We start from the raw sequence: 72,089 nt of genomic DNA on the forward strand, positions 1-72,089 counted from the left end.
ATGCAATCAACTGTAATTCAGTTCAATCCAGCAAACTTAGACTACATAAGTTTGAAAACACAGGCCCAAATTGCTTTGATATGTGCTGGCAATGAATTAAAAAATATGCTAAAATGCTTTTAATTCCCTTTTCAGAGGTTCAGGGTGAGTGGTATCTAGTTAATATTAGTCCAGGCTCACACTAGCAATGATGCAGGGATAGTTAGCAGATTAAACGAATTTCTGGCAAATGGAAGGCAAGCAGCAGCAGTTTTTACATGTGAAGAAATTTGCAAATCGCGGCAAAATTCGCGGATGCGTGTTCCGCGATTGCGGTAAAACTATAAGGTAGGAATGCGGTTCTAGGTGCGATTCAAAGCTAAGATTCTAAGCTTTCAAATAAAAGTTATTGCAAGTCTCTAGCACAAACGGTTGCGGAGATATGAGCAATTTTGTGAAGGTCGTTTTTCAGATTTGAAATTTTAAAGTTCAAAAAGACAAGTGCAGCTTGCAACTAGAAATGACAGGTGACAGCTAGGAGGCAGTTCTACTTAGGTTAAATAGATTGAATTATATTATTTTAACTAAGAGATTGGTTCTGCACAGTTTTCTAGGTACTCACACTATATTCTTGAGTGAAATGGGCCTCGCCATGGATCTGGTCAGGGTTTTAAACTGGACTCTGGTCTGGTCTGGTCTGGCCTCTGCACTTCACAGTGATCTGGGTCAGCTCTCTCTGCTGGTCTGGGTCTCTCTGGGTACAGCACTGCTTTCTCTCTGGTCTGGTCTCTAGTTCTGGATAGATTGAAGTCTCTAGTTTGGCTCTCTGGAGGTTTGATGGAGGTAAAGTATGGATTTTTCCGGCAGAGCTTCCAGCGGCAGATGGATTTTGAAGGTCCCTATCTGTCCTGTCTGTCTGCTTTTATGTGTTTAGAATATGGGTGTGTTCTAGCATCACTGACCCTACCTCTCTCTCAGCTTCTAATTGGTCAAACTTCCATTTCTCATTTGATTGGGGAATGAACTGTGAGTCAGAGTGATGTCATTTTACAGCCTGCAGAAAGTCCACTCCTCCTGTCAACTTACACACAAATCTAGATTTGAAACAAATACATATTTGCAGAGGTACATATTGTTTTAAAATCATATGCACCCATCATGCATTACAGGAGGTATACCCTGTTCAAACTCTGCTCTTCCTGGGAGCTTGCATTCAGAAATGGCACATATTTCACTTTTTAACTGATTTTGCAATTTCTGACATTGACCCAACTTTACATACATGTGTGCAGGGAGTAGGGACATTAACTGATGAAGTTTCAGATTTTTAACATGCATACATTTAGAGTAATATCCACTTTTCCGCTAAAACCCCCCTGAACATGCCACCGGGTCGAAAAACCTCTTAAAATGTGGGCAGAAAAATCACAAGAATTATGGTATCATTTATAAAATTTTCACATGTCCGCTCTATGAGTTATTCATCTTTTTAAAGTTATGTTCTGGCTCCAAAGGGGTGTGGTTTCCCAGGTCACATGGTATAGAAACCAGTCTTTCCAGTTTCTGCCAAGCCAGCTTGCTCTCACAGGCAGTGCCCCTCCCAGCTCTTGCCAAGAGGAAGCTACATTTTACGACTGCGGTAATAAAAACCTTTGCCTGAGTGAATAGGGCTTTGTCCACTCTCTTGCAGAGCCTAGGTAATTCAGTTATCAGATAGATGGCATATCCTTAGTGGGGGCAGCAAAAGGAAGGTTGGCCTGGGAACACAGTGGTGACTCAAGTTTCACTGCTGATGGGGGTAGTTGCCAGGCAGAATCAAGTTCCTTAAGCCAGACTTTCAGCTACTGTCATGTTATTTGTTGCTTTTTAAATTAACTTGCAATTTTACACATGCAGCTAGAATGCTGATTCTAAGTGCAAAACTATGACATTTAAACAATTGCAACCTATGTGACACTCAAAAGTAGGTCACTCAGTCAATTTAAACATTTAGATTTTTTTTTTTTTAGTGTCTTTCAATCCAGTGCAACTTAAACTGCTGAAATCCACAGCGCAGCCAGTCTTGTTATAAACCTTGTCTTATGATCTTCATTTCCCAGATTTTGTAGGCACACAAAACTCCATTCTGCCAAATGTCTGCTGGTGTTCAGTAAATATTTTGCACATATTGCAATGTTTGAAAATAGGCATTTTGACTTGCCTTCAGGGAAACAGAGTGGTTTTAAAACGCCGGCTTTTGGATAGTGGTGAGTACTGGTACTGCACCCATTTTTGGGATTTAAGAAATGAATTCCCCACAATTCTAGGTTGAATTTGGCAATCAGCATTGCCATTCCCAATGGTTTCAGACTACTGTGCGGGTAGTCCAATGGTGGTTTTAGGCAGTGTCCTTCTGTGCCCATAACATCGGCAAGAATGAGTGGCAGCCTATTCTTCCTGCATTTCCCTGTGCATTTTCTGGGAAGCTCTGGCCATCATGATGTTTTCATGTCAGTACTGCACAGTTTTGAGGTAGGGCTAGGATGCATGGGTAAATACATCCCACAAGCCCCCCTCTTGCGATGGCCATTCTATTTCACGAATGGGACTCGCAAGACCTGGGATGTTTCCTCATCTTCTTCCAATAGATGGCACAGTTCATCATCTTCTTCTCCATCCGGTACTGATCGATCGGTTCTCCTCGCCAGTCCTGATGGGAGTATTGGGCGGTCCACTGGTCCCATTGGATCTTCGTTCCCGGTCTCCGTATCATCCTCCTTGGCCCGTCTTCAGGGTTTCTTTCTCCTAGGACGACAAAGGAAGAGCGGCAATACCTATTCATAGACGTTTTTCCACCACCGTTGAGATAGTGGGGCAGCATATGCATTTCATCATCACGAAACATTACATTCTTATTTTGAAAAAAAAAACAGTATAACTAAGAGACAGTTTCATGCAAATCACAATATTTTAGAGACTAGATGTGGTATGTTTTATGATTGGAACTGAATTAGTCTGATACAGTACCCGCTAGGATTCCAGAGGATTCCTCCAGTTGTTGCAGAGTGTGCCTGGGATGGCAACATTTCAACTGGTTTATGTGGACCCACTTGTCTTCCCCCGCTGCCAAAGGACCTTTGGGGATGTGGATTTTGTAGGCCACAGGGGAGATTTTGTCTATGATCTCGAATGGTCCCTTCCATGTAGGCAAAAATTTGCGCTGCTTGGCCTGGTTCCTTTGGAAGTTGTATAGATAGACCCGGTCTCCCACCTGATATTCCTTCCTGGAAGTTTTCAGGTCATAGTGGGTCTTCATGCTATCAGCTGATCTTTCTAGATTCCGCTGAGCATAAGCAAAAGCATGTTGGAGGTGTTTCCTTAAATTCTCTACATACTCATGAGTAGTGGAGGCATTTATCAGTGTCTGCTCTTGGGTCCTGTAGAGCAAATGCTGAGGAAGCACCATCTTGCGCCCAGTCATCAACTCAAATGGTGACATTTTGGTTGCAGATGAAGGGGTAGATCTGATGGCCATTAGGACCAGAGGTAATCGGATATCCCAACTTGGCCCAGAATCTGCCACAAACTTCTTTAATATGCTCACAATTGTCCGGTTATATCTCTCTACTGCCCCAGAAGAAGCTGGTCTATAAGCAATATGCAGCTTTCTCTTGACCCCCAGTATCTCCCACATCTTTGTCATTACTTCACTGGTGAAGTGGCTACCTCTGTCTGACTCAATCCTTTGAGGTAGACCAAAACGGGAAAAGATGTGGTTAATCATCAAGGCAGCTGCAGTTTCTGCCTTGCAATTTGGGGCTGGGAGACATTCCACCCACTTGGTAAACAAGCATGTGACGGTCAACATGTACTTATTCCCCCTAGCCGAGCGAACCACGGGGCCTACAAAGTCGATTTGTAAATCTGACCATGGCAGTGTCATTCCCCTCTTTTGTAAAGGCGCCCGGTGTGTGAGGGATGTCGGCTGAAATTGTGCACACACAAGACAACCCTTCAAATATTGGTGGAGGTCCTGGCCCATGTGTGGCCAGTATGCAACCTCTCTTAAGATTTCCAGTGTTATGTGAAACCCCCTATGACCGGCGGTAGCCGCATCATGGGCGTGACTTAACATCAGGCTTCGGAATGAGGTAGGAACCACCCACTGATCGTGGCCAGCTTTGGATTTCCTTACCAACAAACCGTCTTGGATTCGGAACATTTTTGGACATTTCATCAACACTCTTAGGTCCTCTTTCCCAATGTAATCGGTATCCGTCAGGGGAAAGTTCTCAGGGTCCTCAAGGTGCTGGTAAAATTTACCAATTATTGGATCCCCCTTCTGAGCAGTAATCAAATCAGCATCAGGGGTCTCCTTACTCCATTGTGCAATTGAAAGGTCGTTGTGAGCATTTGTCTGGGACCTAGTGATGGCAGTGACCTGGATTTCCCCCAACAGGGACTCAATCTCAATTAGATCCCCTTGGATGGCCCCGGTTTTGGCCAGCTGATCAGCTAAGTCATTTCCAGTTTTGTCTGGTCCCTCTACTTTGGAATGACCCTTGATCTTTTTCCAATAGATGGTCATCTCATTCGAGGTGACCAAATCATCAATGTTTTGGATCAACTTCCCATGTTTCAAGGGTTTGTTGTTAGCACATAACATGCCTCTGGTTTTCCAATTAACCAGGTGCTCCACGAACCCGTTCCGTACATAATCCGAATCTGTGATTATGACCAGTTCGCGGAGTTGATGCTGGACAGCAGTGAGGATGGCCTGATGCACAGCCATCAATTCTGCCACCTGACTACTTCGGGGACCAATTTTGTATCCAGCGGAGGGTTCTGGGGACTCATTCACCCATGCATTCCCTACGCCAGCCACCAGTTCTTTCTCCCCGTTGGTGTCAACATGGTAAGAGCATCCATCCACATACACAGTGGGCATTCCCTCACACTTGTCCTCTTCAAAGACTTTGTGTGGGGAATTAAGGTATGCCTCCATGTTGTCCTTTATTTTTAGACTTTCGTCCTCGAGACAGTTTTCTCTGGCACAATCATGCAAGTCAGCCAGACCTTGCGCGAGGGGACTCTTCTTGTTTTGGCCATATCGGACCTCCACAGGAAAGCCTTGCATTGACAGAATCCAGGAAGTAATTCGGGAATTACTCACATTTCCGGCCCGGATTCTGTCACTTTGGAGATATTGCAGAGGCTGGTGTGGAGTCTCCACTATGATGTGTTCCCCCTGGATAAACGGGCGGTAATTCTTCAATGCCCACACCGTTGCCAGGAGTGCCTTCTCACAATCGTTGAATTTCTCCTCCACAGAGGATAAAGTTTTGCTCGCATAGGAGATTACTTTATTGACCTTGTCATGCTTTTGATATAATACTGCCGTCAAGCACGTATTAGAGAACCCTGTCTCCAGGAAGAACTCCTTGTTTCTGACCGGGTAAGCTAGGCAAGGCGCTTGTGAGAGGCTTCTTTTGAGTTGTTTTACTGCCTCGGCTTGTTCTGGACCCCATTCCCACTTGACCCCCCCCTTCAGGAGATGAATCAGGGGTCTGGTGATCTCTGCGTAGTCCTCAATGAACTTTCTGCTGTAATTAGTCAGTCCAAGGAGGCTCCTTAGTTCCCGCAGAGTTGTGGGGTCTTTCAGTTTCTGAAGTGCTTCCACTTTCTTTTCCTGGGGACAGAGACCCTGAGGAGTAATCTCATGCCCCAAGAAATTAACACGGGTTCTACACCACTGTGCTTTCTGAAAGGAAAGTTTTGCTCCGGCGGCCCTCAACTGTGTCAGAACATAACGGATCTCCGCTATGTGTTCCTCAACAGTTGAGCTTTTGATGAGGACATCATCTACATAAGCCAGGTTACCCCTTGCACCCAAGTCGGGCATGGCCTTGTGTAGAAAAATGTTGAATTCATTGCCGGAGTTGAGGTATCCGAAGGGAGTCCGGGTCCATGTGTACTGCTGGCCCCCAAAGGTAAAAGCCAGCTTGTATTGGTCCTCCCTACTGACAGGCACAGTCCAGTATCCATTGGTCAGGTCTATTGCAGTGAATACCTGTGACCCCTGGATCTGGGCCAGCCCTTGGTCAATGTAGGGCAGAGGCCATCGGGAAGTATGGACCCGTTTGTTGAGCTCCCTAAGGTCGGCGCAGAGTCTCCACTGGCCGTTTGGCTTCAATATTCCCAGCACCGGATTATTCCCCGGGACTCAAGGTTCTTAATTATTTCAGTAAGGGACTCCATTGATGCGAGAGGCAAGCGATATTGCTTCACAAACACAGGAGTCATGCCAGGGTCCGTGGGGATTGTTGTTGTGTGGATGTCAGTGCGACCACAGTCATATGAGTCTACCGCAAAGAGATCTTGGAAATCCAAGAAAACTTGTTTCAACTTTTGCTTTTGTTCCAGAGTCACACAGGCGTCAGCTAGGTTGACTCTCTCTTCCACCATCTGCCTGAAGCCTGGAAAGACTTCTGGTTTGGCTATCTCAGCGGCCTCCTCCAACTGGGTGGAGAAGTCCCTGGTCAGAGTGCTGATTTGGACCGGAGGCTTCAGGTGGGAAAGGCAGCCCTCATGTACCTGGAAAATCACCTCATCCCTCCTGAAGTCACAAGTCACATCTTCCTTACCATAGGGGCAGGAAGTGTACACCAGGAAGTTCCCCCCATGCCGGGTAAAAATCCTGTCTGGTGTTGTATTGTCATCACTGTCACTGTCAAAACAGTCCTTGGGGATTGGTCCTAACAGTTCGTTACCTAAATACATGGAAAAATGTCGGTCATCAACCGCCATTCCAATAATGGTGCCTGCGGCTAGAGTAATACTCCTTAAGTCGCTGTTATCCACCTCTATTGGAATGGTGTCATGTTCTATGTTGACTAATGGAGTTGGGTTTACCCCCAACCCTTGCTGTTGGAGAGAAGCATTTAGATGTATGTAAGCATCAGGGTTTTTCAACTCTTGTCCCCTTTTAACTTTCACTTCCAGGGAGAATTGTCGGGTCCTTTCTGGGATGGTGACTTCCTCTTTGATCTGAATTTCAACTGCATAAGGTAGCAATTGAGCTGACCTAAATGCTTTTTCTGGATCATCAAAGCCCATGGGATTATCCGCTAATCGGGACCAAGCTTTGAAGTTTATTAGGTCCAAACTAATGGCAAAGCGATTGAGAATGTCACTGCCTAAGTAAAAGGCGGCAGTGACGTCTCGCACGACCCAACAATTGTGGACTATGCTCTTGTTGCCAATGGAGATTTTGAGCATACACCTGCTTGGCAGGAGATGTTTTGAATTGGGTGCTTCCAGGTCCATTTCCCATTTGTCTATCAGTTTGAAGGTGGGAATGGCTGGATCTTTTGGAAGTTGGCGAAACATGGCTTCGCTGATGAAGCTCTTACCGTTGTTCACACACACTCGAGCGAGAACAGAGTCCTTCCCATCATTTAACTGAACAGGGATGAACAACTGCTCTCCAATTTGCTGAATATCAGCCAGGCTTTGAGCTGATTTCACATCTTTCTGGACTATAGGAGTGGGAGTTTCAGATTGTGGATTGGTATAGAATTTCAGAGTGTTTCCTTCCAGCGTGGAATACCACTTTAGACTGGAAGGAAGGTTGATTTTCAGAAATAGAGAGGACCCCCCATCACCAGTCTGTTGTCCTACTGCTATTACCGTCACATCTGGAATCTGGTTGTTCTGGAAGTGAAATTCTACTTGGTCAGATTTTTGTTCAACCATGTGGCAGGTGCCGTTTAAACTAACATGGTTGACACTCTGTTTTAATTTTATTGGTCGGCTAGTCTGGGTCCAGAGGACCTTGTTTACACAATCTATTAGGGGTGACAACCTTCTCAGGAGGTCATTCCCTAGTAAACAAGGGGTGCCCTCTGGGGTCACAACTATGACCGGGTGTTTCAACTTATGTCGGCCAATTTTAATGTCCAAATCTGCCGTCCCCTCGACGGGAATTTCCTTCCCGTCAAAGTTCTGCAGTTGTCCAGGAAGAGAGGTGAGAGGAATTTGGTAATTCTCTCCCCTTCCTGCATTCAGTTCGTCAAAGGCCCTTCTGGACAGAAGGGTAGCTTGAGATCCAGTGTCCACCAGTGCCGAGATTGTACCCTGCCCCTGTACTTGTACCGGGGCATAATATCTTCCCTCCTTCTCCTCAAGGGGGCACAGGTAATGAACATTTTTGGACAACTGGTGGGCTAACTTTCTGGTTTTGGACATTGCTAGCGAAGAGATTTGGGCAGAATTCTGTGGAGAGTCTTGGGAATCTGAAAGAAAAATTTGGCAACTGGAGATCAGAGCCATTGTGGATTCCCCTGGTTCCAGTTCTGGGCCGCCCCCCCCTTTTTGGAGGCAGTCCCCAGGATGGGTTTGAACCAGGGGATTTTCTTGCTGTTGGTTCTGGGATGAGATGGTGGGCGGCGGTAGCTCAGCCTCCACATCTCCCCAGTCTGGATTTGCATCCCTAGGGACCCATTTTTCTTTGGGAGGAGTTCCCCCCTCTCTGAAGGAGAAGATCCTTTTCCCAGGATCCTCTGAGGATCCCTCTCCCTCAAATTGGAAGATCTGTACCTCCTCCTCAAACTGAGTCTGTTTGGGTCTTTTGTTTCTCCTACCCCCCCTCTGCTCCTTAGGAGGCAGACTTTCAGGGGCAAGAGATTTTGTTTCCGGTTCCTGGGTTTCCAGGGGCTGTTTACAAGTGAGGAAGGAAGCTTCCTCCAAGGCTTTACACCCCCCTTCCCTTTGTGCCTCCTCCCTGGGAACCGGTGAGTTATCGGGGTGCTGCCCCCGTCATTGTTCTGGAGCACCAGGTCCAGAGTTGGGTGCATTCTGCGCCGGCACGCCCATCTGAGGGTTCTGCTGAGCCCTCAGTATGTGACCCAGATCCCGCGCCATGTTTTGAACCTGGCGCTCTAACTGGGAAACCCGCTCAGGCTGATACGGGGCCCTGTTTTCTCCCCTGGGATGATCCCGGGAAGGGTAGCTGTCCCTTCTTTGGTAGTACCCCTGGTTGGGAAGATTTGGGTACCCCTCCACCCTTGGCCTCCCCTCTCCCGGATTCAGTGGTCTGGGCTCAGGGAATTGGGGAAAGAAGGATGGATGATTTTGGGGTTGAAAGTCGGGAGGATATCTGGGGAAAAAGTTCTGCCCAGGGTTTGGTAAATTTCTGCCCTCCTGTGGGAAGTTTGGAGGGAAGTTCCCTGGGTTAGGTGCTTGGCTGGATCCCCCCCTTGGGCTGGAGGAGTCCACACATAACCCAGGATGGGTCGATTTCCCTTGTAACGTGGACTTACATAATCAGGAGAGCGAGGGACCCCATTTTTGGGGCTGCCTCCCTGGCTCCCTGTCTGTGACTGGCCCGAGGACCTTCTGGGCCTAGCATTATTAGGTGCAGGTAGGTTTTTAGGCCCCCCCATCTCCAAATCCAAAACGGGGGTGACCTTTACCTCTGCCACCTTGGCAGCAGCAGGGGTGCTGTTGGCTTTGGGGTTTTTCTGGGCATTGCTTTTATTTTCTATGGGCTTCTGCACCTCATAGATCCGGGTAGCCTGTTCAATGACCCAGTCTAAAGATCTTTTCTCATGAAAATCCCTCACAAGCTGGGTCATGATATATTTGGGCAAGGCATGGAAAAACGTATTTATAAACTCTCTACTATCTGTGCGCACCCTTCTTGTGGTCTGTGCAAAAGCACGCTTTAACTCCTGCACAAATTCTTGTGGGGCCTGATCCTCCCCACATTGCAAATTGTAGGCTGCCTTGCGAGCCTCTTGAGGATTTCTGTGAACAGAAAAATGTTTCAGGATGGCCGCCTTATATGTGGACCATCTTAAATGATTTTGGTCCTCCAGCCCCGCAAAGAAACTGGAGTATTCCGGGGAGAATGTCCACTTTACATATTGAATACAGCTTTGGCTGTCCTTCAAATGGAAAGTCTCCATCATTTGTTCAAACAACTCTAAGTGCTCCCAAACAGAATACTTAGCGTTCTTATGGTAAGGCGTGATGACGCTCCTGATCGCCTTAATCTGCTTTAAGGGGTCCTTAAGCAAGGCCCTTTTTGCCTTATTGGCCTTTTTGGTTCGGGTAACCCTTGTCCATTCTTCCTCGGACTCAGAGGCACTGCTCCCAGAGGTTCCCGTCTGTTCTTCCAGGTTTTCCCGGATTCTGCGAGCCTGGGAATGGCTGGCAGAATGTGTGGACCTGGTCTCCTGTGTCCTGCGCAGTTCAGAGGAGTCTTCAGATTCCTCCTTGCTGCCAGGATTTGATGGGTACCCCCTCCACTGACCTAACTGGGCAGAGGTTTTCAGGATGCCCTTAATGGGCCTACTCTCCTGGGGTTCCCCACTGAACTGTACTGTACTTGGGTGCCCATACCCGGATGCCCACCCCTCCATTCCTGAGTGGTACTGGCCTATGAGCCCCATACTCTTAGCTGGATAGTAATCTGCCATCCCTGTGGCCCTGTGCTCATGTGCACCAGGGGACATGGGGGTGGCAGAGTCCAGGGACTGAGAGGTATGAGGGCCTCTGGTACTAGGGCTCCTGAGGTTATGCTCCGGAGTTTCCATTTCCCAGCGAACCTCATCTCTATCCGCCCCTGCTCCCTGTTGCAATGCAAGAGCCTGCATTTGTGCCTTCAGTTCCTCTGTTAAGGCCTTACTCGACTCTATCAGTTTCTCCTGCATCGCTACCTGTTGCTGGAGCCTATCATTGTGTTGACAGAGGGCCTCATTCTCCCTCTGTGCTTCCTGGTTGGTCCTGGAGAACTGGCCCAGTCTTTGCTGCAGGAGGTTTACCTCCTGAGCAATGTCCCTATTGGCCTGCTCCTTTCTTGCTAGAGCATCTTCCACCCTTCTGGTGTGCTCTACCAAGTTCTGGTTTTCTTTTTGGAGATCACCCAGCCCCTGGAGGGCCAGGTGATTTTCTTCCATTTTTCTTTTTAAATGGCAGACTTCCTGGCCTAAGGCGTCTCTTTCCTGACTAAGAGCCTGCATTTGTGCCGCCAGGTCGTCCCTTTGCCTTTGGAAGGCACCAGCTTTCTGGCGCTCCTGATCAAACTCTGCCTGGGTATCCAGGTCTTTCAGGATCAGTTTATTGCTCTCCTCTTTCTCTCTGTCTAGTTGGATTTGCAGGGTGGCTACCTGCTCTGTGCATGCCCTGTTGAAATTGATCTGTTGCTCCAGCTTTTTCTGGCTCTGCAGTAGGGAGTTCAAACTGTCTGGGTGCTCCTTCTGCAAGGCCAGAAATCTGGTATCCTGGTCTGTCTTTTCCTGTTGTAGGATGCCCATATCCTCTTTTATTTTAATGATATATTGCCTACTATCATTTTCTGCCTCCTGGCTCCTCTGCAGCCTCTGCTCAGAAGAGTCCAGATCAGATTGGGCCTTCTGTAATGCCATCTGTTGCCTATTTGCCAGATTTTGGCTTTCAGCACATCTATCCTGCATGTCTCCCATATATAGGTACAGGTATGCTGCTATCCTGGCAATCTTATTGTGTTCCTCTTTGGCTTTAGGAGCCATATATAGTTCACTCAGGGCCACATGTAATGGACCCTGATCTCTATATATATCTGACCCTGTTTCAGTGACCTGTTGTGTGATGGCCTGCAGCCACACATCCTGGCCCTGTTCGGTCCATTCACCTCTCACAAATAGCTTATGCAAGAGGTGCTCTCTGGCTATTTTCATGTCTACTAAGGTCGTCATTCTAGAGATTGGTCTCTGTCCTGACTTACAGAAGTTTGTATTTTATTTTTGCAGAACAGAACTTTTCTTGGAGTGTCCCTTTTGAGGAATGCTTCACAGCGTAATGCAGCGTGGTGATCCGACCGGATGTATGTATCCCGTCAGTTAGCACACTGTATTAAGCTGCACAAGTGGTATTCTAACCCAAACGTCCGGCTCGAGCCCCCAATTTGTAAGAGGATTCAATTCAACACTACAGCTAAGTCAACGCCTAGTCTATAATACTGAAGGAAAACCCTTATTGATATATCTTTAGGTCCAGTTCATGCGTTCTGGATGACTACCCCTATATAACACCCCTCTCTTGGAATCCCCCTGACCCCACTGAGCCAAGAAGTAGTTCTGTTTTGCAAGTTTAAAAGGTTTATTTGATAATTTAAACAATATTTATTATATCACGCTTTATAATAAATTAATAACTGAATAGCACACTTAATCTGATATGATGAAGATTAACAACGGAGAATCTGGCACTAACACACTTCTTATAATCACTAATGAGTGGACATGAAATGGATAAGGTAGCACACTGGTAAATAGGAACAAAAGAAGAAGGTGGTACAAAATGCTTTATAGAGTTCAAATGGATGCAAGGTTGAATGAATGAAATGCAGTATAGAAAACAACTTGATATGATTTCAGCAAAACAATGTAATCACTTTTCTCTGGCAATCCCCTTCCCCCCTTGATGCAAGGCAAGGAAATGGAAGGAAGCACACAGTTCTCAGAAATGCAATCAACTGTAATTCAGTTCAATCCAGCAAACTTAGACTACATAAGTTTGAAAACACAGGCCCAAATTGCTTTGATATGTGCTGGCAATGAATTAAAAAATATGCTAAAATGCTTTTAATTCCCTTTTCAGAGGTTCAGGGTGAGTGGTATCTAGTTAATATTAGTCCAGGCTCACACTAGCAATGATGCAGGGATAGTTAGCAGATTAAACGAATTTCTGGCAAATGGAAGGCAAGCAGCAGCAGTTTTTACATGTGAAGAAATTTGCAAATCGCGGCAAAATTCGCGGATGCGTGTTCCGCGATTGCGGTAAAACTATAAGGTAGGAATGCGGTTCTAGGTGCGATTCAAAGCTAAGATTCTAAGCTTTCAAATAAAAGTTATTGCAAGTCTCTAGCACAAACGGTTGCGGAGATATGAGCAATTTTGTGAAGGTCGTTTTTCAGATTTGAAATTTTAAAGTTCAAAAAGACAAGTGCAGCTTGCAACTAGAAATGACAGGTGACAGCTAGGAGGCAGTTCTACTTAGGTTAAATAGATTGAATTATATTATTTTAACTAAGAGATTGGTTCTGCACAGTTTTCTAGGTACTCACACTATATTCTTGAGTGAAATGGGCCTCGCCATGGATCTGGTCAGGGTTTTAAACTGGACTCTGGTCTGGTCTGGTCTGGCCTCTGCACTTCACAGTGATCTGGGTCAGCTCTCTCTGCTGGTCTGGGTCTCTCTGGGTACAGCACTGCTTTCTCTCTGGTCTGGTCTCTAGTTCTGGATAGATTGAAGTCTCTAGTTTGGCTCTCTGGAGGTTTGATGGAGGTAAAGTATGGATTTTTCCGGCAGAGCTTCCAGCGGCAGATGGATTTTGAAGGTCCCTATCTGTCCTGTCTGTCTGCTTTTATGTGTTTAGAATATGGGTGTGTTCTAGCATCACTGACCCTACCTCTCTCTCAGCTTCTAATTGGTCAAACTTCCATTTCTCATTTGATTGGGGAATGAACTGTGAGTCAGAGTGATGTCATTTTACAGCCTGCAGAAAGTCCACTCCTCCTGTCAACTTACACACAAATCTAGATTTGAAACAAATACATATTTGCAGAGGTGCATATTGTTTTAAAATCATATGCACCCATCATGCATTACAGGAGGTATACCCTGTTCAAACTCTGCTCTTCCTGGGAGCTTGCATTCAGAAATGGCACATATTTCACTTTTTAACTGATTTTGCAATTTCTGACATTGACCCAACTTTACATACATGTGTGCAGGGAGTAGGGACATTAACTGATGAAGTTTCAGATTTTTAACATGCATACATTTAGAGTAATATCCACTTTTCCGCTAAAACCCCCCTGAACATGCCACCGGGTCGAAAAACCTCTTAAAATGTGGGCAGAAAAATCACAAGAATTATGGTATCATTTATAAAATTTTCACATGTCCGCTCTATGAGTTATTCATCTTTTTAAAGTTATGTTCTGGCTCCAAAGGGGTGTGGTTTCCCCGGTCACATGGTATAGAAACCAGTCTTTCCAGTTTCTGCCAAGCCAGCTTGCTCTCACAGGCAGTGCCCCTCCCAGCTCTTGCCAAGAGGAAGCTACATTTTACGACTGCGGTAATAAAAACCTTTGCCTGAGTGAATAGGGCTTTGTCCACTCTCTTGCAGAGCCTAGGTAATTCAGTTATCAGATAGATGGCATATCCTTAGTGGGGGCAGCAAAAGGAAGGTTGGCCTGGGAACACAGTGGTGACTCAAGTTTCACTGCTGATGGGGGTAGTTGCCAGGCAGAATCAAGTTCCTTAAGCCAGACTTTCAGCTACTGTCATGTTATTTGTTGCTTTTTAAACTAACTTGCAATTTTACACATGCAGCTAGAATGCTGATTCTAAGTGCAAAACTATGACATTTAAACAATTGCAACCTATGTGACACTCAAAAGTAGGTCACTCAGTCAATTTAAACATTTAGATTTTTTTTTTTTTAGTGTCTTTCAATCCAGTGCAACTTAAACTGCTGAAATCCACAGCGCAGCCAGTCTTGTTATAAACCTTGTCTTATGATCTTCATTTCCCAGATTTTGTAGGCACACAAAACTCCATTCTGCCAAATGTCTGCTGGTGTTCAGTAAATATTTTGCACATATTGCAATGTTTGAAAATAGGCATTTTGACTTGCCTTCAGGGAAACAGAGTGGTTTTAAAACGCCGGCTTTTGGATAGTGGTGAGTACTGGTACTGCACCCATTTTTGGGATTTAAGAAATGAATTCCCCACAATTCTAGGTTGAATTTGGCAATCAGCATTGCCATTCCCAATGGTTTCAGACTACTGTGCGGGTAGTCCAATGGTGGTTTTAGGCAGTGTCCTTCTGTGCCCATAACATCGGCAAAAATGAGTGGCAGCCTATTCTTCCTGCATTTCCCTGTGCATTTTCTGGGAAGCTCTGGCCATCATGATGTTTTCATGTCAGTACTGCACAGTTTTGAGGTAGGGCTAGGATGCATGGGTAAATACATCCCACAACATCATGGTCATGCATGTGAGACCAGTAATGTGCGAACCACATGGTTGGTGCATGAGTTCCAATGCTACATGGCAAATGCACACATGAAAGCATGCCAGTGTCTGTTCTTGCACATAGTGGGGGTGTGAGGGATGGGTGCTGCTGTCATGTACATGTATGGTGCACATGTGTGTGTGTCTGAGAAGTGTGTCTGTGACTCGATACGCCATGGATTCATGACACGTGTCCGTGATGATGTGTAGATTCACTCATGCAGTGCGGTCACCGTTGTATGCACTATGTCTATCCACTGTGTCTGTGGTGTACAAGCCATGATGCATGACCCTCCGGTGATGTGTGTGCATGGGATCAGTGTGAGCCAGGATGCATGTGAATTTGAAGGCAACATTTTGATTAATAGAGGCCCTTGTACATGGATGCTGATGTTGATTGCAGGCGCCATGCCTGTTTATGCATGTGTGTTGCGTGCATTCACCCATGTGTTGTGGAGGGACAGGATGGAAGTGACGTTAGACACTGCCACTCATGTGTTATTGCTTCCTGTCTAGGGGAATATTGTACTGTACCCTGATGCTTGTGTTCTATGTCTCCCTCTACGCAGTGTCAAGTGAAGAAGAGGGCGGAGACGGTGCTGTGGAGCCAAGCGGCGGGGATGCCTCCACTGGGCGGCGACACAAGGCCCATCCACCCTCCCAGGACTTGCCAACATCTGGGAGCGAGGGGGCTGGTGCCACGTCTGCCACTATGGCTGTGGCGGAAGGGCCGGGTGAGCCCCCACAGGGGGGGCAGTCCAGGGCCAGGGTCAGGAGGCAGCACAGGTCACCGCGGAGGGGCCTGTGCATGACCCTGTCCTTGACCCTGTGACTGCACCACCATGCACCAGCAGGGATGCCCCGTCCCAGGCCCGTCCGCAGGTTGGGGAGAGTGCCATGTCATCTGCCTCTCCACTACCTGCGGACGAGGGGTCCCATGAACGTATGGGCTCCGTCCTGATTGGTGTTGCGTTGTGCACGCGTGACATTCGTGATGACGTGCGTTCTTCATGGGCAGTGAACGCACGCCATCACGAACAGCTGCGTCGAGACATGGCACTGTTGGGAGGGGCCCTGGTTGGTGGGTTCCTACATGTGACGCGCACTCTGGCGGACCTCTCCTCCTCTGTGGAGACTATGCGCCAGTCGTTCTCCCTGCCGTCTTCCGGCCCAGATTCCACCAGGGCCCCCTGTGGACCTGGCCTGACCAACACAGCCAGCTTGGTGGAGATCCCATCCCTGCCACAGTCGGGAGTCGGCGGTCCAGCAGGGGTGGACACCACAACTGGAGACCAGCTGATGGAGGATGTGCAGGCATCATCGGACAGAGCACATGGACAGCAGCAGCTGGAGCAGGCTCTAGGTGGGAGCAATGATGGCTCGGGGCCATCAACATGAGGGGGCATCGGCCAGAGGGCAGGAGGAGCCTGGAATGGATGTGTTTTCCGTGTGGCTGCGGTTGGGCCAGCATATAGGTGCGGAGCGGCAGTGGGCGGAAGAGGCGCGTCTCACCATGGTCAGGACGGAGTTCTCAATGCGTCGGGCGTTGAGGCGGGCAGAGTGCCTCTAGGCGACTCGCAGGGAGTTGGAACAGGCCATGAGTGCCTCCCTGCGAGACCTCGGGGCCAGGCAGAGGCCCGCCTCCGGGACATCGACATGGAGTTTGATGATGTCCTGGCCCGGGACACCACAGAGTGAGCCGCAGGACTTGCCCGCCGCCATTGTATATAGTTAGTGTTAGGTTTCCTTTCCTTTTCTTTTTTATTTTGGTTGTGCTTGGACAATGCACCACGTTTTTGTATATAGTTTTTTATTAGGTAGTATTTTTGATAGGTTTCATTTCATCAGTTGGGCTCATGGACCCTGGATTGTTCATTTGTACATAGTTCACCATTGGAATATTCTCATTTTTTTTTATTTTCACCATGGAGCAATGGATTTCACTTTCTTTTTTCCCTTGGATTTGCTTTGTTGCACTGTGACTTTGGACACCATTTCTTTAGGATTTCTTTGGATTATGATTTCTTGTTTTTTATTCTTTTTACGGACATGCAGCATTTCTTTTATTTTTCCCATTGTTGTGTGTTTTCTTTTAATTACATTCATGTTGTGTTTAATACATTTTTTTCTTCATACTTCGATTTGTGGTATTATCTCATTGGTTTCATGCATGTCATGATATGGGTTTTCACATTCACTTGCATCCATTGTGTGTGTGTGTGTGACGGACATGTGTTCATTTACATACTTGCCTTTGGGGTTGTATCATGTAATTGGCTTTTCTATGTGGGTGGATGCAATACTTGGTTGGGTCTTTGGGCTGGGGAGGCTGGCCATAAGGGCCATGATTGGGGATCGTCATGACGTGGGGGCAGGGGGACATGAGTGGGACATGAGTGGGGGCCTGCTGCAGGTGCCCTGCACTGCTGGGGGGTGGGGGTGCAGGGGGATATGAGTGGGGGCCTGCTGGCAGGTGCCCTGCACTGCTGGGGGTGGGGGTGCAGGGGGACATGAGTGGGACATGAGTGGGGGCCTGCTGGCAGGTGCCCCATACTGCTGGAGGGTGGGGGTGCTGGGGGACATGAGTTGGTGATCAGTAGTGCAAGCTGACATGTGGCTTGGCTGGAGGCATGCCCATGGTGGATGGGCTGCCTGCAGGACATGACCAGGGGTGCAGGGTAGTCCCCTGTGGTGTGGGCTGCCTGCAGGGGCCATGGAGGGTGTAGAGGGAACACCTGGGAGGACCCACACTGCCAATTCACATGTAGGACTCCCCGCGCACCCCCGAAATACAGATACCCTGCTCAAATCGCGTGTGAGACTTCACGCAAACCCTAGTTATACACGTACCCGGATCCAATCGCGCGTGAGACTTCACGCGAACCCAGTTATACACGTACCCCGCTCGCACAGGGCCAATTGCGTGTGAAACTTCCGGCGCACCCCCCGAAATACACATACCCTGCTCAAATTGCGTGTGAGACTTCACGCAATCCCCAGTAATACACGTACCCCACTCGCACAGGGCCAATTGCATGTGAAACTTCCTGCAAACCATAGTAATACACGTACCCCACTCGCACAGGGCCAATCGCGTGTGAAACTTCCCGCGAACCCCAGTAATACACGTACCCCACTCGCACAGGGCCAATTGCGTGTGAAACTTCCCGCGAACCCCAGTAATACACGTACCCCACTTGCACAGGGCCAATCGCGTGTGAAACTTCCCGCGAACCCCAGTAATACACGTACCCCACTCGCACAGGGCCAATCACGTGTGAAACTTCCCGCGAACCCCAGTAATATACGTACCCCACTCGCACAGGGCCAATCGTGTGTAAAACTTCCCGCGAACCCTAGTAGTACACGTACCCCACTCACACAGGGCCTATCGCATGTGAAACTTCCCGCGAACCCCAGTAATACACGTACCCCACTCGCACAGGGCCTATCACGTGTGAAACTTCCCACGAAGCCCAGTAATACACGTTCCCTGCTTGCCGTGTGCTGTGTGGCGGCCATGTATACTATTACAGGGTTAGCGCAGCCCTTTGCGCTGGATTGGGGATTTTGATGGCTTTTCCCTGCGCGAGGGGCGTTCTTGGGGGCGTAATTGGCGCTGCTGGAGGGTCGCTGCGCCACTGTGTGCCACGGCTGGTTTTGGTAGCCAAAATCCATGAATACGCTGTGCGCGGAAATGGATTTTAGTGCACACGGCTGGTGCAGAGATTCGCACTCGCACACTGCGCCAGCTGCGTGCGTCACTTGTGCGCTAAATTCTATGAATTACCCCCTAAATCTATTGAGTCCTTTCAGTCTTTTAGAAAACAGGTCATTATCTGGCTACTGAACAGAACCTAGCATTTACCTTCCTCCTCCTTTCTATGCTCGATGCTACTGCCTTTACTGTAATTTGAGTTTTCTACTTATAAACTGTATAACGTATAATAGTAAACTATGGAATGTACCTTGTAACCTGTACCAAAGCGCCCTTTTACCTCTGGGTCTGGAGCGCTATACTAAATAAATAAACAAACAAACAAGCTTGTCTGCGCAACCAATATGGCGGGTGCATCTAAACAATTTCACGCACCTCACGCCTCATTCCAGCCAATCAGAGAACACGTTGTGTGTCCGCGGACAAGACGCAAGCCGATTATACAATCGGTGTCCTGTCCGCGGAGCGAACAGGGAAGTGTGTCCGCGGAGCAGACATAGATATCACACATTTTTTTAGACCTACCTTTTGGTCGTTTTTAAAAAAAACTACTGGACGGATTTACACCAAATTTAAGCTTTTGGGACCAGGCTGCCGCGGACTGCCGCAAATTTGGTAAAAATCCGTCCAGCGGTTTGAGCTGTAGGCACGACAGACATTTTTTCTCGATTCAGTCTATGGGAAAAAAAGACATTTTGGGACCCCCCATATAATTTTGCCCCCCCTTGACCAAACCTCACCAAACTTTGCAAAATAATTCAGAGTGGGCCATGTACTTTTTTTTGTGCAAAGTTTGGTGAGGATTCGTCCAGGGGGAGCAAAGTTATAAGCCGCACAAAAAGTGCTCTTCCTATGAGATGAGCAACTTAACCATGACTACACAGCCGCTACCGCGGGCTGTGTAATATATATATATATATTATCTGATGGCTGAATCATATCTTCATTTATCAGACAATACTTTGTTAAGAAGTTAACTCTGAGTTTGAAAGACATTGTTAACATTTGGAATGTGGTTCCTTTTTATCGAAGTCAAACCATGTTATCTTAAGGAACAAAACAGATGATGTTGTTCAGTTGGGAATATGCGTATTTTGTTTAAAACACAAAAGCATGTATGGTTCCTTGAGTCTTATCTGTGCCTGGGGATTAATATGTTTTCTGCTGGAAAGTGGGTGTTGAAAAACTCATCTGAAACCGGACCAGTAGGAGCACATATGCACAGAAAATGTCGACAAATAAAAAAGACATTCATGCCGAAAAGGTTTCACATAATAGACAATAAATAAGGACCTGAGTTCTTAATCATTGCAAAGTGACAATATTTATATGTTAAACAGACGTTTATTACAACATTGAAGCTTGAGGTGTCCAGCCATCTTCCCCTGATTTTATTTTGGGACAGTGGGGTGGTGGAGTTTTATACCAAGAAAATGAATGAGTCTTCTCTCAAATAAACTATAAGTAGTGTCTTTGAGAATGCATTCCAGCCTTGAAACTGAAACATGATGAAATGAAAAACTAAAACTGTGGTGCATGTTGAAATGTCGAGTGTTAGGAATGCTCATCTTTTCAATCATTCTAGTTAGAGACAAATGCAAGGTCTGAATGTGATCTGCAGATGCAGGGTTATTAAAATGTTAGTCTAATTATTAGACTGTAATAGAAATGCAATCCATATTTAATTCGAAAAAACATTTTGATGACTGTGTCTTTTTAAAGTAGCCAAATGTAACTTGCATGCCAGAATATAGCTTATTGCAGTCTAATACATTTTATTTTCATACATTCTTGCAAATGTAATTGTAGTAACCTCATACTTAAAAAGATCTTCTTGGTGATGTAATTTTGCTGTGTGGAGGGGCTAAATTGAACTTGTATTCTCTAGTTAAGGTAAAGCAGACTTATGGGAAATACTACCATGCCAAATAACGCCTATGTTCTTAGCAAATAAGAGGTTAAGGTGTTGTTTTTTTTTAGGTGTAATACAATCTGAGAATCTAATAAAAATCCTTATGCAAAAAAGGAGCAATAGAAGGACTTTTCGGATAAATCCAGAGCATAAAGACGGATGATTCAGAAATATGGTCAGTTATCCCAAATGTAACAAACAGATTCCAAATGAAGAGAGAAAGAAGGCATTCTGCAAGTAGGTCCTAAAAGCTATTATGGGAGTCCCAATGAGACTGGAACCAATAAGAAGAGAGGCCAGTGCCCAGGAAATTAACCAGATTGCTTGCAGTTGGAGTTTGTTCCAGGAACTAGCTAAAGTCCCTGCTGATGTCCGGGCAGTGAAATTAAATGTGGCAGAGGAAGTCATTAGAGTGACACGCCTAAGCAGAACCCTGCTGTCTTATGTCCATTAAGGAATCTTCAAAGGTAGGTAATCTAATAGGCTTAAAGAACATGTAACAGTTATATATTTTAGAAATTGAATGTTATGGTGGATGTTATTCTCTATAGAGTAAATATTAACAGGTTAACTTCTCTAATACTCACGTAAGCAAAAGAATTTGCGAGAAAATCTGTCTTGCCTAGAGGATGTCCCATCAACTAATGTTTCAATACCATGGAAACATGATGTGGTTAAGGCATTACAGGTCCATGGACAGAGTGGTTTAAAGAAACCCTTGCAGCACTTAAGTAATGCAAAGCAATCAGGCCTAGCTACATCACAAAATGTGGTTTCACCTCTAAATAATAGAACTTATCCAACATAGTCTTCAAAATCAATTCAGGATTCTAAAGGGCAATTAGAGCTCCCTCCAGACAATATCCCAGTGCAGTGGAAGGGGAAAGTACTATTACACTGATGAATCACACAATACAATGGATGAATACAAATAACAAAGGTCCGGACTTCAAACCATAGTCATTAATAATGGTAATATGCGTTTTTCGCATTGGGCAACTCCCAAAATGTTGAAAGGTGATCTTTTAGTAGCATATTTTAGCAATCCAAATATTGTTCCTGATTTATTTCATTACAACTTAGTGTTGTTGCCTTGAGGGTACACGATTGGCACAGGGTCACTTAAATATATATATCCATCTAATGTCTATCCCAAACTACATACACAAATTCTTACACATGTCATTCATCCAGCCCAGGGGACATTACAGCTTCATAAAAGATATTCATCTTTACAATCATTTTAGGAAGTTGACAGACTGGTCACACTTAACATTTAACATCAATTTAGACTCTTTTGATATGTAACTGAAGTATAAAAGCATACACATGTTATCCTCAACACTTAAGGAGTGTTTACCAATTCCACTGTTTCTCCATTTTGTTGGCCTTGGGCACCTCTGTTTTTTCTAAAATTAATTTCTTTTCTTGGAACATTGCCGGGATAGGTCATAAAAATTGAACATCCCAACATTAAGTGTTTTTCCCTCTATCTATGAGCTGTCAATTTTACAGGATATATGGGCTGTGTTACCGCCATACCTTAATGGCTTTATTACTCTAAATAGTTCCACAACAGAAAGTAAAAAGGGATACAAATGTGTATTTAAAACACGATTCTGCCCTAATTATACAAGTATATGTAACACTCTGGAATTTCAAGCTATTGAATGGTTGGTAGTTACAGGGAAAATATTTGTCTTGATTAGTTGTTACAACTCTCTGGTCCGCACTAGACAGAAGGTTATTTTCCAGAAATTCTTGGCTTTGTTGGCTTTGATGGCTTTGATGGAGTATATATCTGCTAAAAAAAGATTTTGTAAAACTATACTATTTTTCAGGGGTGATTTTAACTCTAAATTGGGTAAACCCCTCCAGAGGGACTGTTTGGCCGCAATGAAAACATTTTATTGGATATTCCTCCTCTATTGTCAAATGATGACACGGAAGACAAAAGTGGCTTGATTTTGTATCCCATGCTGTATGAACGGAATTTACGTACAATAAATGGACATTTTCCTAAAGATATCAAAGCAAAACCAAAACTATAATAGTAAATCCATATTTTTGTTCTTGTATCTCTAAAGGGTTGGAACCTTAATGGAGATGTATAGTTTATTCCAATACTTGATAATGACCATTCAGCTTTAATGATAACAATACCGTTTTCACAGGTTCGTCTGAACACTGCCAGGGCCACTGAACTCGTTGAAGGCAGTATGTCTGGTGCTACTACAGATTTCATTGAGACTACGTGCTGAATGCAAACCCATTAAAAGCACTCTCTCATGATAACATGGGAGACATTGTTCCTTGCCTTTCTGTTTTTGATCCATCAGAACAAATAGTATCACAGGTTAGCTATTTATCGGATCATATTAAATCTTACATATCAAGGGAGATGACAGCTTTTCATACACCATTCTGCTCATCATGATTGAATAAGGATTGCAGAAAGGGCTCCATGCTTTAAGAGCTGAATTAGAATATGAAGATAGGCAGCAGAGTGGCATCATTGAAGAAAACATTTTAAACTCGTATTTCCCAGAATAAATTAGAATTACACCACATGAGTAATGTCTTATTAGCAGCTAAATAAACAAATACTTGGAAAGTCTTTGAATGTATTGTTAATGACCTTAACATCAATACTACTTTTAAAATAGATATCATATAATGTGAGTTCACATGATTGGGTAAAGTCTTTTCCTCTGCTTATGAGGACGTAATGACTCCTCAAGTGTTCGAAGTTGCATTCACACTCCCTGAAGTAGGAGACTGTATCCTTAATATGAATCTGAACAAGTGGCCAGGACCTGCGGCTATTCCCGCAGACATATAAAGTCCTCTATTATGCAACATACATAAATAAAATAGTCACTTATGTGTCTAATTCGACCAATCATAATGGCATCAGCATCTCACCATATATTTATTTAGATGTTTTAATGAAAATTACAAGTGAAGCAATGCATGTTTGTCACAGAAATGCTTACAACACGTTTTTACATTGTTTTACAGAGTGGAGGACCAGTGTTAGCAATGGATGAGAGGAAGTAGCTATAAAACCAGATGATGCAGTCGAGGTTGAAACATGAACCAAAGACAGTAGAGCATGATATAGGAACGGGATAGTGGAGGAAGTGCAAGGTTGTAGGATAAAAGGGGTAGGGATAAGTGCTGTGCTGTGAGGTTGTCGTAGAGAGGAAAGGGGAGAGGGGAACAGGGAGATGTGGTGGTGTAGAATGCTTTGCAAGTGGTTCTTCAGAAAAGTGGAGAGCTAGGATTTTGGTTTTAAAAGGAGATAAAGTGTGAGTAGTGTGGAAAGGGAGAGGAAGAGCATTCCAGAGTAAGAGAGCCAGGAGAGGAAAAGAGAGGCCCTGAGAGGAGCACAAGGTGCATGATCGGCAGCAAAGAGGTGAGCCTAGGATGATCAAAGGGAGCGAGGGGGAGAGTAGGGAGTGAGATGGGCTTCTAGATAGGGACGGGCGAGTCCAGGTATAGTCCAGGTATAGTTTTGATTTAGATGAGAATGAGTTTATACTTTGCCCTTTGTCTCGTAGATAACTAGCTTAATTGATGATGGACTGGGGTGGTGGAGGTGAAAGTTGAACAGTGTATGAATAGCAAAGTTGAGGACTTGGTTGATAGGTGAAAAAACACATTTCTAAGGGCATAGGGTAGATTGAAACATTAGTCAGGTCAAAACAGTACTAAAGAGGAGATTAGGTGCTTAGCAGTGCTGAACAGAAGAAGATGTCTTATTGTTCTGATGTTGAGACAATTAAGTCTGGCTGCAGTGGCAGATTTGTAGATGAAGAGCCAGAGGTTGTGAGATGGGTTGAAGACAACACCACAGATGCAGAGTAGGAAAGGTAGACAGGAAAGAAGAATAAAAAAGAGGTAGAGGTAGCCTGTTTGAATTGGAAGTAGAGAACTTTGGTCTTAGTGGAGTTCAGCATGAGTGAGATGCCGTCCAGTATTTGATGGCAGAGAGACAGACATTTTTTACTGTAGCTTGTCAGATAAGGAGGGAAAGCATAAGAAAATCTAAGGGACATCAGCAAAGAGTTGATAGGAGAAACCACAGGAGGAGATCAAGGTGCCAAGAGCAGAGGTATGGAGAGTGAAGAGAAGTGGACCGAGGACTGACCCTTTAGGAACAGAAACAATAAAGGGGGTGAGTGGAGAGGCATCTGTGGTGAGATGTGAAGCAAACCAAGTGAGGGCCTTGTCTCTGATGCCTAGGAGAGGTAGTGCTGAGTGAAGGTCAGAATGGTTGGCAGTATCGAAGGCAGCAAAGAGGTTGAGGAGAACAAGAATAGATTAATGGTTAGCAAGATAAGCAGAAGCAATGTGGTTGCTGCCATTGAGAAGTGCTACCTCAGTAGAGTGCAGAGAAAGTTCAGAGTTAGGGAACTCCCGTCCCCTGCACACCTTCAATGGGTCAATAAGTGAGCCCAACAGTTTAGAATAGATCTTGATCCTTTGAACAAAGGGAACCTTATCACTTTAAGTCTTAAATAATTTCAGTTACTGACATTAGATTACCACATTTTGTTATAGTAAATACACATCAAAATTTCATATGAATTTAGCATAACATGGTAATGTTCATGTGCCCCAATGCATTTCAAGAAACTCTCTACATCAGGGGTGAATTATACTTTCAAATATTATCTACAGAAATAATTCAAACATACGTATCAGTTATAGTGTAATCATGTAGAATAGTCTGTACATTTGATTTACATAAGATGATAATGAATGATCATTATAGTTCTCTAGATCTTAAATACTTTTTCATGTTTTCAACAGTGACGTATTCTGAATCCCAGTTTTTGCAAATTGCTTTTATACTTTCTGATCGTTTGACCTATTTGGTCTGGACAAAAAAATCTCAGTTATCCAAAAGAAATTTTTATACATAAAAAACAGATTGCTCAATCTAATCAAATTTTTGGGAAAATGAGTACAAAGAGTTCAAAGTACAATCAAGAGGTTCAGAGTGTTTCAAATTCAACCATCTACTCATTCCACCATTCTTTGATTGGTGGTGTACACTTAATTATTAAAGCTTTATATTTTCTAAACAAGGATTACTGACCTTCATCATATAACCCATTCAACCCAAATATGGTTAGAATTCTAAGTAAGTAGATTAACCTGTGTTTGCTAAGACCTCTGGGGATTACAAGCCTGAAAAAATAAATAATTTAGAGGAATGTAATTAGTGAAACTACAAAACTAAGGCTGTCCTTATTGTCCAGTAAGCCTGAAAAACTTAGTTAACAAAAAATAGAAGGATCATTCTTACCCCTATAGGTGATGCGACCTTGTAAATGTTTCAATGGAGCCTGGTCTGTAGTTAGGAAGAACAGGAGGGTAGGTATCTTAAAGTACTCACTAGTTGCTTGAAATCCATGGGGGATTCCCGAAAAGAATGTGTTGGTATCATTAAAAGCTATCATTCTACTAAAATGTCTAGGTTTTATACAGTTTGTAGAAATTCTTACCCTCTGTGTAGACTGCCTAAACCAAAATGGAGAATGGCATGAAGAAACCACTGCCACGCAAGGTATTGTAGATGGATACAGCATTTATCCCCTCTGTAAGGAGAAATGCGGGGACTTTTTAAAAAACGTGCCCATTTAGTCATAGTTTAAAGACCTACCTCCATAACTATGGAAGGTTTTACTAAGGTAGAGTGAAAAAGCCCAAATGAGGTATGTACTCTGATTGCAGCTGTGTCTAGAACGCTTCTGTCTAAAGAGGCAAGTTTGTAAAAAAAACAAGATGGCCACTTTAAATAGCGGCAATTAGAAATGACATCATCACGTTAAAACGTGAATGACGTCATATGTGTAAACAATACTTGTGTCATTTTCGATGCGAGTAAATGTGAAAAAACTATTTTAGTTTTTTAATTTTTTAATTTATAAAATTGGTTTAGTTGAGTTATCAACTTTTTCAATTATGAAGTTACAGTCATCTTTTCGAATACATTTTTTCTTTTTCTTTTTTAAACAATTTCAAATATTTGATATAATGTGGTCTATATCACGTTAATTTGCATGACCCGTCATAACTAAGTTACGAGTATGGGTGTTTGGAAAACTCGACTAGTGCACTGTGAAACTACCGCACTCTTCTAATGGCCAAATAATGACCAATATCATGCTGCTTATATTGTTAAATCGGAATCCAAATTTTTTAAAAGTATGGCACTGTATGGGTTTTAAATTTACATAATTTTGACTTGCTGAAACTGTGTGGAAGAGAGAGCCTGTTTTAGTGTTCATCTTCCATCCATGCTATCTCAGTAATAAGCAGAAAATAAGGTCCATCCAATGGAATATGCCTACTGTAAATGGTTGAGATCTGATATATACAAATCAGAGTGTGGAGCCTAAAAATTTGTTAGAGTGCAGATGGTAGATGTAATCCAAATCCATGTAGGGAAAGGGTTTTGGAGTGAATGTAGTAAGGGGGAAGTCAGAGGAGATGTGAGCCTTAAGAGCAGTGTTAAAGTTAGTGAAGGCTTGATCTGTGGATAGACCAGTTAATTATACATTGGCGGAGAGAGAGTGATGTAGGTCATAGAGGTGGAAAGGGCATTTGGATGAGGGAAACTTGCGCTTAGTAATGTAAGTGGTAGATGGAGAGAGTGGAAACCAAGTTCTAAGACTGTGTGTTTCCAATGCCAACACAGTCAACGTGTGATCTCAAACAACCTCAAATTCCATTTGTTTGCAGCCAGGACACAGTGCTTTTAATTTTTTGCGAAGGCCAACCCGTAACGAAATTTGACTGAAAGACAAGTAGTTCCAGCCTGTTGCGTACCCCATCAACATTCCTTTTATGAACAACCATCCATGTACAATCCTCCATACTGTCTATCCAGAAATGAAACCTTTTTAGGTCTGTATTCGACACACATGTTGTGGAAAACCTCCAAATATCCCATGTGAGAATATTCTGTGAGTCCTTTGTCAGGCATCCTCTTTGCAATGTTACAAAACAAGGTAGCAGGCGCCCCTCTCTCGAAAGAACACGGCATGATAACCTATTTAGTGGTTATTAACCACTTTGAGAGTTCGCAGCCATCTGCTTTTTGCTCACTGTACCTTTCACAGATGGGAAATATCCATTTGCATATCAATCTTTGTCCCGCCCACATGGGCAGTCCAGCACCGAAATGCTATGGCAATTCTCTTCTGAACACGAGTACCAACAGCAACCCCATACACGTGTTTCAGCCTTGTTGGGCCTCATCAGTGAGGTGAAGATGTGCCTCTCTAAGCACAGTGAGCAGGGAGTCCACGTCTGGTTGCCCCCAGGTAACTTAGAGTTACCAACCCCAAGTTCCTTCCAAAAATACAAAACAAGGTAGCATGTGCCCCTCTCACGAAAGAACACGGCATGATAACCTGTTCAGTGGTTATTAACCACTTTGAGAGTTTGCAGCCACTTTTGCATTCTCTTTGCAATGGCTGTATGAGCAGTCGAACCCAGCACCAGCCAGTTTGATGCCTTCACACATGAGAATGTGCGCACACAAGATAGTGTGTGTTTACAATCTTTATAGGAATCATGCTGATAAATAGTTTCTACTATTCCACCATTATGTCCATTGAACATTCACAGTTTTTTCTCCACGAGAGATGATTACTTCTGAACTGCGGCCATTTCAGTAGTTCTTCACTCTTGTAGTTCCCGGCCATATTGTTTTCATTGGCAACAGACTTTGACGTGCCAAACTTCAAATTGTTGCCTTTTCCATGGGAAGCTATCTCATATGACTTTGGCGAGGCCCATATATCTCTCTGTGGCTATTAATTCAATTTTAAATTCTCTTGATTGAAGATGTTTAATGTATTTAACAAAACCATGCTTCTCCATTACAACAGATGGCGTTCCTTCAGTTACCAGGAACATAACAGAGCTTTCGATATTTTTGTGTCCAAGCCCTGGAGGCGAGAAGTGCAATAATTTAGGATTGTTACACCGACCATCTACTGCCAGTCAAAGCGTTGGGCCAGCAAAAGCTTTGTCCAGTGCTACCCGTTCTTGTTTCCATGTATCATACATTGCAGGGAACATGTTATTGTGCTGGTATTTATATTATTAGATATTCAAAAGGAACTCCAGCCAAAACAAATTACAAACGCTTGAGATTGATTATAAATGTCAAGCCACTAAATAACAGTGTGCAACAACATAGTGCATTTCCAATCATTGGTTATGTGGACAAGGAAGGGCTGCATGGTTAGTCCTCACTGCTTCCTTAATTGTTCAGGGTTGTTCCAACTACTTTATATTTGTGTTTTGAATTGTATTTATTTATAAAGCTCTTTGCCGAAGTCCTGCACACACAATTACAAAATGGTACAATATAGAAATTGTGAAATAAGTTCAATCAATCAGGGTTAGGTGACAATAGAATGTTTTTAGGCTCAAAGGGAAAGTGGACAGTGAAAGAGAAGAGTGAATTTGCACAGGGAGGAAATTCCAATGTTTGGGGGCCAGAAGTACAAAGGAACGAAAGCGGAAGGAACCACTGTTGGTTTGTGAGCAGTGAAAACTGGATGGGACATAGCTAGAAAGGCAAGATGAAAGGCGTAGGGGGCCAAGGCCCTGTGTGTACTTGAATGTGATGTAGAGGAAATACAACAGAAGACAGTGTTCGAGGGAAAGCCAAGCTAGAGATTAAAACAAGGTTGATATTGTTCTAGGAGAGATACAGAAAAAGATGTGGATAGAGGGACTGAAGGTAAAATGGAGGGGAGCAAGTTGTTTGGTGGGAAGACCAATTAGCAAAGCTGAACAGTATTCGAGGCAGGCAAGGACAAAAGTTGATATGAGCAGTTTAGTGGCATGCAAAAGTAGGCACAGCAGTCTTTGTGGATGGTAAACAGATGATAATGACATGCATATTAGAGATGTGTGGTTTAAAGTAAAAGGAGGAAACGAAGTAGACATCCAGGCTATGGGTGGAAGTGGAAAAGAGAAGATGTGAGAGGGGAAGGAAAATGAAGCATAGGAGACTGGGGGAGGCATTGTAGATGATTGTAAATAAAGACTCTCCTTTTTGGAGAGGTTGAGGTGGAGGATGCTGAATCAAGATTTGTGAATCATTCGCATAGAAGTGTAAAGAAAGACCAAAGAAGGAAGCAATAGAAGATAGAGGGGACATGGTCTGGAACAGGCTCTCCTCAACATCGAATATCATGTTATAGACACCAAACACACAAACAATAAAAATAACATACTAGATTGGGTCATGACCAGAAATCCTGCAGCTCATGTCGTCCAAACTATTCCATGCATTTGGTTGGATCACCACGTCATTGAGTTCTCCATAGAACCTGCAACCCTTGCCTGAAAACCTTTCAACACCACCAAAACGTTCTTAAACCAGGATTTTAAAGAGATTCAATCCATGGATATCCTAATGTGCCTACAATCCATTATGCCATCTACTTCTGAGTCAGATTCAGTAGAATCTTTAGTTAATTCCTACTCCACTACCTTTCATGAAATCAAAATTGTTTACCCCAGAACTATGTGCCCTTAAGAAAGCCAAATGCTCCCTGGCAGAAAAGTGGCTGAAACATCCAACTAATGAGAACAAGGCACTCTCGAATAGTCGAGACAAATGCTATAAACTTCAAATAATAGAAACAAAAAAATGTCTTTTTAATACCCAAATTGAAGAAGTACCAACAAATCTTGAAACCTCTTTCAGATTTTCAAATCTTTAGAACAACATAAAGCACTCTCCATTCTTCACATTCCTTCGGCATTAGATTGTGTGGAGGTTCAAGCAGCATTTGAAGACAAAATATCAAAGGCCAGGAACAAGGTCTTGATTGCTCAGACATTCCTGAAAGCAAACGAAATTCCACCAACATCCTCACAGGGTCATCATGCTCCCTCGCAATTCTCTCTATTGCCGACCTCTGTATCAGACATGGAGAAGTTGCTTTCCGCCATGAAACCCACATCTTGTGCTGAAACCTCTCCCCCCCCGAGATCATCCTTGAACAACGAGGCATTTTTGCACCTCTCTTTACCCAAATAGTGAATGCCTCATTTTTTGATAAGCATATCCCCTCTTCCATCAAGGCAGTTACTGTGACTCCCCTCCCCAAACAACCAGGCTGTGGTCCCAGAGATCTAACAAACCAAAGACCAATCACAAACTGCAACCTCCTCTTGAAAGTCCTGGATAAAGCTGCACCTCTACAATTACAATCCATTGTGGAGGTGAACAACATACTGCACAGTGGTCAATCTGGCTTTAGGCCAGTCCATAGCACAGAAACAGCACTGGTGGACCTGCAATCCCATATGCTTCGGATTGTGTTGAAGGGCAAGATGGGCCTTCTTGACCTTTCAGAAGATTTTGATTTGCTAGATCACCAACTTCTTCTTAGTTAGTTTGACTCCATGGAAAACTGTTCTAAAGAAGGAGTTGAATGGTTTCATTCATTGTTAACATACCAAGTGTCCAGAATACACTGGGCGGATGCTTTTTCTCCACCTGCCAGTGTGGCATGCCACAGGGAGCCTGCTTATCACCAATGTTATTTAACATCTACATTCGGCCCCTCTGCTCCCTCATTGAGAATTCATGCCTATTTTTTACAACTATGCAGATGACACGCAATTGGTCCTGGAACCTGTGGTGATTTCTTCCAGGACTCCTCAAACCTTGTCCACCTATATAACTTGATTGAATCTTGGATGTCTCAAAACTGGATGTGTCTAAATGGGGGAAAGACAGAGCTTTTGATCTTTGGCTCACCTTATGCTAGATCCAGCCTTAATGTAGAATATGAAAGTTTCCTTATTAATGATGACATCATTCCAGTTTAAAGGAAATTAAAAACATTAGGCATCATCCTGGAATTCTCCCTCAATGCTGATGAAAATACCAACTTGATTAGCAGAAATTGCAATCATTACCTTTGTCTGTTAAGGAACATCAGGACCCTTCTAACAGAGGAGAATTGTACCGCCATCGCCCACGCTACCATGTTGTCATGGCCGGATTATTGTAACATTTTGTTACTAGTGGCCAAAAATGTCAATGCATCAATAATGACATCAAACAGATTATTAAAAACATCCCATGGATAGAACACATCACAAAACACAGGAGAGATCTCCACGGGCTGCCCATACAAGATTGTATTCATTTCAAAATGAGCACTCTTGTTCACCACTGTCTCTATGGCACTGCTCCTTCATACTTAAAATCTATCATCTTCCATTACTCCCCAGCCAGACCACCATGTTTGATCGACCTTGTGCAGATCTCTTGTCCTGCATTTAAATGCTCCAGAAGGATAGGAAGATCCTTTCCAGTGTGTGCTGCTAAGCTTTGGAATTCCCTTCCTCCCAAACTGAGACTCAAACAAAATCTGTTTTCCTTTTGGAAGGTGCTAACAAAAACTCTGCTTTTCAAGTAACCGTTCCTTTAGCTCTATTGATACTACTCTATATTAGCATGCTTGTCCTGTTACCTTCATGTTGTCTTTGTGTATTTGTGCGACTGATGCCGGGGGGCTGTCGGCACGTAATAAATAAATAAATAAATAAATACATAAATAAATAAACAAACATGTAGAGTGAAAACAGCAAAAGGCTGAGGACGGACCCTGGGGGAACACCATGAAGAAGTGGGAAGGTAGAGGAAAGATGACCACGGTTAGTCAGGTAGGATTCAAACCACTGTAGGATAGTCCTGGATAGCCCAAGGGAAGAAAGAGTGCAGATGGCTGTAGGGTGGTCAATGGTGCCAAAATCATCAGAAATATCTACTGGATAAGGATACAGGAGAGTTTCAATTGACAAGCAGATAGAAGTGAGTTAGAAACAGAGAGAAGTGTTCTCTCAACAGAGTGAACGGGTGGAAGTCAGATTGGTACTCATAAAGTAAAGAGTGATCATCATCATAAGAAGCAATCTTAGATTAGACCACTTGTTTGAGAATTTTGGAATGGGATGGAAATTATCCAGAAGGAAGGGGGTCAAGCAAAGGCATCTTGAGAACAGGGAGAATAACAGCGTATTTGAAGTTGGAAGGATAGGTAGCTGATGAAATAGAACGATTGAAATGTGCAGTGAGATAAGTAACATGTCTTTTAAATTCATCAATGTTTTGACACAGCAGCTACCCTTTGTAAATGTGTTGCATTTCAGCCTCTTAAGCATATCAAGCAGGCAGTAGTCAAAAACTGTATATTTTGGTTCCCAAAAAATCCACTCATCAGGTAACTGATGGTCTTCAGTTTCAAAGGTTTTGGGTAATTCCTCAACACTTGACATGCTAGAGCCAGTGTCTTGGTCTTATCTGTTAATTCAGAGGTCGTATATGTGTTTTCCAACAGGGATAAATGAGGTGGCAAAGATGAAATCGGTGACAAAGGGAAAATGCCCTTATAATATTGAACCAATCGTGGTGATTGCATGACATGGTCCGCACTGCATGTAGGGAATATTATTGGCTCTATTCTATTGATAATCACATGTGAGGATGACATTGTGTGTAGTAGCAATGATGCTTCATAACATTCCATGGCAGCATGATGGAGTTCAACTTTAATTATGGCTCTGCACCTGGGCATCCATCATGACAACATTTGGTCACTGTTCAAAATTCTGCATCAATAGTTCTTTCCAATGCACCATTGTTTGTGGCATGGTTTGAGTGCTTCTTTTTCCTAGGCCAGTATTTCAAGGGACACAATAATTTGTTTAGCAATGTGGGTCAGTGCTAACTGTAAACATCTTAACGATAAACTAATAGGCATTGCATGATTATTGCATATGATCATGACTCCTGCATACACACACTTGTTTTTGGTGTTAAGAAACAGTGACTAATCCTGTGCCCATTTCAGTCTCATGCAAAAGTTGCAGACAGTGGACTTTGTCTACGTATACTTGAGACTACATTTCGTGTGATATTTCCTCATTCGCTTTTGTCAAGGCTTTCACTATCAACTGCACATTATCAATTCCTACACCTTTAAAATTCCTGCTAACAGAGCATTTTAAAAAAAAGAAATTACAGATATAACAAGCATGTCATAATGTCAAACCTGTGCCTCTTGTGTGCTGTCATGTCGTCCTAAATCAATACTCTCCATCATGTTCTGATCTGTCTTTCAACAGAATTAACTTGCATTTTGATATAAAGGAATAATAATGCATGCACTTAGCATGACACTTTAAATTACAATTGGCATACACAGACAACTATGGTGTCTAACTCTATCCATGTATAAAGTTCCACCTGAAAAACACACATACAAGCACTCATTGTGCTGTGTCATATGGTTCTGGCATTAGTGTTGACGTAAAGGTAGAGGCCTTTGCAACAAGAAAAGATAAGACAAGTGAAAAAAAGGCACACAATTGAAACGTGTAAAAGGCAAGTAGATGTTCATTGCACTCTGCCTATAGAGAGTGTAATGGCATTCACTTGTGATATAGTTGCTTTTAACAAGCCCGTACACCCTACCCAGGGATGTGCACAAAGCACACACGTGCAACATACCTGTTCTCTAAGAGTGTACTTTTACATTCCGTAAAAAGAAGACTGCCAATCACAGTATGCTCAGGAAGTGAATAGCTAGCTGAACAAAAGCAAAATAAAACCAGTGCTTTTTTCAATTTCTTGATGCTAGAAATTCAAATTATAGCGAGAAAACAGTGTATTGATAGCGTTGCATACACTTCTCAATTTGTATACCTTCCAACATCAGGGCAATAAGAAAGATAGGATCATATACCTGCTCTCCTTCAGTGGTGAAGCCGTTTGGTCCAGTTACGGAAGTAAGCATGACTGCTTCCTGCTTCCGGACCCAAATGAACATATTGATGATACAAATCAATATTTACAAATGGGGAGGGCTTCTTATTCTCTATCAATCTATTTCTAGAGACTACAAACAAGTACATTGGTGAACTGCCTGATGATGCCGTTAAATACCATAAGTGAAACCCACATAAAGCGAAATGCAAGCCTGTGTACCCTGGATTATGCCTGATCCACGTATATCAGCGCTGATGTAAAAGGATCACCCTTCTGAAATGTGATGAAGCTGAACACGACTATATGACATAATGATTACACCAGCAAACAATATTGGCAAATGTGTATTAATAAGGCAAATCACTATAATTACACAATGTATTCATGCCTGTGATTTGTGATGATACACAAAGGACTAATTGGAACTAATCAAGATATCAGCAGTGGTGTGATACAAACAAATAGATTGGTTTATGTTTCGGAGACCCGCGAAAATCATATGATATAATATATCTTTTTATGCAAGATGAGGCACAGATGTACGTTGTAATAACAAGACCCAAAAGATTGAATTACAAAATTGCGATCCCCATCTGTTCACATTTTGTAACTTGATCTTTTGGGGGGGTTGGCACCCGCCATGCATGTAACGTATGCGGAGGACACCCCGTGACCCCCGGAACCTGTAATACCGAGATCCCCTTGCACAGTATTTTGGGATTCAGTCTTTTTAACCAGTTCGAATGCACACTAATTGTGCATTCTGTATTTTAGATACTTTATTTCCGTTTAATACCACGAGGCACACAGGCGGAAATATGTCAAAGTATTGAATATTGGGAAATCATATGGAATGACTTGAAATAAATCAAACTTCTTTTTTTACCAAACGTTAAAGAAAATGATTGATGACATTGTGTCTCCATCTACTCTATAAGCAGAATGATCCATACAAAATACATATAACAATACACAGTATCATGCCTGTGACTCCTGAGTGGTTTGCAATGATGCTGTTCAGAATAAAAATACCCAGCCATCTCCTGGATCATAGATATTGTAATTAAAAAATAAAAGTAATTTCTTTTGCTTCAAGGTTGCTTGGGCTACATGGGCTACATGGTTCATTTGCAGTCATTCACGTTGTGGGTGTCGGCAGTCATGAGGTATTTGTCAATACTATGTCATTATCAATGCACTGTTCAACTATGATGTTGCAGTATGCCATGTATGGTCCATGGCAGTGCTTAATTGGGTTGTACGTTGACCTGATTGGGCTGTGCTACATTACATGGCTGGATGCCCTATGTCATCACATGTTTCAAGTCTGTGTCCTGGGGAGGGTCAGTCAGGGCATGTGTGTTGTTGCATCATGGGACTTACAGTTGTTTCACTTTGCTAATGCGTACGTACCCCAGGTGTGTGTCAGTGATTCTGGCAGTCAGGAATGAGTGCTACTTGCATACAAGCCAGGTGTGCTGTCCTCTGTGCCGCTCCATGTATACAGGTAGGGTGCTGTTCTGCAGTATAATCGAATCATGTGTGGCCCCATGGTATCGGGCACAGCAGTGGTTGATTATGAGGTCAGCATTGCAGGTAATTTGCCCATTCATCAAATGGTACTGTTTCCTGTTCCAGTATGCCTGTTCTGTTGCCACAGGTTTACTAATGCCACATGTGTGCAATCCAATGCCACTATGGTATTGGGGAAATGGGCAATGGTGTAGAAATGTGCCTTTGCTGCATGCACCTGCACTTGGGTGATGCAGATGGAGATGTGCAGATGGGCATGCCTCATTAGCGCATCCAAGACTTGGTCCAGCACCTTGGAGAAGGTGGGCTGTGACATCCCATGCAGTGTCCCAAATGTGTGTTGGAATCCACCCATGCCACAGAAGTGTAGTACTGCCACAAGCTTCAGCAGGGGGGAAAGCTGTTCTGATGGCAATGGCACTACATTTATGCCTGTATCAGGGAGAGCAGTTCTGTGATGATGGAACGGTCCAATCGGTATTGGATCACTAATTGGCTGTTTGTCAGTGTCCATGGGGATGGGCAGACACGTGGTATAGGTGCCCTCCGCAGCATACATCTCCTACGCCTTTGTAGTGCCTGTCTCCTTCCCTGCTGTGGTCCAGCATGCGGCTATAGCTGGATGTAGAGTAGCAGGTTGTGGAGCCCATAATCGATGCCTGCTTGTGGCTGCATGTTGCATGGATGTGAGTTGGAGGTAGGTGTGTTCCTTTTATACTCCTCCTGAGTGGTTCTGGTGCACATGTGCCTTGATCTGTGACACCTGTATGCTTTTACCTACACCTTTTTTGTGGCGGTAACTGTGTTGTGTTTTTGGCTGAATTACCGCTAATTTTTAGAAGCAATTCCACTGTTTTTGGATTTGTAATGTGGCGGTAATGGATTTTGGTTTTTTGGAGGTGATTCCGTCAACGGAATTAGCCCCGGCACTATTTCGGCCAATTGTTGGAGGAGTTACTGCCAGAGGTATTTCCACCAAGGTTATTACTGCCAAATGTTCTGTAGGTCGTAATTTGGTGTAGTGGTAAACTTGACGGTAACAGAATTACTGTCAATTTTACCACTTACCGCCATACTTGTAATGAGGCCCATACACAATGACACGACAACAGCATAGACAACAAACAGTCAGTTCCAAATCACATTTTTGCAGTCAATCAAAAGGCCTTTCAGGAAATGCCACTTAGTACAATCAAGACATTTTAGATTACCTCAGGATCAAGTGAAGTGTCTGTCGTTTCACCTACAGTACTTAAGAGGTCTTCCATTTTCTTGGTCTATATAGGAAAGAGGTCAAAAGTACAAATTCAGTTATGACCAGTGTGCGTTGGATTTTTACTCAATCAGTTTAAATAAAGATCATAAGCTAATTTGTGGATGGATCCCATGCATTCTTCAATATACATTGAAGCACAATCAAACAAGTAGAAATTGAAACATGTTCTAGAATATTTTATAAATGGTGGAAGCATAATACATTCAAGAATAATTTTCTTTATTAAACACAGTGCGCCATGTGCATGGTGAAATATAGAGGACGGCATTTGTCTGTAACCTATGAGTCTGGCTCGGATGCTCTTTTTTGCTAAAATACTTGTATATCTCAGAGAAAAAATATGTGCTGCAAGAGCACAAATGATTGCCACTTGCATCCCCCAAGACATCATAAGAACGACTGTCAAATTCAGGATCCGGAAATCCACAGTTGAGCAACCATTTTCCTATCAACGACACATTTTTTGGGGAAAAAAAATAGGCACCTTTTTTGGGTATTTTCACATGAGTAAAGTTTGTACATCCCCTCGAATAGAGTAATACATCTAATTTGAGAAATGAAACTATTAAAAAAGGGCATTCAAATTCATACTACACTGTGGCAAGAAAAATATTAACTGGAAAAAAACGAATAACTAACATGATGCGGAGATTTGATAAGAATAACATTGTTGCACAGCTAAAAAAAATATTGCTGGTGGTAGGATCAGAAAGAAACAATTACACAATTTAAACAAAAGGAGTTAAGGGGTAAAATCTCGGATTTATCTTTGTTGAGTTTGTAGCCAGAGACTAGGGAAAATGTATGAAGTCTATTGAGCAGATGAGGAAGGTGAAATTTGGGATTCTTAATAAGAATACGAATATCATCAGCATATGCAGCAATTCCTGGTGGGGCCAGGTTGACACCATTAAAATTATGCTGTCCCCCATTGTTTTCTATTATTTGCAACTCCTCCCGGTCCCCTTGTCTCCCTCATTTTTTGTCTGTCAAATCAATTCTTCTCAATTTCTTAGGAGGTTTTGGAAAATCTAAGAGGATTGCACTTGCCAAGCTAAAAGCCCCATATGATATGGGGGGTTAGGTTTCCGGACTTCAAATTATATCATTCAGTGTTTCTTACCAAACAATCCCACTGCTGGTTTGCTCCTCCTAATTCCTCAGTGATTCCCTACTGGTGTGAGTTAGAAAAACACCAGGCACATTCCTGTAATGTAGCTGACCTTACCTATGTTTTTTAGGCACTCAGCGGCGGCCATGTGTGACCCCATAAAGGCCTCTATTTCTGCTCTAAGATTGTTTCTCTTCCCTCACACTAAAACCTCATCCAAGAACCTCTCTCCGTTTCTGTGGCACAATACAACAGAGCTTTGTATCGCAAATCCTGGTAAAACAAAGGCATCAGATTTATTCAGCCAATTGTCAATGGTTCCTCTATGCTTTCCTTCCAACAACTGAGAAGTCTCTTCTCCATAGCTGTTTCTGTCTTCAACTTTCATTACAACTTGGTTAATGCGTGCTTTGATGCACTCCATCATTTCAAGAACACCATCCTATCGCCTAATGCCTCCAGACTTTTGCTGCTAACCATGGTTTGCGATATCAAGGATTCCAAATTTTATAATGTTTTTACTTTTGTGATAGTTGTTTGACCTGCGTGCCTGAAATGGGAACATGACCTTGGTTGTGTCCTTAGTTACCACACCTGGTCTCTTTTGTACACTAGGATAAGGGGCATCTCAGCTTCTGCCAACATAACACAACAACTGTTCTTCTTCAGTCATAGAGCATTTATTACCCCCTTGAAATTATCCAAATCTACAGCAGGTACAGATGATAAATGTTGGTCATGTGGTGGTGCCCCTGCCTCCTATAAACACATGTTTTTTGACTGTCCATATGTATTTAAGTTCTCGCAGGAAGTTTGGAAATTTCTTAGTCTCATCTTTACGGTTTATTTTCCACTATCTTTTTTAAATATTTTCTTAGGTAGCCTGGCTGTTACTAACTTCAAATTAGGGGCCTCTACCAAGCTATATCACTTGTTCATTGTCCTTGCTCTTAAGCTCATCACTACAAACTGGAAATATTGACATAATATATCCACTAAGGGTTGGTGGAACAACATCTGTCATGTGCAAAGGATTGAATTATGTATGGCCACTTGCCTTGATACTATACCCAAGTATAATGCCAAATGGGCTTTCTTTATTCAATATCTAGACTGCTTTAATGTGTCAATGCATGGATCCTGAGCTTTTGGCATCTGATCTATTTTTCCCTTCTTTTTTATTTTATCATTTGTCTGACACAGTGCTTTGGGCATTGGCTGATCCCTTTTATTCGACCATTAGATTTTTCTAACGCTATGAATCAAAGAATCCAAGTATTATATTGTTATTTGTACCTCCCCTCTCCCCTCTGTTCTATTGTTTCTCTTTTGTTTGTCCCCTTGTTTGTCCCCCCTGTTAGTTTTCTACTTATGAACCTCAATTCGGTTACAGTTCTCAATGTTTATGAACTTTTCTCATTACTACTCTCATAGCCTTACTCATTTGGCTACTCGTTTTTCAAATGTTTTACTGTGTTGCCTTTGATTCTATTATGATTAGTGCTATTCTTCATGAATGTCTGCATCCTTATTACTGTATACTGTTCTTAACCTCTTATTATCTCAATAAAGATTATTAAACAAAAAAAAGTAAGAAACAATTAGAGATATGTTTTGCTTGTAGAACGATTGCAAAACATTACATTTTGTCAAAAGGAATATCAACACAACATGATCAATTATTTGATCTCCCTGTTTTGCGAAGATGTATTTATTTAATTTATTTATTGGTCATTTGTTAGGCGCTCATACAATTAGAAAAACTGTTTCAAAGCACCCACAGGGAAACAGTGTGTGGACAGGGGAAAGTGAACAATGAATTAACCAAGATAAATAATTGAATTTATAATACAAACAAATAATGAGAATAACAGGGAGGGGAGACAAACCTACTATGCCTTGTGTGTGTTCATAACGTGCAAGTGAAGAGGGGAGAGGGGTAAAGGATAGGTGCTGTGGTGCTTTTGGAGAAGTGTTCGGGAGAAGTTCTAAGAAGAGAAGAATGTAAGTGCAACCTACCCATATGGAGGGTGAGCCTAAGTAAGTGCAGTAAATAGACAACGGCTGGGATGAGAGATGTGGGGAGTCAGGGGCTCGAGGATGGATAATGGCCCTGCACATCAGTCATGCTACTGTATGATTAGCAGGGAAGACATGAGGGGAGGGAAAAGGTAAAGAGAAAGGTCTTGAGGCTTTTTCGAAACTTAAGGAGGTCCTGCTCAAGATGCAGAGGGAGAGGGAGGCTATTCCACAGAAGGGATCCCGCTGAGCAAAGTGATCGACCACCAGCTCTCTGTTTAGAAAACCACTTCACACACAGGCAGTTGGTGCCAGAGGAATGCAGGAGTCTAGAAGGGGAGTATTTGGTCAGGAAGCATTAAAGATAGAGTGTTCCCTGGCTCCAGATAGCCTTGTGAATGATACAGAGACATTTGAATTTAATCCGTGCTGCGACCGGGAGCCAGTGAAGCCTTTGTAGTGTAGGAGAGATGCGGTCCCTGGGCTGGAGGCCAAGGACAAGTCTCAATGCTCTGTTCTGAGTTAGCTGGAGGGGTGGCAGGGTGGACGAAGGAAGATTAAGGAGGAGGCTATTGCAGTAGTCTAGCCTGGAGAGAACCAGAGCATGGGTAACAATGAGACTCTGAGGGAAGGTGAGAAAGGATAGAGTTCCTTTGAGAAGGAAGAGCTGAAAGTGGGACTTCTTGACAATTTCCTGAATATGAGGGATGAAAGAAAGGGAGGAGTTGAAGATGACTCTGAGATTCCTGGATTCAGAAGAGGGGGAGTAACTGAGGTGGAATTGAACCAAGTTTCAGTGAGTGCAAGTATGTACAGGTCAGTGTCTTCGAGGAGAAGGCAGATGTCAGCAGAGTGTTTGATGGCTGAGCGTGAGTTGAGGGCTGCCAGGTGGAGACGATCGCTGCCTTTGAAGGTTTTTTGAGGTGGAGTGTCGAGGCATGGGGCTTCCGTCAAAAGTGGTGGAGCAGAAGGGGTTGAAGGGGGAGAGACAGGGGAAGGAAGGACATTGATGAGAGATGGTAGGATCCAGTCAAAGAGAAGGAGGTTGGACTGAGGGCCTTGAACCAGGACTGTGTGAGATAGACATTGATGCAGCAGCAAGATGAGAAGAAGCCCTTAAGGAGGAATTCCCACTTAGTGCCACCATTAATGGATGTGGAAGAGTAAGGTGGGAGGGTGGCAGTGAGGTGAGAGGTCCATAGGTCAGGAGATGGGACAGAGAAGAGGATGTCAGTGAAGAATTCTCTTGCGGATGCACTGACATAGGTGCCTGCAATTTCGAGGCCAGGGTTTGCAGCATGGATGTCCTTTTTTATGTTTTTTCCATCCAGATTTTGTGAAAGAGGGAGGATAGGTGATGGTATACCAGCTGGAGTAGATTGGGGAGATGGAGAGTGCCATCACGGAGCGAGAAGAGGGAGTGAGAGGCAGAGAGAATGTGAGAGGGGGTACGGCTTTGTTGGGTGTCCTGACCCACGTTTGAGCTATCATGCTGCAACATTTGGTGCTGTGGGCTTAGAAAATCCAAGATGGCCAAAAAGCCCACATGTGCGCCCGAATCCAGGAGAACCACGCAGTTTGCGCACACCAAAATGGTTGCCTAACCTGCCACCCACCAGTGCGAGCATGAGTGGAATGGGTGCCAAAGGAAAAACACCAGTGCTGTGTGTTGAACCTGGAGAATATACTTCCATGTAATATCTCTTGTTTGAAATGCTTGAATCCAAGGCAGATCCCAAAAATGGCTGCAATACTGGTGCTCACCACTATCAGAAAGCCGGCATTTTAAAGCAACACCAGACATTTGTGTAAAACTGAATAAATGAACCCAAAGCAGGCCAAAGAAAGACGTACTGAGAGGTAGATACAATGTAAAGTTATATTCTGAAGTGACTTGAAGGTTTATAACAAGACTGGCTGAGCTCTGCAGGTCTGCAGCGGCTTAAACTGAAACTGGATTTAAAATTACCAAAAATCGAAATGTGTAAATAAACTGAGGGACAGACTTGTGACTGCCACATAGTTTGTCACTGTTAAAATGTCATAGTTTTGAACTTAGAATCAGCATTCTAGCTGCATGTGTAAAAATTGTTAGTTTTATTTGAATGCAGAAAACTGGGGAACAAAAAGTGAGATTTTACCTGAAACCTGGCTTAAGGAAACTGGAATTCTGCCAGACAGCTACCCCCGACAGGAGTGGGGGCTTGCCCAACAAATGAATTCCCAGACCTGGCTGCATTCTGTTGCTCCTGCCAAAAGGAGGTCACACACTCTCTGATTGAATTACCAGGGGATTGCAAGAAACTAAAGAAAGGGCCCAGGCAGATGGTTTATTGGGGTGATCGTAAATGGCTTCCTTTTGAGCAAAGCCCTGCCTTGACTCAGGCAGATGGTTTATTGGGGGGACCGTAAAACAGCTTCCTCTTGGCAGAAGCTGGGAGGGGCAGGGTCCCCGAGCTTGGCAGAAACTGGATAAACTGGCTTCTACACCATGTGACCTGAAAAGACACACCCCTGTTGGCCAGAATATGATTCTAAGAAAGATGTATAAATCACAGTGCGGACTTGTCAAAATTATTTAAATGATACCATAATTCTTGTGATTTTTCTGTGCACGTTTTAAGACGCGTTGGGAATTTGTGTGATGTTCTGGGGCAAAACCCCGCTATTTATTGACACCACATACTCTGTGTTTAAGCTAGCGACCTGGAAAGTTACTGAGATATGTGTGGGAGGGGGGTGTATATGTGTATAAATCTGGAGAAAAATCCGATGTTGCAAAACCCACTAAAAAGCACAAAATGTTGCCATTTCTGGATGCAAGCCCCCAGGAAGAGCAGAGTTTGAACAGAGTATACCTCATGTGATATGTGATGGGTGCATGTAATTTTAAACAAATGTGTACCTGTGCAAATATGTATTTGGATCAAATATAGATTTGTGTGCAATTTGACAGGGGAGTATCCTTTCTGCAGACCATAAAACAGCATCACCATGACACACATTTCCTTCCCCCAATCAAAGCAGTGTGGAAAGCTTGACCAATGGGCAGTTGAGAGAGGGGCTGGCTAGTGATGCTGCACACACACCCACTTTCAAAAGACATAAAAAGAGCCACTGGAAGCTAGAGAGGGGATTCAAATCCAGTTGCTGCAACGCGCTCTGCCGGACCACACAACATCCAGAAGATACCAGATCCAACACTTAGACTTTAAAACTCCAAAGAACTTGATTCAGAACTCAAATCAGAGGCCTAAACCCACAAACTGAGGACTCTTTTCAGCAGGCCTCAGCATCCAGCAAACCTAACAGCGGTAGCAGCATCCAGGAGCCGTGCAGATCAGTGCTGTACCCCGAGAAAGCAGAGCAGTATCCAGAGGCCAGAGATCCAGAGTGCCCAGACCGCTGTGAGCAGAACCAGAGAGCTGACCCAGATCACTGTGAAGTGCCGAGACCAGAACCGGAGTCCAGTCCAAAACCTGACCAGATCCGTGGCGAGGCCTATTTCAAAAATATATTGTGAGTACCTAGCAGAACTGTGCAGAACCGATCTCTTAGTTAAAATAATCTAATCCAAACTATTTTAATCTAACCAGAACTGCCTCCTAGAAGTTGTCACTTGTCATTTTTAAAAGCTGTCACCTGTCATTTTGAGTTTACTTTAAATCCGAAAAACTACCATTATTTAATCATCCGTATCTCTGGAACTTGGTTTAACTTTCCTCTGAAAGCTTAGAATCTCACCTTTCCAGCAAGCCTAGAACCGACTTCCTACTCCTTATAGTGCCTCCGTAATCACGATTCACGCATTCGCGAATTTTGCCGCGATTTGCGATTTCAGCTGATTTCTCTCACGTGTGAAAAGCGACAGCTTCCTTGCTTTACTTTGCCAAAAACTCGTTTAACCTTCTAGTTACTCCTAGAGCATTGTTAAAGTGATCCTGAACTCATATAAAGTAGCTATCACTCACCCTGAACCTCCTAGGGAATTAAAACCATTTTTAGCATATTCCTCACTTCATTGCCACCTCTCAAAGCACTTTTGCCTGTATTTCAAACTCATACCTGTTTTCTCTAAGCTTGCTGGGGTGAACTGAATTACATTTGATTGCATCTCTGAGAACTGTGTGCTTTCCTTCCATTTCCTTGCATTGCATAAAGGGGGGGAGTGAATTCCCAGAGAAAAGTGATTACATTGTTTTGTTGAAATCATATTGAGTATTTTCGGTACTGCATTTTCATTCAACATTGCATCCATCTGAACTTATATCAAGCATTCTCTACCACCTTATTCTTCTGTTCCTATTCCCAAGTGTGCTACCTCATCCTTTATACTACTCCTGAGTATCCAAATCAATTTACTAGTAGGACATTATTCATTGTTGATCACTGCTCATGTTCCTATGTATGATATTAATTATTAATTTATCATAAAAGTGTGATATATATATTTTGTTTAATTTTTCTCAAATAAACCTTTTAAACTTGCAAAACAGAACTACTTCTTGGCTCAGTGGGGTCAGGGGGATTCTAAGAGAGGGGTGTTATATAGGGGTAGTCATCCAGAACTCATGAACTGGACATAAAGATATATCAATAAGGGTTTCCATTCAGTATCCCAGACTAGGCATTGACTTAGCTGTAGTGTTGAATTGAATCCTTTACAAATTGGGGGCTCGAGCCGGACGTCTGGGTTAGATCTATCACTTGTGCAGATTAATACAGTGTGCCAGCTGACCAGATACACATATCCGGTCGGATCACCACGCTGTGTTACGCTGTAAAGCACTCCTCAAAGGAACGCTCTAAGGAAAAGGTCTGTTTTGCAAAAATAAAATACAAACTTCTGTAAGTCAGGAAGGAACTCAAATTCCAGAATGACGACCTTGGTAGATATGAAAATAGCCAGAGAGCACTTCTTACATAAGCTATTTGTGAGAGGTGAGTGCACTCATCAGGACCAGACGGTCTGGTTGCAGGCAATCGCACCCCAGATAACTGAAACAGGGTCAGATAAATGGAGAGACCAGGGTCCCTTACATGTGGCCCTGAGTGAACTATATATGTCCCCTAAGGCCAAGGATGAGCACAACAAGATTGCCAGGGTAGCGGCATATTTATATCTACATATGGGAGCCATGCAGGACAAATGTGCTGAAGGCCAAGATCTGGCGAGTAGGCAACTGCTGGCATTACAGAAGGCCCAATCTGATCTGGACTCTTCTGAGCAGAGGCTGCAGAGGAGCCAGGAGTCAGAAAATGATAGTAGGCAGTATATCATTAAAATAAAAGAGGACATGGATATACTGCAACAGGAAAAGACAGACCAGGATACCAGAATTCTGGCCTTGCAGAAGGAACGCCAAGACAGTTTGGACTCCCTACTGCAGAGCCAGAAAAAGCTGGAGCAACAGATCAATTTCAACAGGGCATGCACAGAGCAGGTAGCCACCCTGCAAATCCAACTAGACAGAGAGAAAGAGGAGAGCAATAAACTGATCCTGAAAGACCTGGGTACACAGGCAGAGTTTGATCAGGAGCGCCAGAAAGCTGGTGCCTTCCAAAGGCAAAGGGACGACCTGACGGCACAGATGCAGACTCTTAGTCAGGAAAGGGACACCTTAGGCCAGGAAGTCTGCCATTTAAAAAGGAAAATGGAAGAAAATCACCTGGCCCTCCAGGGACTGGGTGACCTCCAAAAAGAACACCAGAACTTGTTAGAGCACACCAGGAGGGTGGAGGAGGCTCTGGCAAGAAAGGAGCAGGCCAGTAGGGAAGGGACTCAGGAGGTAACCCTCCTGCAGCAAAGACTGGCCCAGTACTCCAGGACCAATCAGGAGGCACAGAGAGAAAATGAGGCTCTCTGTCAGCACAATGATAGGCTCCAACAACAGGTAGCGATGCAGGAGAGACTGATAGAGTCTAGTAAGGCCTTAACTGAGGAACTGAAAGCGCAGGCTCTTGCATTGCAACAGGGAGCAGGGGCGGATAGAGACCAGGTTCGCTGGGAGAGGGAGACTCCTGAGCATAACCTCAGGAGCCCTAGTACCAGAGGCCTTCATATCTCTCAGTCCCTGGACTCTGCCACCCCCATGTCCCCTCGCGCACATGAGCACCGGGCCAAAGGGATGGCAGATTACTATCCAACCAGAAGTATGGGGCTCATAGGCCAGTACCTCCCAGGAATGGAGGGGCGGGCATCCGGGTATGGGCACCCAAGCACAGTGCAATTTAGTGGGGAACCCCAGGAGAATAGGCCCATTAAGGGCATCCTGAAAACTTCTGCCCAGGTAGGTCAGTGGGGGGGTACCCATCAAATCCTGGCAGCAAGGAGGAATCTGAAGACTCCTCTGAACGGCGCAGGACACAGGAGACCAGGTCCCCACATTCTTCCAGCCATTCCCAGGCTCGCAGAATCCGGGAAAACCTGGAAGATCAGACAGGAACCTCTGGGAGCAGTGCCTCTGAGTCAGAGGATGAATGGACCAGGGTTACCCGAACCAAAAAGGCCAATAAGGCAAAAAGGGCCTTGCTTAAGGACCCATTGAAGCAAATAAAGGCAATAAGGAGTGTCATCACGCCTTATCACAAGAACGCCAAGTATTCCGTTTGGGAACACTTGGAGCTCTATGAGCAAATGATGGAGACTTTTCATTTGAAGGACAGCCAAAGCTGTATTCAATATGTAAAGTGGACATTCTCCCCTGAATACTCCAGTTTCTTTGCGGGGCTGGAGGACCAAAATCATTTAAGATGGTCCACCTATAAGGCGGCCATCTTGAAACATTTTTCTGTTCACAGAAATCCTCAAGAGGCTCGCAGGGCAGCCTACAATTTGCAATGTGGGGAGGATCAGGCCCCACAAGAGTTTGTGCAAGAATTAAAGCGTGCTTTTGCGCAGACCACCAGAAGGGTGCGCACAGACAACAAAGAGTTTGTCAATACATTTTTCCATGCTCTCCCTAAATATATAATGAACCAGCTCGTGAGAGATTTTCATGAGAAAAGATCTTTAGACTGGGTCATTGAACAGGCTACCCGGATCTATGAGGTGCAGAAGCCTATCGAAAATAAAAATAACGCGCCGAAAAACCCCAAAACCAACAGCACCCCTGCTGCCAAGGTGGCAGAGGTAAAGTTTGCCCCCGTTTTAGATTTGGAGATGGGGGGGCCTAAAAATCTGCCTGCACCAAATAATTCACAGCCCAGAAGGCCCTCGGGCCAGTCACAGACAGGGAGTCGAGGAGGTAGTCCCACAAATGGGGTCCCCCGCTCCCCTGACTATGTAAGTCCCCGCTATAAGGGAAACCGACCAATCCTGGGTTATGTGTGGACTCCTCCAGCCAAGCACCTAACCCAGGGGACTTCCCTCCCAACTTCCCACAGGAGGGCAGAAATTCTCCAAATCCTGGGCAGAACTTTTTCCCCAGGTATCCACCCAATTTTCAGCCCCAAAATCATCCATCCTTCTTTCCCCAATTCCCTGAGCCCAGACAACCTAATCCGGGGATTAGGGTGGGTCCAAGGGTGGAGGGGTACCAAAATCTTCCCAACCAGGGGTACTACCAGAGAAGGGATAGCTACCCTTCCCGGGATCAGCCCAGGGGAGAAAATAGAGCCCCGTATCAGCCTGAGCGGGTTTCCCAGTTAGAGCGCCTGGTCCAAAATATGGCACGGGATCTGGGTCACATACTGAGGGCTCAACAGAACCCTCAGATGAGCAGGCCACCGCCGATTGCCCCAAACTCTGGACCTGGTGCTCCAGAACAATGACGGTGGCAGCACCCCGATAACACACTGGTTCCCAGGGAGGAGGCACAAGGGGAAGGGGGGTGTAAAGCCTTGGAGGAAGCTTCCTTCCCAACTTGTAAACAGCCCCTGGAAAACCAGGAACCGGAAATAAAATCTCCTACCCCTGAAAGTCTGCTACCCAAGGAGCAGAGAGGGGGTAGGAGAAACAAAGGACCCAAACAGACCCACTTTGTGGAGGAGGTACAGGTCTTCCAATTTGAGGGAGAGGGATACTCAGAGGATCCTGGGGAAAGGATCTTCTCCTTTAGAGATGGGGGAACTCCTCCCAAGGAAAAATGGGTCCCAAGGGATGCCAATTCAGACTGGGGAGATATGGAGACTGAGCTACCGCCGCCCATCATCTCATCCCAGAACCCACAATACCAAAATCCCCTGGTTCAAACCCATCCTGGTGACTGCCTCCAAAAAGGGGGGGGCGGCCCAGAACCGGAACCAGGGGAACCCGCAATGGCTCTGATCTCCAGTTGCCAACTTTTTCTTTCAGATTCCCAAGACTCTCCACAGAATTCTGCCCAAATCTCTTCTCTAGCAATGTCCAAAACCAGAAAGTTAGCCCACCAGTTGTCCAAAAATGTGCATTATCTGTGCCCCCTTGAGGAGAAGGAGGGAAGATACTATGCCCCGGTTCAAGTACAGGGGCAGGGTACAATTTTGGCACTGGTGGATACTGGATCCCAAGCTACCCTTCTGTCCAAAAGGGCCTTTGAGGAACTAAATGCAGGAAGGGGGGAGAATTACCGAATTCCTCTCACCTCTCTTCCTGGACAACTGCAGAACTTTGACGGGAAGGAAATTCCCGTTGAGGGGACTGCAGACTTGGACATTAAAATTGGGCGACACAAGGTGAAACACCCGGCCATAGTAGTGACTCCAGAGGGCACCCCTTGTTTACTAGGGAATGACCTCCTGAGAAGGTTGTCACCCCTAATAGATTGTGTAAACAAGGTCCTCTGGACCAATAAAATTAAAACAGAGTGTCAACCATGTTAGTTTAAACGGCACCTGCCACATGGTTGAACAAAAATCTGACCAAGTAGAATTTCACTTCCAGAACAACCAAACTCCAGACGTGACAGTAATAGCAGTAGGACAACAGACTGGTGATGGGGGGTCCTCTCTATTTCTGAAAATCAACCTTCCTTCCAGTTTAAGGTGGTATTCCACACTGGAAGGAAACACCCTGAAATTCTTTACTAATCCACAATCAGAAACTCTCACTCCTATAGTCCAGAAAGATGTGAAATCAGCTCAGAGCCTGGCTGATATTCAGCAAATTGGAGAGCAGTTGTTCATCCCTGTTCAGTTAAATGATGGGAAGGACTCTGTTCTCGCTCGAGTGTGTGTGCACAACGGTAAGAGCTTCATCAGCGAAGCCATGTTCCGCCAACTCCCAAAAGATCCAGCCATTCCCACATTCAAACTGATAGACAAATGGGAAAAGGACCTGGAAGCACCTAATTCCAAACATCTCCTACCAAGCAGGTGTATGCTCAAAATCTCCATTGGCAACAAGAGCATAGTCCACAATTGTTGGGTCGTGCGAGACGTCACTGCCGCTTTTTACTTAGGCAGTGACATTCTCAATCGCTTTGCCATTAGTTTGGACCTAATAAACTTCAAAGCTTGGTCCCGATTAGCGGATAATCCCATAGGCTTTGATGATCCAGAAAAAGCATTTAGGTCAGCTCAATTGCTACCTTAGGCAGTTGAAATTCAGATCAAAGAGGAAGTCACCATCCCAGAAAGGACCCGGCAATTCTCCCTGGAAGTGAAAGTTAAAAGAGGACAACATTTGAAAAACCCTGATGCTTACATACATCTAAACGCTTCTCTCCAACAGCAAGGGTTGGGGGTAAACCAAACCCCATTAGTCAACGTAGAACATGACACCATTCTAATAGAGGTGGATAACAGCGACTTAAAGAGTATTACTCTAGCCGCAGGCACCATGATTGGAATGGCGGTTGATGACCGACATTTTTCCATCGATTTAGGAAATGAACTGTCAGGACCAATCCCCAAGGACTGTTTTGACAGTGACAGTGATGACAATTCAACACCAGACAGGATTTTTACCCGGCATGGGGGGAACTTCCTGGTGTACACTTCCTGCCCCTATGGTAAGGAAGATGTGACTTGTGACTTCAGGAGGGATGAGGTGATTTTCCAGGTCCATGAGGGCTGCCTTTCCCCCCTGAAGCCTCCAGTCCAAATCAGCACTCTGACCAGGGACTTCTCCACCCAGCGGGAGGAGGCCGCTGAGATAGCCAAACCAGAAGTCTTTCCAGGCTTCAGGCAGATGGTGGAAGAGAGAGTCAACCTAGCTGATGCCTGTGTGACTCTGGAACAAAAGCAAAAGTTGAAACAAGTTTTCTTGGATTTCCAAGATGTCTTTGCGGTAGACTCATATGACTGTGGTCGCACTTACATCCACACAACAACAATTCCCACGGACCCAGGAATGACTCCAGTGTTTGTGAAGCAATATCGCTTGCCTCTCGCATCCATGGAGTCCCTTACTGAAATAATTAAGAACCTAGAGTCCCGGAGAATAATCCGTCCAGTCCACAGCACTTTCAATAATCCGGTGCTGGGAATATTGAAGCCAAACGGCCAGTGGAGACTCTGCGCCGACCTTAGGGAGCTCAACAAACGGGTCCATACTTCCCGATGGCCTCTGCCCTACATTGACCAAGGGCTGGCCCAGATTCAGGGGTCACAGGTATTCACAGCAATAGACCTGACCAATGGATACTGGACCGTGCCTTTCAGTAGGGAGGACCAATACAAACTGCCTTTTACCTTTGGGGGCCAGCAGTACACTTGGACCCGGACTCCCTTCGGATACCTCAACTCCGGCAATTAATTCAACATTTTCCTACGTAAGGCCATGCCCGACCTGGGTGCGAGGGGTAACCTGGCTTATGTAGATGATGTCCTCATCAAAATTTCATCTGTGGAGGAACACATAGCGGAGATCCGTTATGTTCTGACCCAGTTGAGGGCCGCCGGAGCAAAACTTTCCTTTCAGAAAGCACAGTGGTGTAGAACCCGTGTTAATTTCTTGGGGCATGAGATTACTCCTCAGGGTCTCTGTCCCCAGGAAAAGAAGGTGGAAGCACTCCAGAAACTGAAAGACCCCACAACTCTGCGGGAACTAAGGAGCCTCCTTGGACTGACTAATTACAGCAGAAAGTTCATTGAGGGCTACGCAGAGATCACCAGACCCCTGATTCATCTCCTGAAGGGGGGGGTCAAGTGGGAATGGGGTCCAGAACAAGCCGAGGTGGTAAGACAACTCAAAAGAAGCCTCTCACAAGCGCCTTGCCTAGCTTACCCTGTCAGAAACAAGGAGTTCTTCCTGGAGACGGGGTTCTCTAATACGTGCTTGACGGCAGTATTATACCAAAAGCATGACAAGGTCAATAAAGTAATCGCCTATGCGAGCAAAACTTTATCCTCTGTGGAGGAAAAATTCAATGATTGTGAGAAGGCACTCCTGGCAACGGTGTGGGCATTGAAGAATTACCGCCCGTTTATCCAGGGGGAACACATCATAGTGGAAACTCCACACCAGCCTCTGCAATATCTCCAAAGTGATAGAATCCGGGCCGGAAATGTGAGTAGTTCCCGAATTACTTCCTGGATTCTGTCAATGCAAGGCTTTCCTGTGGAGGTCAGATATGGCCAAAAGAAGAAGAGTCTTCTCGCGCAAGGTCTGGCTGACTTGCATGATTGTGCCAGAGAAAACTGTCTCGAGGACGAAAGTCTAAAAATCAAGGACAACACGGAGGCATACCTTAATTCCCCACACAAAGACTTTGAAGAGGAGAAGTGTGAGGGAATGCCCACTGTCTATGTGGATGGATGCTTGTACCATGTTGACAACAACGGGGAGAAAGAAATGGTGGCCGGTGTAGGGAAAGCCTGGGTGAAGGAGTTTCCGGAACCCTCCGCTGGATACAAAATTGGTCCCCGAAGTAGTCAGGTGGCAGAATTGATGGCTGTGCATCAGGCCACCCTCACTGCTGTCCAACATCAACTCCACGAACTGGTCATAATCACAGATTCTGATTATGTACGGAACGGGTTCGTGGAGCACCTGGTTAATTGGAAAACCAGAGGCATGTTATGTGCTAATAACAAACCCTTGAAACATGGGAAGTTAATCCAAAACATTGATGATCTGGTCACATCGAATGGGATGACCATCTACTGGAAAAAGATCAAGGGTCATTCCAAAGTAGAGGGACCAGACAAAACTGGAAATGACTTAGCTGATCAGCTGGCCAAAACCTGGGCCATCCAAGGGGATCTAATCGAAATAGAGTCCCTGTTGGGGGAAATCCAGGTCACTGCTATCACTAGGTCCCAGACAAATGCTCACAATGATCTTTCAACTGCCCAATGGAGCAAGGAGACCCCTGATGCTGATTTGATTACAGCTCAGAAGGGGGATCCAATTATTGGTAAGTTTTACCAACACCTTGAGGACCCTGATAACTTTCCCCTAACGGATACCGATTACATTGGGAAAGAGGACATAAGAGTGTTGATGAAATGTCCAAAAATGTTCCGAATCCAAGACGGTTTGCTTGTGAGGAAATCCAAAGCTGGCCATGATCAGTGGGTGGTTCCCACCTCATTCCGAAGCCTGATGTTAAGTCACGCCCATGATGCGGCCACTGCCGGTCATAGGGGGTTTCACACAACACTGGAAATCTTAAGAGAGGTTGCATACTGGCCACACATGGGGCAGGACCTTGACCAATACTTGAAGGGGTGTCTTGTGTGTGCACAATTTCAGCCATCATCCCTCATGCACCGTGCACCCCTCCAAAAGAGGGGGATGACACTGCCATGGTCAGATTTGCAAATCGACTTTGTAGGCCCTGTAATCCACTCGTCTAGAGGAAACAAGTACATGTTGACTGTTACATGCTTGTTTACCAAGTGGGTGGAATGTCTCCCAGTCCCAAACTGCAAGGCAGAAACAGCAGCTGCCCTGATGATTAACCACATCTTTTCCCGTTTTGGTCTACCTCAAAGGATTGAGTCAGACAGGGGTAGCCACTTCACCAGTGAAGTAATGAAAAAGATGTGGGAGATACTGGGGGTCAAAAGGAAGTTACACATTGCTTACAGGCCAGCTTCTTCTGGAGCAGTGGAGAGATACAACCGAACCATTGTGAGCATATTAAAGAAGTTTGTGGCAGATTCTGGGCCAAGTTGGGATATTCGATTACCTCTGGTCCTAATGGCCATCAGATCTACCCCTTCATCTGCAACCAAAATGTCACTATTTGAGTTGATGACTGGACGCAAGATGGTGCTTCCCCAGCATTTGCTCTACAGAACCCAAGAGCAAACGTTGATAAATGCATCCACAACTCATGAGTATGTGGAGAATTTAAGGAAACACCTTCAACATGCTTTTGCCAATGCTCAGCGGAATCTAGAAAGATCAGCCGAGACTATGAAGACCCACTATGACCTTAAAACTTCCAGGAAGGAATATCAGGTGGGGGACCGGGTCTATTAATACAACTTCCAAAGAAACCAGGCAAAGCAGCGAAAATGTTTGCCTACATGGAAGGGACCCTATGAGATTATAGACAAGATCTCCCCTGTGGCCTACAAGATCCACATCCCTAAAGGTCCTTTGGCAGAGGGGGAAGACAAGTGGGTCCACATTAACCAGTTGAAGTGTTGCCATCCCAGGCACACTCTGCAACAACTGGAGGAATCCTCTGGAATCCTAGAGGGTACTGTCTCAGATTAATTCAGTTGTAACTTAAAATATCCTACATATCGCCTATCAAATTCTGAGTTTCTCAATGTGGGTGTTTTCGTTTTTGAATGCAAAAAGAAATGTGCATGTTCATATGTTTTGACTATAAATTTATATGCCACCCCACTATATCAATGGTGGGGGAAAAATGTCTATAAATAGGGATTGCCGCTCTTCCTTTGTCGTCCTAGGAGAAAGAAAACCTTGAGACTGGCCAGGGAGGACGATCCGGAGACCGGGAGCAAAGACCCAAGGGGCCCGGGGTACCGCCCAATATTCCCATCAGGACCGGCGAGGAGAACCGATCGATCAGTACCGGATGGAGGAAAAGATGCTGAACTGTGCCATTTGCAGAATTGGAAGAAGATTATGCGGATATACCAGTGCGTGGGTCATCACCTTCTGTGCACCCGACTCCCCATCGACTCAAATTCAAAGTGCAGTCGCGTGGGGGGGCTTTGTTGGGTGTCCTGACCCACGTTTGAGCTATCATGCTGCAACATTTGGTGCTGTGGGCTTAGAAAATCCAAGATGGCCAAAAAGCCCACATGTGCGCCCGAATCCAGGAGAACCACGCAGTTTGCGCACACCAAAATGGTTGCCTAACCTGCCACCCACCAGTGCGAGCATGAGTGGAATGGGTGCCAAAGGAAAAACACCAGTGCCATGTGTTGAACCTGTAGAATATACTTCCATGTAATATCTCTTGTTTGAAATGCTTGAATCCAAGGCAGATCCCAAAAATGGCTGCAATACTGGTGCTCACCACTATCAGAAAGCCGGCGTTTTAAAACAACACCAGACATTTGTGTAAAACTGAATAAATGAACCCAAACCAGGCCAAAGAAAGACGCACTGAGAGGTGGATACAATGTAAAGTTATATTCTGAAGTGACTTGAAGGTTTATAACAAGACTGGCGGAGCTCTGCAGGTCTGCAGCGGCTTAAACTGAAACTGGATTTAAAATTACCAAAAATCGAAATGTGTAAATAAACTGAGGGACAGACTTGTGACTGCCACATAGTTTGTCACTGTTAAAATGTCATAGTTTTGAACTTAGAATCAGCATTCTAGCTGCATGTGTAAAAATTGTTAGTTTTATTTGAATGCAGAAAACTGGGGAACAAAAAGTGACATTTTACCTGAAACCTGGCTTAAGGAAACTGGAATTCTGCCAGACAGCTACCCCCGACAGGAGTGGAGGCTTGCCCAACAAATGCATTCCCAGGCCTGGCTGCATTCTGTTGCTCCTGCCAAAAGGAGGTCACACACTCTCTGATTGAATTACCAGGGGATTGCAAGAAACTAAAGAAAGGGCCCAGGCAGATGGTTTATTGGGGTGATCGTAAATGGCTTCCTTTCGAACAAAGCCCTGCCTTGACTCAGGCAGATGGTTTATTGGGGGGACCGTAAAACAGCTTCCTCTTGGCAGAAGCTGGGAGGGGCAGGGTCTCTGAGCTTGGCAGAAACTGGATAAACTGGTTTCTACACCATGTGACCTGAAAAGACACACCGCTGTTGGCCAGAATATGATTCTAAGAAAGATGTATAACTCACAGTGCGGACTTGTCAAAATTATTTAAATGATACCATAATTCTTGTGATTTTTCTGTGCACGTTTTAAGACGCGTTGGGAATTTGTGTGATGTTCAGTGGCAAAACCCGCTATTTATTGACACCACATACTCTGTGTTTAAGCTAGCGACCTGGAAAGTTACTGAGATATGTGTGGGAGGGGGGTGTATATGTGTATAAATCTGGAGAAAAATCCGATGTTGCAAAACCCACTAAAAAGCACAAAATGTTGCCATTTCTGGATGCAAGCCCACAGGAAGAGCAGAGTTTGAACAGAGTATACCTCATGTGATATGTGCTGGGTGCATGTAATTTTAAACAAATGTGTACCTGTGCAAATATGTATTTGGGTCAAATATAGATTTGTGTGCAATTTGACAGGGGAGTATCCTTTCTGCAGACCATAAAACAGCATCACCATGACACACATTTCCTTCCCCCAATCAAAGCAGTGCGGAAAGCTTGACCAATGGGCAGTTGAGAGAGGGGCTGGCTAGTGATGCTGCACACACACCCACTTTCAAAAGACATAAAAAGAGCCACTGGAAGCTAGAGAGGAGATTCAAATCCAGTTGCTGCAACGCGCTCTGCCGGACCACACAACATCCAGAAGATACCAGATCCAACACTTAGACTTTAAAACTCCAAAGAACTTCATTCAGAACTCAAATCAGAGGCCTAAACCCACAAACTGAGGACTCTTTTCAGCAGGCCTCAGCATCCAGCAAACCTAACAGCGGTAGCAGCATCCAGGAGCCGTGCAGATCAGTGCTTTACCCCGAGAAAGCAGAGCAGTATCCAGAACCAGAGGCCAGAGATCCAGAGTGACCCAAACCGCTGTGAGCAGAACCAGAGAGCTGACCCAGATCACTGTGAAGTGCCGGGAAAAGAACCGGGGTCCAGTCCAAAACCTGACCAGATCCGTGGCGAGGCCTATTTCAAAAATATATTGCGAGTACCTAGCAGAACTGTGCAGAACTGATCTCTTAGTTAAAATAATCTAATCCAAACTATTTTAATCTAACCAGAACTGCCACCTAGAAGTTGTCACTTGTCATTTTTAAAAGCTGTCACCTGTCATTTTGAGTTTACTTTAAATCCGAAAAACTACCTTTATTTAATCGTCCGTATCTCTGGAACCGTTTGGGCTAGGAACTTGGTTTAACTTTCCTCTGAAAGCTTAGAATCTTACCAGCAAGCCTAGAACCGACTTCCTACTCCTTATAGTGCCTCCGTAATCACGATTCACGCATTCGCGAATTTTGCCGCAATTTGCGATTTCAGCTGATTTCTCTCACGTGTGAAAAGCGGCAGCTTCCTTGCTTTACTTTGCCAAAAACTCGTTTAACCTGCTAGTTACTCCTAGAGCATTGTTAAAGTGATCCTGAACTCATATAAAGTAGCTATCACTTACCCTGAACCTCCTAGGGAATTAAAACCATTTTTAGCATATTCCTCACTTCATTGCCACCTCTCAAAGCACTTTTGCCTGTATTTCAAACTCATACCTGTTTTCTCTAAGCTTGCTGAGGTGAACTGAATTACATTTGATTGCATTTCTGAGAACTGTGTGCTTTCCTTCCATTTCCTTGCATTGCATAAAGGGGGGGAGTGAATTTCCAGAGAAAAGTGATTACATTGTTTTGTTGAAATCATATTGAGTATTTTCGGTACTGCATTTTCATTCAACATTGCATCCATCTGAACTTATATCAAGCATTCTCTACCACCTTATTCTTCTGTTCCTATTCCCAAGTGTGCTACCTCATCCTTTATACTACTCCTGAGTATCCAAATTAGTTTACTAGTAGGACATTATTCATTGTTGATCACTGCTCATGTCCTTAAGTATGATATTAATTATTAATTTATCATAAAAGTGTGATATATATTTTGTTTAATTTGTCTCAAATAAACCATTTAAACTTGCAAAACAGAACGACTTCTTGGCTCAGTGGGGTCATGGGGATTCTAAGAGAGGGGTGTTATATAGGGGTAGTCATCCAGAACTCATGAACTGGACATAAAGATATATCAATAAGGGTTTCCATTCAGTATCCCAGACTAGGCATTGACTTAGCTGTAGTGTTGAATTGAATCCTCTTACAGTGTGTGTGCTGCAATGCACAGTTCGGAACCTGATACACAGTTGTCCAAGTGAGTGTTAAGGGTACAAAACAAAACAATGTAGGATGAAGGCACACCTAAATGCGATTTTTACACTAACAAACAAATACAATGCAGGGTGAAGTCACACCTAAATTAGATGTTTACACCAACAGACAAACACAATGCAGGATGAAATCACACCTAAACATGATTTTTACACTAACAGGCAAATACCATGCATGATGGAGGCACACCTAAATTCGATGTTTACTCTAACACACAAATAAAAAGCAGGATAAAGGCACACCTACATTCGATTTTTACACTAACAGACAAATATAATCGACACATTTAGAATTGTAGACAAAGTGCTCAGTGGTGACCTTTTTGTAAGTACAAAATATAGCAACAACCTGAAGTTGATGTTATTCTTTAGGACCCAGAGGTGTATATTTAAAATGGGCATATCAGGATTGATTGATATTTTATTTCTATCGCGCTCGTACACAAGTGTGTCAGAGTGCGACAAGGCAAGGGAGGGGAACAGGGGAGAACAAAACAGCGATCTTACTACGCCCAGTGACATTGAGAACGCGCAAGTGCATGGGAGAGGGGGAGGGGAAAAGTGCATGGAAGGAGGGAGAAGTGGAAAGTGCGAAGCAGAGGAGAAAAAGATAAATAACAATAATAAATAATAAAGGCAACAAACAGTAGTAATGCAGCCAGCAATTTGCAAGTGCTAGGTTTAAGGCAGCAGGCAGAGTAGGTCTGATAAGTGCAGGAAGAAAAAGGGGGGGCTGTATGGGTGCAGATACAGACCCCAGTGCAAGGGGTGGCCCGGACCGGAGGCAGTGCAGGAGGGTGGCAGGGTGAGCAGGTACCTGGCCCAAAGGACAGAGGGTGGCCAGGTGCACAGTGCCAAGAGAGAACAGATCAGCAGGGGAGAGGGGGAGCGAAGGCAGAAGAAAAGAGGCAGGTCTTGAGGTGCTTCCAGAACCGGAGATGGTTCTCATCAAGTTTTAGAGTGGCAGGGAGGCTATTCCAGAGGGAGGCCCCAGCCGAAGACAGAGATCTACCACCAGCTTGTTTCTTTGAAAAACGACTGACCCTGAGGGAGTTGGAGGTAGAGAAGCAAAAAGCTTGAGAGGGGAGGTATTTGCGGAGGGATAGCTGAAGATATTTTGCACCCAGGCCCCAGAAAGCCATGTGGACAATATAGAGGGTTTTGAATTTAATCCTTGCACCCACTGGGAGCCAGTGGAGAGATATCAGAGCTGGAGAGATAGGATCCCAGGGCTTGAGGCCAAGGACAAGTCTCGCAGACCTGTTCTGGATTAGTTGCAGAGGGCGGAGAGTAGAGGCAGGTAGATTTAGAAATAGGCTGTTACAATAGTCCAAGATAGAGAGAACCAGAGCTTGGGATACCATGAGCTTCTGGGGGAAGGACAGGAAAGGCAGAGTACCTCTGAGGAGGTGCAGTCGGAAATGTGACTTTTTATAGACCTCAGAGATGTGGGCGGCGAAGCAAAGGGTGGAGTCAAAGATGACCCCGAGGTTCTTAGCCTCACAGGTGGGGGGTAGAAGGAGGGCCAAGGGAGGCCGGCCAGAGAATGAGGGGAAAGGATGGTGAAGGTGTGCTGATGAGGAGGATCTCCATCTTGCTGGCATTCAGACAAAGATCATTGGCGAAACATCAATCTTGAATGGCAGTTAGGCAATCAGAGATGAGAGAGGGAGAGGAGGTGGCAGAGGGCAGCCTGAAAATGAGTTGAATGTCGTCAACGTAGCACTGGAAATTTGAGCAGAAAGTGGCAATGCAGTGGGTGAGAGTTGCCAGGTATTGGTTGAAAAGCCAGGGTGAGAGGTGAGACCCCTGGGGAACACCACAGGTAGAGAGGAAGATAGATGAAAGGAAGGACCCAAGTTGGACCTGGGAGAGTCGATCTGAGAGGAAAGAGGTCAGTCAGGCAAGAGCCTGATTAGTGATACCCAGGTTTTCACGGAGACGGTTGAGCAGGATGGTATGGTTGACCGTGTCGAAGGCAGAAGAGAGATTGAGGAGGATGAGGATAGAGGGAATGTTAGAGTCAAGGTTGGAGAGCAGATCTTCACGGATGTTCAGGAGAGCAGTTTCTGTGCTCTGGTAGCTCTGAAGCCAGACTGGTGGTCATGGAGACAGCCAACAGAATTGGAATGAAGGTTAAGCTGAGAGATGGCCAACTTTTCCAGGAGTTTGCCAAGAAAGGGAGTCATGGAAATTGGGTGATAGTTAGCTGGACAAGAAGGATCAGCTGTGGGTTTCTTGAGAAGAGGATGCACAAAGGAGTGCTTCAGAGGGGAGGGGAAGGATCCAGAGGCAAAGGAGTGGTTGCAAAAATCAGCAAGGGCCGGAGCGAGGGTGTCAATGTGGTCCTTGATGGTTTTAGAGGAACAGGGATTAACCTGTTTTGACAAGGCTTTCATAGACCGGACTTGTCTAGCGACCTCGTCAGGGGTGAAAAGAGGAAAGGACGAGAAGGATTCTGGAGGGTAGCTAAAGGAGGGTCAGCAAGCACAGATGGAGAGGGAAGAGGAGGGGTGTGGGTGGAGAGGGTGGACAGGATGTCCTGCGTTTTTTAAATGAAGTGAGAGGCAAGGGCATTGCAAAGAGCCTGGGAGGCAACGGGAGGGGTAGAGACTGCAGCAGGGTTGGCCAGCTCCTTGCAGATTTTAAAGAATTTGGCCGAGTTGTTAGATGCCGCAGAGACACAAGCTTGAATGTGGACTCTCCTCTTGGTGTGGTCAGAGAGTCGGTATTGCCTTTGTAGCAGGCGACAGGCCAGTTTGTCAGAGGATGAACAGGAAGTCCTCCATTTCCTCTCAGCTGCCCCACACTTACGTTTAAGTGTATCTAGGTCAGAGTCATACCAGGAATTGCACTTGGCTTTGGACTTCAAACGGATCCTCATGACAGGGTCAAGAGCATCAAGCCTACCAGAAATTTAACAGTAGAGCAGAGACAGGGCTGTGTCAGTATGTGAGACAGCCAAAGGTGGAGTGGGGAGAGAGAAAGTGGTGGTAAAGGCCTCAACTGACACACGCTTCATGGGCCGGATGTCCGAGAAGGTAGGTGGCAGTGTTGGGGTAGGCTTGGCTTGGGGGGAAGAGAGGGAGAGATGAGATGAGAGGAGGGAGTGATCGCTCCAGGAGAGAGGAGTGGTCAGAGGGATGGAGAGGGGAGGGTCATAGGAGATCAAGACATCGAGTGTGTGTCCTGCAGAGTGAGTCGGTCCAGAGGGGAGGATGGACAGGGAGAGGGAGTCACAGAGGTCACGGAAGTGTACAGAGGAGGAGCAAGGAGAGTCTAAATGTATGTTTAGGTCACTGAGGAGGAGGAGTTGAGTGGTAGAGGCCAGGAGGGAGGAGGAGGGGTCTGCCCACTCAGAGAGAAATGAGGAGTAGGTCTGAGTGGGAATGATAGAGGCAGGAATCCACTCATGAAAGATCAGGGCTACCCACCCCCCCCCCCACCGGACCTAGAGGATCTGGGTGCTGAGAGGATCTTGTAGCCATCAGGGAGGAGAGTGTCAAAGCTCATGACAGAGCTGGTCATGAACCATGTCTCAGTAAGACCAAGGACATCAAGGTCTAGTTCTTCAAGGAGGTGGCAGATGTCAGAGGAGTGTTTGACGGCAGAGCGAGAGTTGAGAGTGGCAATATGAAGAAGGTTGCCAGTCTTAAAGACCTTCCGGGGAGGGGTACAGATCAGAGGTACGCCCTGCAGAGGAGAAAGAGCCCTAGGAGGGGCAGAGGAGGAGGAGGAGAGCGAGGGCAAGGTAGCCAAGGGGGAAGAGGAGGGGACAGCAGGAGATTAGAGGAAATTGATGAGGCGAGGGAAGCGCCTATCAAAGAGGAGGAGATTGGCCTGAGGGCCTTGGACCATGATAGTGCCATTTAGGTAGACATTAATGATGACTTTAGAGGAGTCGAAGGAAGCCATGAGAACTTCCCAGCGAGTGCCACCATTAATGGGAGAGGAGGAGATAGGGCAGAGCACATAGACCATATGAGGTGTCCATAGATCTGGCGAAGGAACGACAAAGAGGATGTCGGTAAGGGTCTGTCTGGCGGAAGCATTGGAGTAGGTGTCGGCGATAGGAAGACCAGGGTTAGAGGCCAAGATATCCTTTTGAACTTCTTCCGACCAGACTTAGTGAGAAGGGAAGGATAGTCAATGGAGAAGCAATTGGAAAAGATAGGAGAAACAGAAAGCGCCATTGGGGTGGAAGTGAGGAGAGGATGGAGATACTGGGGGGGCTAAGGCAGGTAGGTGTGGGACAAAAGAGAGTGGTGAGGTCACTGTGCTGGCAAGTTACAGAGAAGAAACAGTATACAAGCAAAATACAGAAAATTTTGCAATGGACAGCAATAGTTGACTTTTTAGCACAAAGTAAAAACAGCAAGATTTGTCTTTTTAGCACAAAGCAAAAACAGCAAGATTTGACTTTTAAGCACAATTGACTTTTTCAATCTTGGAATCGGATGTTAGCAAAAGGTTTTAGGAAGCAACAAGCAGAAAGAACAGTGATAGTCAAAGGCAGTATGGGAAGGATGGGATAGGAAGTTGATTTATTAGTTTTGATAATGTCTCTGGGGAGCAGAAAATACGGGGACACAGAATGATAATATGCTATAAAATGTTCAGTGGTAACAAATGATGTAATTCGACTGTTTGCTTGTGGCCAATATTATTGTGGATATTTCACAGTCAAATAAAACCGTATTCAAGAAATGATCAACACAAATCACGTGTGAGTGTGCAGTTTCTGGTATGTCATAAGAACTTGCATTGCTATGTTTCCTCAATTGAATGTGAAAAGTGGACAGCTGCGGCTTCCTCCAGGACTAGTGGCACACCCACCATGTCAGATCCTTGCTAGCCTGAATCTACAATGTGAATTTGGTGATGGTGCAAAAATGATATGAGGAGATGTGTCTTCTTTATTGGTCAGCATGGCTGATGATATGTTTCTTTGGAGGGACCGTCTACAAAGGACTAGCACTAGACAGTGTTTATGTGATGCCCATTAGGCCAATGGCATATAAACCTTTATTTGTTTGTGTTGTACATTGACTGTGAAAGAAAGTCTTTATTTGTTTCCTACATGTGTAGTGTATTTTGCAGATTTTGTCAGATCTACCAGCCACCTTCGACACTGTTAATCATCACATTCTATTAGCCCGCCTAGACGCGGCAGGTGTATTGTGCTCTGTTCTTGCCTGGTTTACATCCTTTCTGTCTGATAGATATGAAATCCTGTCTCTTCCTCCTTTCTTGTCTTGTTGTGAAACTTTCTCTTGTGGTGTCCTGCAGGGGTCCACCTTATCTCCGACTATGATTAATATTTACATTCAGCCTCTGTTAGCCTTATCCATTCCCAGGCTCCCGGTGCTGCTCCTATTCTGATGACACTCCAATTATTGTTCAGCTTAAACAGAGGGATACGTTTCAGCTTTGGGATTTTCTGGAGGCTGTTGGGCATTGGATGTTTGACAACTGGCCGAAGCTGAACGTTGGCAAGACAGACATCTTGGTCGTCGGATCCACATCCTCTGTTTCTCTGGTCTTCTTTGTCCTGGCCTTCCACACTGGGCTCTCTTCCTGCTCCTGTAATTGTGGTTAGGGATCTCGGGGTCAAGGTTGCTTCTTCTCTTTTGATGGAGGCTCAGACCAGCGCTGTCTGCCAATCTGGCCACTTCCATCTTACAGTTTTGAGGAAAATCCTGCCTTTTCTCCCTCAGGCTCTGTTTGCTGTGGTGGTGGCGGCTTTGGTCTTGAGCAGAATTGACTATTGCAGTTCACTTTATCTTGCTCAGCCAAAATATCTGCTACAGCATTTGCAACTCTTGCAAAACCTGGCAACCAGAGTTGCCACTGGCACTCCTTTGGGTGTCACGCCTCCTGGTGCTTTGCCAACTTCATTGGCTTTTGGTTGAGAAATGGGTGGCCTTTAAATCACTCTGCATTGTCCACAGAGATTTATGTGGACTTGGGGCAGAGTATCTGCAATTGAAATTTATGGGTAGGTGTTTGAGGACCCAGGATATGTGTTTTCTGAAAGTTCCTTGTTTTAGACTAACGTGAACAGGTGGCAGTGCTTTTTCTATTGCAGTAACAAAATTATGGAATTGTATTCTGTATTCGCTAAGGTCGACATCTAACCACTTGGACTTCAGACATGCTTTAAAGACTTTTCTGTTTTAGTTTGTTCTGGTACAGTTTTCAGTTGTGTTGGTTGGTCCTATTTATTGTCAAGGTACCTTTGGTGATAGTACATCCTACAAACATATCTAACATAACATAACATGTCTGGCACTCTCACATTTTTTCTATCTTTAGTATCTAACATTTATTATTTGTTTAAAACAGTCAACAAATCATTGTTTGAATGTTAATTTGTTTACAATACGTTTTCAAGTTGCTTTGTTCACAATCAAAATCCCAAATACATTTGCTTTCTCTGAAATGTATATTCCTTTATCTATAGTCCCCTGCAAATTTAGCTGGCCTTATACTTACATTTTACATTTGCCATTTTATATCTATTTGTTGGCGACCCATGATGTTCAGAAATATTGCCACCCATAGTAATAGTCGAGTATACATTTTAAAAATAAATGCTAAACAAATTAAACTTTATAGTTCTTTTCTGCCAATTGATCAATTTTTATTTTTTTAACAGACGGTACAGGCTCATGGCATAACGAGCCTCAACGTTGTGGATTCACAGACAACTAGGATTCAGAGTCCATAGAATTATAACAGCATATGTTGTAAGAGGCATAAGGGAGGATGTTCAAATGAGACGGGTGAATACACAGGCCAATCATGCAACATATAGCATGCATTTTTGTAAACATCTGAATTTTATTTTAAATTTTATTTTTGGGTTTCATTAAAAAAAAAAATGTTTAAATGTATTCATTGTATGAATGCTTTTTCATTTGTGCAAATCAAGTTATTCTATTTACAACTATTACTGGTCGCAAGATATCCCCCATAATCTGCTGCATTATAATCAAGTGATGTATGCATTGTCATTTTGCTGTGAACTGGATGTGAACTAACCTGAGACTGGGTGATTTGCTCCCGTCTGTGTCATCCAATGGTTGCTTGTAGATCCCGTGCTGCCACATTTCCTACCCTCCACCTTCCCCCTTGTTAGCAGCCTGCTCACTTGTATTTCTACTTCTCGCACTGTGTGCTTCTCGCTATGACTCACGAAGTGCTCCCTTGTTTACGAAAGCTAGGCCATTGGTCAATTAGTACCAAAATAATACTAATAATAATAATGATAACAATAATGAAACTCTTTCAGTTCATCATGGCCACTGAAACATTAGCCGGGTTCAATCTCCGAAAGAATAGAAAAATCAAATGCTCCACTCAACTAAATGTATAATCACAAATTCTTAATTTGCATTCAAGAACTATTGGGGTCAGATCAAACAGGAATAAATCACCTGCAAATGCAAGCCAATGTAAGAAAGTCTTGCCCACTTTCACAGGAAAACAGTTCTCATTACCCCACAGCTTGTTAATACTTAATACCAGCTATATAGAGATTAAATAACATTGGGGTCCAGATACAGCCCTGTATGAGCCCTAGATGTGTGTCAATGGCATGACACAAGCATCCCTCTTTGTTCAATCTTACCAGTATTTTGGTGTTCACATGTAAAAACATGGCAAACATAAGAAGACCCTCTGTTTTACTCCCACTGTTTTAGTTTGCACCATAATCTATCTCTATTTACTTTGTCAAAAACACTCTCAATGTCCATTGTGGGTTTGTAAATTGTTTTCCCAAATGGATTATTGGTGGAAGTGTAAAGACTGGAGCGGGATTATCTGTACTCCTGCTCTCTATATGGCAGAGTAGAAGCACAGAGCACCTCAGCCAAGATTCTCTTTATGGTAGAATGGACGGGCAACCAAGGCTTAAGCTCTCAGGAGCTGATGCAGGCAAGTTCTTAAGTACAGTTTAGTCCCTAAGCCCCCCACAAAGGAATGCCCACACACTATGTTATGTGCTAACACCATTCTTTATATAAATAAGGTTCAATATATATACACAATTAAATAACACACTTTGTATTTTGGTAAGCCTAATATGGGAAATATATAAAATGTCTATGTGGTACCACTCTTAACTATTGACTCCTTTAAAATGCAGCAACTGCTGACAGTTTCTAATGGCATACAAATCAAACAGTAATGAGCATCAGCATAAGACATAGGAAGGAAGACAAGTTAGGTTAAACAATGGCAGAGTAGTATTTCAGCTACAAAGACACAATTCTGCGTGAGGATCCCCCCATCTGGGCAACCTGTTATAAAGTATATTAACACGCCCAGTACATGTATGCTTAAATAGTCTTGTTTCCTGGTCAAAAACTTTCCACTACCCCAATGTACCTGAGTTAGCAGATTCGACGACGGCTCCTCGATGGATTCCTCGTGAGCGGACTCCCTTTAAAACAGGAGCCACTGTCGTTGAGATGCCATGAGGAGAATGCAATCAATGTTGTCGGGAGAGCAGCTTCGAATTCCTCGGTGCTCGTCGATGAACGATCGTGGACGTCCTGCATAGATGAGGCATGCGGTGCATCCCGATGACAGAGTTCAGTGCCACAAAGAGAACTCAGTGATGAGCGTAGACCTGGCAGTGGGCGTCGGGTGTCGGAGTTGGTGTCGACGGTCAGGACTCGACCACAGTTGAATCTTCACTTGTCAGCGTCTTTGTGGACTTCAGGTGGCGGGAAACCCACCGGCGGATTCTCCTTGGTTGTCAGCAACCTCGACCTTCTCTGGTGATGGACATCGACAGCTTCAATATCCTGGTGCTTACTTCAATGTTTCTCGGCGGAACCCATCTCCGGTCGACAGCTGTTTGGGACTGACTTCCAGGGTGCCTTGATGAAAATCAGGTTCTGCATGATGTTCCCTCGTAGCTCGGGCAGAGGTCTCCTACATAGGTCCTCTCTTGGATCAGTCCTTGACACACACAGCAGCTTTCAGATTTTGTCAACGAGGAGCAGTAGCAAACCTTCTTCTTCAGCTGGGCTTCAAGAATAAGCAGTTTCAAATTTCAACTTCAGCTTCTGAACATTTCTGGTGAGAGGTCCCCAGATATACAGTTCTATCTCTCATTCACACTGCTCAGCCAAGCTCAGTCAGCCAATCAGTCAGAAGGCCATTCATTCAGGCAGGAAGCCAATCAGGCTCACAGTGCATTCAGGCCATTCACTTCCACCCAGACACCCATAACAAGGAATGTGGATTGGGGCAAGCAGCCAGCCTTTCAGCACACCCTGGTGAGAGGTCCCCAGATATACAGTTCTATCTCTCATTCACACTGCTCAGCCAAGCTCAGTCAGCCAATCAGTCAGAAGGGCATTCATTCAGGCAGGCAGCCAATCAGGCTCACAGTGCATTCAGGCCATTCACTTCCACCCAGACACCCATAACAAGGAATGTGGATTGGGGCAAGCAGCCAGCCTTTCAGCACACCCGACTACATTCATGTCAGTTTCGGGCAGGGCTGTCTCATTCTTTGTGTCACACACACAGATACCAGACACCCATAACATAGAAAGCATATTGGTCACACACTCCATTCACCCAGGTCCCACCCCAAGGGTACCCACAACATACAGTTACTGGGTTGGTTCCAGCAAGTCAGGCCTGGACTTCCCCACAATATCATATATTGTTCTTCCGCCCAACAGCCAGTCAGGGAACGGGACAGGGCTTCCCAGGACTTTGGGAAAACAAGGTAACAGGTAATAGAAACCAAGAGGCCGCAGCGGCCATCTTGCCTTCTATGGGAAAACAAACACAGTGTATTCATGGATTTTCACCTCCAAAACCAGCCGTGGCGCAGAGTGGCGCAACGACCCTGCAGCAGCGCCAGTTACGCCCCCAAGAACGCCCCTAGTGCAGGGAAAATCCATCAAAATCCCCAATCCAGTGCAAAGGGCTGCGCTAACCCTGGACCAGTTTACAGGGCTGCCAAACAGCAAACGCCAAGCGGGGAACGTGTATTACTGGGGTTCGCGTGAAGTTTCACACGCGAAAGGGCCTGTGCGAGTGGGGTAGGTGTATAACTGGGGTTCGCGGGAAGTTTCACATGCGATTTCAGCAGGGTACGTTTATTACGGGGTTTCACACGCGAAAGGGCCTGTGCGAGTGGGGTACGTGTATAACTGGGGTTCGCGGTAAGTTTCACACGCGATTTCAGCAGGGTACGTGTACTACATGGGTTCGCGGGAAGTTTCACACGCGAAAGGGCCTGTGCGAGTGGGGTATGTGTATAACTGGGGTTCACGGGAAGTTTCACACGCGATTTCAGCAGGGTACGTGTATTACGGGGGTTCACGGGAAGTTTCACACGCGAAAGGGCCTGTGCGAGTGGGGTACGTGTATAACCGGGGTTCGCAGGAAGTTTCACACGCGATTTCAGCAGGGTACGTGTATTACGGGGTTTCGCGGGAAGTTTCACACGTGAAAGGGCCTGTGCGACTGGGGTACGTGTATAACTGGGGTTCGCGGGAAGGTTCACACGCGGAAGGGCCTGTCCGAGTGGGGTACTTGTATTACTGGGGTTCGTGGGAAGTTTCACACGCGATTTCAGCAGGGTACGTGTATTTCTGGGGTTCGCAGGAAGTTTCACACGTGATTTCAGCAGGGTACGTGTATTTCTGGGGTTCGCGGGAAGTTTCACACGCGATTTTGCAGTCAGAGAGGGGTACGTGAATTTTCCGGGGTGCGTAGTGAGTCCTACACGTGAATTGGCAGTGTGGGTCCTCCCAGGTGTTCCCTCTACACCCCCCACGGCACCTTCAGGCAGCCCACACCACAGGGGACTACCCCCCACCCCTGGTCATGTCCCGCAGGCAGCCCATCCACCATGGGCATGCCCCCCAGCCAAGCCACATGTCACCTTGCACAACTGATCAACAGCGCATGACCCCCTGCACCCCCACCCTCCAGCAGTGCATGGCACCTGCCAGCAGGCCCCCACACATGTCCCACTCATGACCCCCTGCACCCCCACCCCCCAGCAGTGCAGGGCACCTGCCAGCAGGCCCCCACTCATGTCCCACTCATGACCCTCTGCACCCCTACCCCCCAGCAGTGCAGTGCACCTGCCAGCAGGCCCCCACTCATGTCCCACTCATGACCCCCTGCACCCCCACCCCCCATCATTGACAGGCACCTGCCAGCAGGCCCCGACACATGTCCCCCAGCCAACACATCATCACAATCCAGATCCCTGGCTCTTATGGCCACACAAATCCCACCCCATAGCACCCCAGTCCAAACACCCAACCAAGCTTTACATCCACCCCAAATTGAAATCACCATTACATGATAGATCACAAATAAGCAGTATGCGCATGAGTACAAGTCTGTCAGACCCACACAATGGCAACACATGACTGAGAAAACCCACATTGTGACATGCATGAAACCAATGAGAGAAGACCACACATTGAAGGAAGAAACAAAAATGTATTCAAGTCAAGATGAAGGGAATGAAATAAAAACACACAATAATGCCAATAATAATCAAAATGCAGCATGTCACAAAAAATGATAAATAAAAAAAATGAGAATCCAAATTAATCCAAATGAAAATGTGTCCAAAGTCACCGTCCAACAAAGCAAATCCAAAGGGAAAGAAAAGCGTAATATCCATTGCTCCATGGTGAAGAAAAATAAAGATGAAGTAGAAAAATCCACTGTAAAACTATGTACTAATAGCAAATCCAGGGTCCATGAGCCCAACGACATAAATGAAACCTACAATGAAACCAACCTAATTACTAACTATATACAAAAATGTGGGGCATAGTCCATGCGCCCCAAATGAAAGAAAAAAGAAATTAAACTTAACACTAATGAACAATACACAATGGCGGCGGGCAAGTCCAACGGCTCACTTGTTGATGTCATGGGCCAGGGCATCATCGAACTCCTGTTGAATGTCTTGGAGGCGGGCCTGTTCTCTGGCCCCGAGGTCGCGCAGGGATAACGCCATGTCCACCTCCAACTCCCTGCAAATTCACTCGAGGCACTCAGCCCGCCTCAGCGCCCTGCGCATGGAGTTCTCCGCCCTGAGCATTGTGAGCCGTGCCTCCTCCTCCCGCCGCCGCTCCGCACCTATCTGCTGGCCCAACCGCTGCCACACGGAAGACACTCCCATTCCAGGGTCCTCCTGCCCTGCGGCCGATGCCTGCCCCTCTGATGTAGATGGCCCCGAGCCATGTTGCCTCCCACGTTGAGCCTGCTGCTGCCTCCGACGCAACTGACTCTGCCAGCACGACTGCATCCGGGCAGATGGAATCCGCCAACGCCGTCGTGCACGTGCCCTGCTCGATGATGCCGGCACATCCTCCATCTGCTGGGGTCCAGTTGCTGTGGTGTCCACCCCTGCTAGACCTCCGACTCCCGACTGTGGCAGGGATGGGATCCCCACAGAGCTGGCTGCGTTGGTCAGGGCAGGTCCACAGGGGGCCCTGGTGGCATCTGGGCCGGAAGACGGCATGGAGAACGACTGGCGCATAGTCTCCACAGAGGAGGAGAGGGCCGCCAGAGTGGCCGACACATGTACAAAACCTCCGACCATGGACACCCCCAACTGGGCTACGTTGGTACGCTGCTCTTCGTGATGACGTGCGTGCTCCCCCCGGGAAGCACGCACGTCATCACGAATGTCACGCGTGCGCAACGCGACACCAATCAGGACCTTCTCCATACGGCCAGGGGTCCATCGTTCGCAGGTAGAGGAGTGTCAGATGACATGGACATCCCCCCTACCTGCGTACCGGCCTGGGATGGGGCATCCCTGCTGGTGCATGGTCGTGCAGTCACAGGGTCAGGGACAGCGACATGCACAGGCCCCTCTGTGGTGACCTGTGCTGCCTCCTGCCCCCGGCCCTGGACTGCACCACTTGCACCAGTGGTACCACCCCCACCAGGCCCCATGTGCGGCTCAGTAGCGGCCTCCTCCTCTGTGGAAACTACCAACCTGGATGGCTCCACACCGTCTTCCGCCGTTGCAAGCCCCTGTGGGGGCTCAACCACCCCTTCCGCTGCAGCCGTAGTGGCAGACGCAGCACCAGTCCCCTCACTCCCGGACGATGGTAAATTCTGGGAGGGTGACTGGGCCTTGCGTCGCCGGCCGGTGGGGGCATCCCCGCCGCTTTGCTCCACAGCGCCGTCTCCACCCTCTTCATCACTTGCCGCTGTGTAGAGGGAGACATAGAACACAAGCATCAGGGTACTGTACAATGGTCCCCTAGACAGGAAGCAATAGCAGATGAGTGGCACTGTCAAGCATCACTTCCATCATGTCCCTCCACAACACATGGGTCAGTGCAGGCAAAACACATGCAGTAACAGGCATGACGCATGCTATGAACATTAGCATACATGTCAAAGGGACTCTTGAAACAAACAATGCTGGTTTGAAACTCACATGCATCATGGGTCATGCCTATCACATGCACACACTTCACCGTAGTTTCATCCTTCTGGCCTCGTACACCCCAGACACAGTGGATACAAGGTTGAGTAGGCTGCATCAGTGAATTTGAACATTGTCACAGACATGTGTAATGCATCCATGGCATTTACAAGTCACAGACACGCAAGTCAGACACACAGACATGGACACCATACATGTCCATGACAGCAGCACCCATCTCTCACACCCCATCCATGTCCAATAACAGAGACAGGCATGCATTAATGTGTGCATTCCCCATGCTGCTCCGCATGTTGCATTGTAACACATGCACCAACCATGTGGTTCACACATTACTGGTCTCACATGCATGACCGTGATGTCCCTGCACACACACATACGTACATGGCCTATGTCACACATACAGGCAAGTATCAGACAACCAGCACCCTGCAACATGCCCTGTCTCACACAGCAATGCTTTGCCACTTACCGCTCAACTCCGGACGGGTCTGCCTCCGAAGGATCTGGCCGTGGAGCGCTGGGCCTACCCGTTCCAGGACCCTCATCTGGATGGTACTCATGCTGCCCCAGCCCCCCTCCATGAGGCGCCGGACCTTGTTGAGGGTCCTGGACCTCAAGTCCTCCCAGCGCTTCTTGACTTGCTTGATGTTGCGGGTTGCCACCCCCTCCGTGTTGATGGCAACCACAAAGTCGTCCCAGATCCTATCCCGTCCTTCCTTGTTGGCGCGTGATGTTCCGAAGAGGGCATCATAATGCCCCAAGACATGCTCCACCAGGACACCAACTTCCTTCTGACTGAACCTGGTGGCCCTCTGCCCGGGGGTCGCCAGTGGTCTCAGATG

Source organism: Ambystoma mexicanum, chromosome 6q (genome assembly GCF_040938575.1).
Source record: "Ambystoma mexicanum isolate Mex_15411 chromosome 6q, UKY_AmexF1_1, whole genome shotgun sequence".
In the NCBI taxonomy this organism is placed as follows: Eukaryota; Metazoa; Chordata; class Amphibia; order Caudata; family Ambystomatidae; genus Ambystoma; species Ambystoma mexicanum.